The sequence below is a fragment of the Pistacia vera genome, unplaced genomic scaffold (assembly GCF_008641045.1).
Source record: "Pistacia vera cultivar Batoury unplaced genomic scaffold, PisVer_v2 Contig325, whole genome shotgun sequence".
Classification (NCBI taxonomy): domain Eukaryota; kingdom Viridiplantae; phylum Streptophyta; class Magnoliopsida; order Sapindales; family Anacardiaceae; genus Pistacia; species Pistacia vera.
In genome coordinates, this window is record NW_022196141.1 from 35,460 (window position 1) to 106,029 (window position 70,570).

The 70,570-nt window shown below is 34.7% G+C and overlaps 7 protein-coding genes across 13 annotated transcripts in view; 4 read left to right on the forward strand and 3 right to left on the reverse strand.

The window, feature by feature from the left end:
• The first annotated feature begins 1,084 nt into the window (after nucleotides 1-1,084).
• On the forward strand, nucleotides 1,085-11,847 carry LOC116137432 (DNA-directed RNA polymerase 1, mitochondrial-like). 2 transcript variants are annotated; one of them, XM_031423115.1, is made up of 19 exons: nucleotides 1,086-2,069; nucleotides 4,008-4,241; nucleotides 4,342-4,475; nucleotides 4,584-4,647; nucleotides 4,815-4,873; nucleotides 5,221-5,338; nucleotides 5,527-5,640; nucleotides 5,817-5,948; nucleotides 6,035-6,451; nucleotides 7,012-7,062; nucleotides 7,541-7,611; nucleotides 7,709-7,793; nucleotides 8,021-8,173; nucleotides 8,271-8,345; nucleotides 9,581-9,670; nucleotides 9,768-9,815; nucleotides 10,126-10,240; nucleotides 10,358-10,461; nucleotides 11,075-11,847. In XM_031423115.1, exons 1-19 carry the CDS (start codon nucleotides 1,275-1,277, stop codon nucleotides 11,183-11,185), a joined length of 2,970 nt encoding a protein of 989 aa, XP_031278975.1. In that variant the 5' UTR covers nucleotides 1,086-1,274; the 3' UTR covers nucleotides 11,186-11,847. The 2 variants fall into 2 exon arrangements, with proteins under 2 accessions (XP_031278976.1, XP_031278975.1); XM_031423116.1 differs by lacking the exons at nucleotides 9,581-9,670; nucleotides 9,768-9,815; nucleotides 10,126-10,240; nucleotides 10,358-10,461; nucleotides 11,075-11,847 and adding an exon at nucleotides 8,788-8,849 and having other exon boundaries at nucleotides 1,085-2,069.
• Nucleotides 11,848-13,778: 1,931 nt separating this feature from the next.
• LOC116137456 (putative U-box domain-containing protein 42) lies at nucleotides 13,779-18,858 on the forward strand. The gene is made up of 4 exons (XM_031423146.1): nucleotides 13,779-13,859; nucleotides 14,747-15,889; nucleotides 16,337-16,646; nucleotides 16,966-18,858. The coding sequence occupies exons 1-4, from the start codon at nucleotides 13,854-13,856 to the stop codon at nucleotides 18,558-18,560; spliced, it is 3,054 nt and encodes a 1,017-aa protein (XP_031279006.1). The 5' UTR covers nucleotides 13,779-13,853; the 3' UTR covers nucleotides 18,561-18,858.
• Nucleotides 18,859-21,269: 2,411 nt separating this feature from the next.
• On the forward strand, nucleotides 21,270-23,431 carry LOC116137444. The gene is made up of 5 exons (XM_031423130.1): nucleotides 21,270-21,483; nucleotides 21,696-22,321; nucleotides 22,696-22,804; nucleotides 22,883-23,203; nucleotides 23,291-23,431. Exons 1-5 carry the CDS (start codon nucleotides 21,331-21,333, stop codon nucleotides 23,342-23,344), a joined length of 1,263 nt encoding a protein of 420 aa, XP_031278990.1. The 5' UTR covers nucleotides 21,270-21,330; the 3' UTR covers nucleotides 23,345-23,431.
• LOC116137442 (putative pentatricopeptide repeat-containing protein At1g68930) lies at nucleotides 22,230-31,044 on the reverse strand. Of its 2 annotated transcripts, none has more exons than XR_004129187.1 (2): nucleotides 24,332-24,446; nucleotides 22,230-22,379 (listed from the first exon to the last, which is right to left on the reverse strand). XR_004129187.1 is itself a non-coding variant. In XM_031423128.1 (2 exons), the coding sequence occupies exon 1, from the start codon at nucleotides 31,039-31,041 to the stop codon at nucleotides 28,810-28,812; it is 2,232 nt and encodes a 743-aa protein (XP_031278988.1). In that variant the 5' UTR covers nucleotides 31,042-31,044; the 3' UTR covers nucleotides 22,230-22,379; nucleotides 28,478-28,809. The 2 variants fall into 2 exon arrangements, 1 of the variants encoding a protein (XP_031278988.1); XM_031423128.1 differs by lacking the exon at nucleotides 24,332-24,446 and adding an exon at nucleotides 28,478-31,044.
• Nucleotides 24,532-26,898, reverse strand: LOC116137443 (putative pentatricopeptide repeat-containing protein At1g68930). Its single transcript, XM_031423129.1, has one exon. It carries the CDS (start codon nucleotides 26,893-26,895, stop codon nucleotides 24,664-24,666), a length of 2,232 nt encoding a protein of 743 aa, XP_031278989.1. The 5' UTR covers nucleotides 26,896-26,898; the 3' UTR covers nucleotides 24,532-24,663.
• Nucleotides 31,045-32,462: 1,418 nt separating the features above from the next.
• LOC116137441 (transcription factor bHLH49) lies at nucleotides 32,463-36,429 on the reverse strand. Of its 3 annotated transcripts, XM_031423126.1 has the most exons (10): nucleotides 36,170-36,427; nucleotides 35,665-35,825; nucleotides 34,459-35,470; nucleotides 34,106-34,333; nucleotides 33,953-34,018; nucleotides 33,779-33,847; nucleotides 33,354-33,425; nucleotides 33,059-33,259; nucleotides 32,688-32,775; nucleotides 32,463-32,610 (listed from the first exon to the last, which is right to left on the reverse strand). In XM_031423126.1, exons 3-10 carry the CDS (start codon nucleotides 35,377-35,379, stop codon nucleotides 32,573-32,575), a joined length of 1,683 nt encoding a protein of 560 aa, XP_031278986.1. In that variant the 5' UTR covers nucleotides 35,380-35,470; nucleotides 35,665-35,825; nucleotides 36,170-36,427; the 3' UTR covers nucleotides 32,463-32,572. The 3 variants fall into 3 exon arrangements, with proteins under 3 accessions (XP_031278986.1, XP_031278987.1, XP_031278985.1); XM_031423127.1 differs by having other exon boundaries at nucleotides 32,695-32,775; nucleotides 35,665-36,429; XM_031423125.1 differs by having other exon boundaries at nucleotides 35,665-36,427.
• A 32,151-nt stretch (nucleotides 36,430-68,580) lies between these two features.
• The window catches only part of LOC116137449 (WPP domain-interacting tail-anchored protein 2), a 4,559-nt gene continuing 2,569 nt past the window's right edge, over nucleotides 68,581-70,570 (forward strand). For 2 of the 3 annotated variants that reach the window (XR_004129188.1, XM_031423139.1), the window contains exon 1: nucleotides 70,002-70,542. Coding sequence is in view for 2 of the 3 variants with exons in the window: in XM_031423139.1 (XP_031278999.1) it covers nucleotides 70,002-70,542 (541 nt within the window). In the remaining variant the exon portion in view is untranslated. Of the gene's footprint in view, nucleotides 68,816-69,977; nucleotides 70,543-70,570 lie in introns of those variants that run through there. The other variant, XM_031423138.1, reaches the window with a different exon arrangement.

Here is a 70,570-nt window from a genome sequence, read left to right on the forward strand (position 1 = left end):
TTTCTCTTTTCTTTCTTCTACTTAATACTTTTTTTTTTTTTTTTTTTTGTTATTGTTTGTATGAGTTAGGAGTGTATATTATGTTCGTTTAATATTGGTAAAAGTAAAACCAGTACATGTTTAGGGGAAATAAAAAGAAAATTTCACTTTCTAATACTTGAATTGTTCAAGTTTAAATGTTTAATCACTTCGAGTGGGGTATGATGATTTATTTCGTTTGAGTGGATCTTTTTGATCATTTATATAAGTAATATTGATATTTTACATTATATATATATAACAATAGGACCCGTTAAAAAAGTATTAAAAAGGTCTATTTCAACGAGATTAATATTATTATATTTCACTTTAGCGATTGGACTTGAGTGACTCTAGTTTATTCAAATTTGTTGGGTTTGTTCATCAATTTTTGGGAGAAGGGAAACCAATTTGAATTAACATAATTTTTTTTTTTTTTTTTGCTTTTTCTATATACTAAACTTATTTTTAACATTTCATATATATTTTGACACTAAATTCTTGCCAAAAAAAAATCAATCTAAAAGCTCTAGTATTATGTATTTCAATCTTAAATGAAATATATTTTTAATTTTTATAGAAGAAATGGTATATATGTAATTAAATGTGAAAAATAGGAATAGGAGTGTTCAAAAATCTTGTGGGAAATGTTGTTTACAAAACCATTTAAAAATTGGTTACTTCTTAATTTAATTTTTTTAAAGAGTCAAATAAGTAATTTTACTTAAATTTAGACGGCTTGCAGACTGTAGCTAGAACGGCACCGGCACCGCCTCATTCAATTTTATTCAATTGTTATGGTTTTAACCGTGGTGTCGATTTCATATTTATAATTTAAAATTTGTTAAATTAGAAAATTTATTTATGGATTTAAATTAAGGGCTTTTTGATAGATGTATTCCATACTGTATCATGTTCAAAAAAAAGTACAAAACAATAATTTGAGAAAAATAAAAAACAGGAAACTTGGGTATTGGGTCAAACCAACCCGTCTGTTAATTCGGGTCGTTAAAATGTCGGCTCCGAAAATTTCAATTGCTGAAAGAAGTAAATAACCACGCAGGTTTTAGAAGGGTTTTAAGGCGGCTGCAAAATTTTCATCCTCTTGGGATATTACTTTTCCCCGTCTTCTATGTTTTGGCCTCTCTATAGAGCTTCCTTCTGTTTATCATATTTTATCCAATTTTCTCTTCATTAGCAAATCCGGTTGTTCTTTGGTTGTTTATATCCCTTCGTCACCGTTTATTCGTTGAAACATGTGGCGGAATTTAGCCAAAAGAGCTTCTTCTAGGAAGATTAAATTGTGCTCCGGGAAATTTTCTCAAGAATCTAATTTTCTAGAGAATATAACAACTCCTGAGACACAAACTTTCTTTAAGGCTTCACACCCTCTTTTGGCTTTGCATCGAGTTACTGATTTAGCCACTCAAAATCAAAACTTCGGTCGATTTAGTCACACTCAATCTATCAACCCTTTTAGTGTTTTTAACCGTACAAGAAATTATGCAAGTGCTGCAGAGGCAATTGCTTCGACAGATGGAGAATCAGACCTTTCGGGTTCAGAAGAGATGCAAGAGTTGTTGGAGCAAATCCACAAAGAAGCTGACAATGTAATGGACTCATCATCTTCGTCGTTTGATAAGCAGCCGAAGAAAATGGTAGGTGGAATGGGTATAGGAAAGTACTACATATTAAAGCGTAGGCAAATAAAGATGGAGACCGAAGCATGGGAACAGGCAGCCAAGGAGTATCAAGAGCTTTTAACGGACATGTGTGAGCAAAAGCTTGCACCCAATTTGCCTTATGTTAAGTCTTTGTTTCTTGGTTGGTTCGAGCCTTTAAGAGATGCAATTGCTAAAGACCAAGAGGTTTGCAAGGAGAAGAAGTGCAGGATTTCTCATGCTCCCTATTTGGATAAGTTGCCGGCTGATATGATGGCCGTTATTACTATGCATAAGTTGGTGGGGTTGTTGATGACTGCTGGAGGAGATGCTGGTTGTGTTAGGGTGGTACAGGCCGCTTGCCAGATTGGCGAAGCGATTGAACATGAGGTGGGTAAGCTATAAATTTTCAGATTTTGTAGCTATTTTTTCTTAAATGGCTATTTCATGGTATTTTTTTTCCTCGATACATATGATCACTAAAGTGTGTGGTTGACAATTGAAATTAAAGCATTACTCTTTGGTTGTTTTAAATTAGGTATTCTATACTAATAGAAATTTCAATTTGTTCTGGTAGTAGAAACATATTGAGCTGTTTAATCTTGTTGATGATGTTGTTCAGGTCTCTCATAGCTTAGAATTGATTCTTCACTAGCATGTATTAGGCCTTGCCAGTAGTCGAGTTGGTAGCAATTGCAATCTTATACTTGTGTCCTGGTTTATCTAAGAGATTTTCCTCAATTTTGATCAGCCAAGTGAATATTAGGCTACGATGTCGTGATGCCAGAGAAAGAAATTGGCCAGTTTCCTGGTTTATTCATGAAAGCTTTAGGAAGACATGCAGCTTTGCTTGATTATAACGTGAATTCTTTTACTTTCACATAGCTGGTGGAAAACATCAANGGCATTCTATAATAATAGAAATTTGTATTTGTTCTGGTAGTAGAAACATATTGAGCTGTTTAATCTTGTTGATGATGTTGTTCAGGTCTCTCATAGCTTAGAATTGATTCTTCACTAGCATGTATTAGGCCTTCCCAGTAGTCGAGTTGGTAGCAATTGCAATCTTATACTTGTGTCCTGGTTTATCTAAGAGATTTTCCTCAATTTTGATCAGCCAAGTGAATATTAGGCTACGATGTGGTGATGCCAGAGAAAGAAATTGGCCAGTTTCCTGGTTTATTCATGAAAGCTTTAGGAAGACATGCAGCTTTGCTTGATTATAACGTGAATTCTTTTACTTTCACATAGCTGGTGGAAAACATCAAAGGTCCATTAAATATAATCTCTTTTTTTCTTTTTCTAAAGTCAAAGAATTGATACCAATGCTTCCGGCTTATATAGACTCTGGGAGGAGATAGGGAGAAATGAATTGATTTTCCCACAGAGAACAGGCCTTCTCTTTGTCTCAGAATAAGTGGATCAGGATCAGCTGCTGCTACCACTACGTGCATTTCTCTTCTGTGTGTTACAGCCTCTATTAATCTATTAAATGCCTCGTTGAACATCTTGAAGCCGGTAACACATTGAAAAGAACCTGCAGTCAGTAACCTATTTGTGGTGCTGCTGAAAAGCATTTATCTTGTGCTCAGTATTTCAATGGCTAGTGAAAAACATTGGAAAGATTCTGCTAACAGAGCCATTTTTTATTGTCAGCCAGGTTATATATAGGGCACTTCAACCTTTACCATATGCATACATGTCCTTTTTAAAACGGCGAAGTTTTCATGTCAAGCCCCTTATGTATGGAAGTGAGTTTTGGGGTTTATTCCGAATTACTCTTTTAACTGTAAGAGGAATGGCGATATGTGCTTCACCTGCTACTATATTATTGGTTCCTAATGAAGTTTAGGATTTTCCTTTTAAATGTTTGACAAACAAATGGTACCACCTAGCAATAGTTTAGCTCTATTGGAGTGCTTTTATTCTTTTCTTGAAGAGGTTGCTTTTCATTTTTATCATCTTTCTTAGAATATTTTGATTCTTTCATTGCAGTTGTTAAGGTGTGATTAGGAGATTATTGTTCAAACTGTGTATACAGATGTGAGTATTCCTTATTGTCTACAAAAATTCTGGCTGTGCAAATGAAGTTTGGAGTCAAATCTTTCAGTGAAAGGAATTTATGATAGTAATGATTTATGGTTTTTGCTGCCTCTACAACATATGTGATTGAGTCACTCTAATTAATCCTGGTTATGCGTAAATCAAAGAGTATATTTTTCCAGAAATATTCTAAAGAGCACCATTTGACATTATTTTTGGGTGCTGGAAAAATTTGCTATAAATTGTACTTATTGCTTACGTACAATTATATCTTATGTGGATCAGGCCAGGATAAACAGATTCTTGGAGAAGACGAAGAAGAAGAAGAATGTAACGGATAATAAATCAGAAGATATATCTGAGCCTCTGACCAATGAACTAGAGAATGTAACTAAAGAAAAAGAAAAATTAAAGAAAAAGGTTACTAGTTTAATTAAAAAACAAAAGCTGCATCTAGTAAGGAAAATTGTGAAGCACCAGGATGATTCCAAGCCATGGGGTCAGGAGGCTCATGTTAAGGTTTGTGATGTTCTGTGGCTCTAAATTTTGAAGTGTTTGCTGCTCGTCGTGGTTGTTGTTCTCCTTTTTGCTGTTATATTCTGATGCTTGCACTTCCCAGGTTGGCTGCCGTTTGATGCAGTTGTTAATGGAAACAGCCTATATACAACCTCCTGTTGATCAGTTCGGTGATAGTCCTCCTGATATTCGCCCTGCATTTGTGCACACTCTTAAAAGTATCACAAAAGACGCAATGTAAGAAAGACTACATCTCTGTTTCTGGTGCCCATCAATACTCTGCCCTCACTCTCTCTCTCTCTTAAGTATATTACAATGTTTACTTTCTCTGGTTGTCTATAATAGGAAAGGAAGGAGGTATGGTGTTATCGAATGCGATCCTCTAGTCCGCAAAGGTCTTGAGAATAGTGTGAGTTGGATACGTTCTTCTACAATGGCTCACTTTCATGCTTTTTTGTTTACTATTTTTTATTTATGGGTCGGGACACTTTGAAAGTGCCTCAACTTCTCCCCTAGTACTTACATATTTAGACATGAGGTATAAGTATGAAACTAATCTCTTGTTTGTCCAAACAGGCTAGGCACATGGTCATTGATTATATGCCAATGTTGGTGCCTCCTTTAAACTGGACAGGGTATGAATTTTAGATTTTGGCATTTTCCTTGTGACAATAATTGCAAGTTCTCCTTTATTTTATGCTTTATTAAACAACTTTTCTAGCTCATTTGTCTTCTTAAACAGTCATCATAGAAGGAGATGATGTCTTTTACCTCTTTCCACACTAATTGTGTATTTGATCATATGTACTCCCCACTGGCTTGGAATGAGGCTTGGTTGAGTTGTGTATTGGAATCATATTTACTTATGCTTTTTGATGGTTAACTATTTTCTTTTAATGGTATTTAGAACAGCTGTTTATATCTGAATTTTGCTCCTTTTGCCTTGGATGTAGGGCTCATTTGGTGTTTTGTGTTTTGGCAGGTATGACCGTGGTGCATACTTATTTTTACCATCCTATGTCATGAGAATACATGGAGCAAGACAACAACGTGAAGCAGTAAAAAGAACTCCAAGGAGTCAATTAGAGCCAGTTTTTGAGGTTTGAGATGTCAAGAGTTTTATGCTTTTGTTTCTTGTTTGCTTTTTTCAATGTTTAATGATTTATCTTTGACTTTTCTTTTAGTGGCATTTTTTCTTGGGTAGTATTTGTGACTAATTTATGTTTGAACATTGCAAGGGTTTCACTTTGACTTTGATGCATTAATTCTGTGATTGTTTGTGAATCAGGCCCTGGATACTCTAGGAAATACCAAATGGAGAGTGAATAAAAGGATACTTAGTGTAATTGACAGAATCTGGGCTAATGGAGGCGGTCTTGCTGACCTTGTTGACCGTGAAGATGTGGGTACAGTTCAATAAGCCAAAATTGTTTTTGCTCTTATAGTTTTTCATGTTCCTTTTTCTTTCTGGAGGAATGAATTAATGTTCAACATAAACTTCATCCTCACTTATCCTGTTCAGTGCTGAGGTACCTTTTAGTAATCTTTCTTCTTCATCTTTTCTAAATGTATTTACAGGTTCCTATCCCTGAAGAATGCGACACAGAGGATGAAGCAGAAAAAAAGAAATGGAAATGGAAGGTTAAGGCTGCAAAAAAGGAAAATAGTGAGAGACATTCACAGCGCTGTCATATAGAACTCAAACTTGCTGTAAGGAAATTCACTATTCTGTAAAATTTACTTAGGGCTGTTGCATCTCTGGTAGATGCAATATTAATATGCCCCTTTGGGTGCAGGTGGCTCGAAAAATGAAGGATGAAGAGGGCTTCTACTACCCACATAACCTTGATTTCCGAGGTCGTGCATATCCCATGCACCCACATTTAAATCACCTTGGCTCTGATCTGTGCCGAGGGATCCTGGAGTTTGCAGAGGGACGCCCTCTTGGGAAGACAGGCTTACATTGGCTGAAGATACATCTGGCAAATTTGTATGCTGGTGGTGTGGACAAGTTATCGTACGAGGGTCGAGTAGCATTCAGTGAGAATCATTTGGATGATATCTTTGATTCTGCTGACAGACCTCTGGAAGGAAGGCGCTGGTGGTTGGGTGCAGAAGATCCTTTTCAGTGCTTGGCAGCATGTATGAATCTCTCAGAAGCATTGAGAAGCTCCTCTCCGGAGACTACTATTTCACATATCCCTGTACACATGGTATTTTCTTTTTCCTTATGAGATTGGATGTATTGGTTTGGAGAATATCCTTGCTAAGTACATGATCCAGTGGATGTGCATGTTCCAAAAATTTTCTTTTACAAAATAACAATTCTTGTTTTGGCAAGGTTGGTGTATAGATTCACTTTTTGTAGTGGCGCATTTTTTCATTTTTTTATTGATATGGAAAATGAAGTCAAATTTTCTGGTGCAGAGAGGAAGATGCTAGTTAAAGTTCTATGTTCAGAAACATATATAGCCTTATGATTTTGTTGAGATACTGATGCAATAGCCTCTGTATATAATTGGATTGTCACTATAATCATTTGTGTTAGAATGTAACATGATTTTAGTTTGTTCTCATCTATGATAGATCATGATGTATACTGTAATATGATGTTTTAGCAATGTTAATGGTTCTGCTTATTTTATTGCATTTCCATTATTTTGTCTGTATTATGAGGTTTCATCCTTTGGATGTGGGGTCACTTTAAATGCTTGGGTAAATATTATTCCTCTAGGTCTTAATCTTTGCTTTTCTTGTTTTGTTATTTTGCAAGGATGGTTCATGTAATGGCTTACAACACTATGCTGCCTTAGGAAGGGACAAGGTAATATAGCTTATGTTTGTTTTTACTTTCAAAATATAATTTAAGCTCTTAACTACTTGGCAGACTTTTTGCTTGCCTTTTTGTCCTTGAATAATTTTTTCCTTCTAGAATTTATATGTGTTTCTTTCTTGAGCCTTTCTGATTGCATCCAATTTGTTCATGCTTTTTTTAATGCATTAAAGAATTTCTGGGAATATGCAAACTGTAATATTTTTTTTTCCTGGCAAAGTTTTGAAATTGATGAGAAATTATTACTTCATACTGGACAGAAATATCATCTTTTTCAGCTTACTGTCCAAGAGTTAAATGGTACCTTTAACATCTCCATTTCCATGAGTCAGATTCAGTATCTGTCTCTGTGCTAATCCTAATCCTTTTGTGAACAATTTTTGAGTATCTTGGTAATTATTTCCAATTTTCTCAGAAAATTATTTTAATATACCTCTCCCATGCTTGTGTCACTTTTTTGCTTTCTTAGTTGGGAGCTGCTGCCGTGAATCTTGTTGGAGGGGATAAACCTGCAGATATTTACTCAGGAATTGCATCCCGGTAAACAATGCTCTCTCTCTCTCTCTCTCTCTCTCTCTCTCTCTCTCTTGCGCGCATGCATATTGTTGCATCTAATTGAGTTCCTGTTGCAATTCAGAGTTCTCGAGATCATGCGAAGGGATGCTGAGAAAGATCCTAAAACCGATCGGAATGCTCTATATGCTCGGCTTTTGGTCAATCAGGTCTTTGCCGTTGTTTTAGTTTGTTGAATGCAATGCTGTTATGTTTGCATAAGAATGTACAACTGCTTTACTTATATATGGGATACAATTGTTTTTAATTTTATATGATGATTTAGCTGACACTTGAGGTTGTAAGTTGTTTGGTTTGTGTTTCCATTATCAGAATTTCATTGACCAGCTTATAATTATATTACTAATTGTTTACATTTACTGTTTTACTTACTTAGGTGGACAGAAAGTTGGTGAAGCAGACGGTGATGACATCAGTTTATGGTGTCACTTATATAGGGGCACGTGACCAAATCAAGAAGAGGTTAAAAGAACGTGGTGCCATTGCAGATGATTCAGAACTCTTTCAAGCATCTTCCTATGCAGCAAAAGTAAGGAAATTAGGTTTCAGTGTGCATATGTATGTGTGTATGTGCAAGTGTGCACGTATAATGTAGTTTAGACTGATAACTTTTTGTGCACATACAGACCACATTGACTGCCTTGGGGGAGATGTTTGAAGCTGCAAGAAGTATCATGAATTGGCTTGGCGAGTGTGCTAAGGTGTGTCACCTGTTTGCTAGTGATTTTAATTTTTTATATCTTAATGATGTACTCATCTATAGCGGAAAAACTAATCGTGTTAGTGGACAGCTGTGAACCTAATGTTTGAGGAGTTAAGCTATGGAGATTGTCCAAATGAGAATCTTGTTTATCTGTAGGCTGTGTTGCCTTAAGAGTCACTAGGTGATCCAATGATAGTGTTTGAAAATTCCAGTTGGATAAATTTGTTCACGATGTGTTTTGCCCTTCTCTTTTCCGATTATCCATAAAAGTCGGATGACATCATTATTTTCATGAGTAGGTGGATATATATATATTGTCGTGTTCATTCTCATGGTTTCTTTCTCCGCTAACGTGATTCTTGTGGTTCATTCTTAAGAGTCTTTTGATTTCTGAACCCTTGGATATCTTTGAGTTTCTAATTCTCTTGTTTGTATCCTAGGACAAGTATGCATCCCGTTTTTGACATTTTGCAGTGTTCATTCTCATGGTTTTCCTTCTCCAGTAAGGCAATTCTTTTGATTCAGTCTTAAGAGTCTTTTGATGTTCTGAACCTTTAGATTTTAACACTTCAAATTTTTTCTCGTATTTTCTAATTCAAGTGTGCATATTTTCATTGTTTTACAAATTTATTATTAGTCAAGCTACTGTAACACAAACTTTTAGTACTAATTTGTGGCACAAATTCTTAACCATTAATTCATGGCAATACAGTGACTAAAAAACTGTTTAGATTGAATAAAAAAATAACTAACTCTAACATCTTCCATCACAAGCCCACTGGATTACTTTTAGTCAAAGGTTAAGAATTTGTTTCACAAATTTGTGCAAAAAGAATGTATTACAATAGCCTAACCCCATTACTATATATTGAAAAGAAAAAACACATGGCTGTTTCCAAAAAAATTTCACTTAAGAGTCCCTCAAATTCCATTTAAATAGCCCCAACAATATTCTGCAGAAAATAAATTACAAAATTAGATATTCAAGTTAAAAAAAAAAAAAAAAAAAAAGTCATTGTCCAAATTTTTTAAAGTTTGGGTTCCCATGTTACCCATTTCTCTCACAAGTCTTGAAAATTTTTCATGAGCTAAATGTTTTATAGGAAGTGGTGTGAGCTAAATGTTTTATAGGAAGTGGTGTGCTTAATTGTATCATTTCACATCTTAGCATCATTCTCCATTAAGCTATTGTGTTTTCCTACAAATGCTGACAGTTAATTTGAATATTAACAGGTGATAGCTTCAGTGAATCAGTCAGTGCGATGGACAACTCCTCTTGGACTTCCTGTTGTACAGCCTTACCGGCAGACAGGAAGGCATCTTGTAATGTTCTAAGAAATTTTTCACGTCCTATGATTTTGAATCAAATTCCTCAGTAATTTCAGTTTTTAATTAAAATGTTATGTTGAATTGAATGCAGATCAAAACTTCTCTGCAGATATTGGCATTACAGCGAGAAACTGACAAGGTTTTTAATCTTCCTTTACTGTTAGGCCTTGTTTATCTGTTTCTTCAAGATTCTAAAGTACAATTCTAATAAAATCATAAGCAGCTTTATCTGTCTGTGCCCTAAAATGGAAAAATTCTTTGATTAGCTTTAATGGGGAAAAAATAATAAAACTTTCTAGGTTATTGATTTTTGTGTAATTTTCAGTTTTTTTAACCAAATTTTATGCAATCTGTGATTTTATAGTACTTAACTTCCTCTTTTAAAATTAATTTTAAGCCATCTGAAGTGTACTATTTTACTGATTCCGTTGCCTTTGTAAATATTGCAGGTCATGGTTAAGCGGCAGAGAACAGCTTTCCCCCCAAATTTTGTTCACTCACTTGATGGTTCCCACATGATGATGACTGCTGTTGCTTGCCAAAAGGCAGGCATGAGCTTTGCAGGTATGTACCGAGTCTTATGTCTTCTTCAGATATATGTATATGTGTTTTTATCTTTTGCGCATTTGTCATTATGTATTGGAAGTCTTAAAACTGTTTTGCACCAATGTTTTATTACAGGGGTCCACGATTCATACTGGACACATGCATCTGATATTGACGAAATGAATAGGATACTCAGAGAAAAGTTTGTTGAGCTCTATTCGAAGCCAATACTGGAAAATGTAAAGTAACTTTACTTGCATATTGTTCTATAATCTGGATAGAAAACTGCCAGTTGGGGATTATAATTTCTTGAAAAATTTCAACAAAGGATAGAGCTTCCTGGAGCCGGTATCCCTATTAGTGTGCCAAATTGTTGTCAATAGCAACAAAGAGAATAACAAACGCCACTATCAAAATTTGAAAGCAGTTTGGGTGTTTTGATATTTATTGACCTCCATCATTCAAAACTGTTAAGCGGGACGTATTCCAAATTTTTTTGTAATTAGTGGTCAATGTCATTTTGGCATCGCTCAACATGATCAGAAATCAAAATTTTACCATTTGAACCTACCTCTTCACAATGTCTTTCCTCAAACTTCATCGAGAGTCAAGCCTTATATTTAAGTTTATATGTCCAATTTATTTAAGAATATGAATAAATGCAATTGCCTTACTTTAGGATGGAAATCAGAATGACAAGATCTGTGGAGCTTTGATATTCTTTTGTTCATTGAATGCGTTTATAGAAATGAGAAAATTTGCTTGTTAGAAGTCTATATGCTCTAAATTGAACAGCTGACCTTGTGTTATGACATTGTTTTTGGTTACTGATGATCTTTTTCATGCTTACAGTTGTTGGAGAGCTTTCAGAAGTCATTCCCTACCTTGAATTTTCCACCGTTACCAGAACGGGGAGACTTCGATCTCAGAGATGTTATGGATTCTCCCTATTTCTTTAACTAGTCTCAGGTCACATTCTTCTCATGACCGTGTGCCTTTGAAATTGGATTCTGCCTTTGTCATTCAAAACCACAAGGTAATGGCAGTTGAGTTTTCTTTATTCGTGGTCATAATTGAAGGCAAGTTCCTTATACCATATTGGAGTATAAGTTGAAAGGATAAGAAACTTCTGGGATAGCTGCAAGCAGTGTACTCGGGTAGTCGGGTACCTTTGTACATATCTCAAAAGGAGAGACCTACAAGCATTAACAGAAGGTTGATCTCACGTTTCTTTTAGAAGATAAATATATTTTTTTCCCTGGAGCTGTTGTTGGGCGGTCCATCATGAAGCATTCTCTGAAAGAGCAGCTCAAAAGGTGGTCAAGCAAATTGCATTGACATAAGCTGTGTATAACCCAAGAAATTAAAGCTTTTTATGTTGAATAGCACTTGATCGATGAAGTGATTCAATCAATCTGGAAGTTGAAGGCTATGCCCACCACATCGAGCTTCCATTACTTCAGGGATGATGAGAGTGACAGTTGTCGGTGGGTGTTTACAGATCACAAAGATAGGTTAGTTAAGATAATTGTTTGTGGTATATTAAATATTTTGCCACCTTTGTACCATTTATTTTGTATGATCTATATGAATTGATTGTCCTTAAAAATAAATTATCATAATAAAGAGAAATTCACATAGCTTGAATTTGTTCACATTCTGGTATGCATGTTGTGAGCAAGCCCATCCATCTGCTGATTTCTAATAGTGTAGAGATTAGGCTGGAATATCCTTGTGGTGGAAAGCACACTGTGTGCAACTCTCAGTAGAAAATAAACTGTTTGATTAAATTGGTGGAGTTGAAATCAAGAGTAAGTCATCGCTGTTAAGTAAGTTGATAAATTAGATATAAATCACCAACTATGATCTTACAACCCTGGGAAAGCATTCAATCTTGAAGATTGCATGACAACATCTTCTGGTTGAATCCGTAACTTCTATCTTACGAAAATCTAATGAACCAGCGAACTTCCGAGCAGCTGCAGTGGACTCATAGAAGAACCCAGAAGCCATCAGAAAATCCAATTGCCTTGTGGGTGTCCCATGATAATCACGGCGTACAATATAGTCAACTGAATTCATTTCTTGTCTGCATTATATTCTGGCTTAAACATCATTATTTTTGACGCTACAATGACAATTAATTTTATATTATAGTATTTGGTCATAAAATAAAGTATTGCAAACGACGTGGATGTGAATGTGATAAGCCAACCACCCTTAACCTGACTGGGTAAAAAACTTCATCTGCTAAAGTCAATGCAATTGCCTATTCCAGGGTCTTGCTTGATCCTATTTGTTTACCAACTTTCTGGTTGCTTCAACTGTATTTTTAGGGAGCAAACAACTTTTTCCCACCCAAGGTTTGTCTCAATAACATTTTCCACCCCAAAAGTTTCAAAATATCACATTCTCACCCAAAGTTAATATTCCGTTATTACCCAAAGCGAACTCCAACTGATTCTGACGGCGAAAATTCTCTTCATCACCTTCGGTCTTCTCTCTACAAAACCCCTCTCATTCTAGCACCTGATTTCTCATCGATTACTAATTACCGCAAATCTAGGGTTTTTTGTTTTTAGCTGATTTTCAGCAACTAATATTCAATCGGTTATCACCATTTGATCCACCGAACTACACTCTACAAAAATCCTTTTACCATGACTCCTAGTAACTCGTTAAACGTTAGCTGAGAAAGTGAAGTGTGTTTTGGGTATTAACAAAATATAAACATTGGGTGGGAAAATAGTATTTTGAAACTTTTTGGGTGAGAAAGTGTCATTAAGGCAAACCTTGGTTGGGAAAAGTGTATACTTTATTTTTAGGCCTACCATACTGCACTCTAAAGCTTTCATCTTGTAGACTATTATAGGAATGTGATAATTTAGATCCAATCAAGTAAATATTTATCCGTTTTGGACTTCGTTTAAACATGATCTAAATTTTAAGACTTGGTTACAGGAAAAAATCATCTCCAAAAGTAGTTAATTTAAACCCTAAGGGATTAGTCTGATAGTCAATAAGGTTTATTTCCTTCTTTAAGTTATTGAGTTCAAACCTTACGGTCATCTATCACAATAACATTGTAACTTACTTAATTTTTTGAACTTATAGAGTATTCAATAAACCTCAGAGGTTAATTATAAAATATGATACATTGACCCAACGCCTTGGTTAGCAACAAGGAAACCAAAAAAAAAAAAAAACGCGGCTAATTTAATTTGAAAAATTCTGGCACAAAACCATATAACAGGGAATTTATTCGTAACCGAAATTATAGATTAATAGGACTTGTAACCAAAGCTTGGGATTTTCTTCCTTAAAGTGACGTATGAAAACCATAAATTAAACTTGAAAAGGAACCCATACATATATAATGGAGAGATTCTTCAATGACCATTTCTACCTGAAGCTGACTGAGTCAATGTTATTATGGACCTTGCTTCCTTTGTTGAGTTACCAACCTAAAAGCAACATAATGATTATAGTAAGCCATCTTAGACAGATTCAAAAAGAAAATTTTTCATCCGTCAAAATGTCTCTTCCAACCAAAGTAAATTAGTACTCCTGGTTTTCTGAAATTCTGGAGCTACTACACCAAGAAGGTCATCCAGAGTAGAAGCTCCAACTGATGTCGGTATGAGATTTTCATTCATGTATTTTCTGTCTACTTATATTTTCTTTCTCCACCTTTGATTCTTTTTCACAGCCATATGCTACTAAAACTTGTTCAGTCTTTCATCTTTAAGTATCATGAACTGAGAAAAGTTGTATTGTATTTTTATAGGGCTATGGTTTTTATAAGCTTATGATCATTTTTACCCAAATAAATTTCAGGAAACAATATTTGTGGAACTTTCTTTCCTCAATAACTTTGGCATGAGAGACAAATTAGTTTAATTTTGCAAGACTAAAGCACAGTTGATGTACTATTTTCATGTATTGAAAGCCTCCAATTTTCATTTTTCTTGTTTCATCTTCCGGGTGGCTTTTCAATGAAGTGTCTACTAAGCTTCCATATAGGCACATCTAGCTGTGGAGCCTTTTCAAATTTCACTGGAATTTTTTTCTAGAATTCTACACTCAGATCGGACGAAAACAGTATATAGACACAAATTGAATAGCTGAACAGTGGATTCTTAGTTACTTATTACAGCTCCGGGCATTTTAAACCATTGGCAAACTATTCAAGCTTTTCTCATGCTTCTACGCATATCTTGTATTTATGCATTAACATGTAGAATTGACAAACAACTTCTTCTGTTAAATGCCTTTCTCACACTCATTCCATCTAAAATAGCTACAAGTAAAGTTCCCAATCTCAGTGAAGTGAACGTTGTCATTTGCTTAGAAATTCCCATAAACAGGCAACCACCCAACTTTGACTTATGATCTAATATGAGCACAATTAACAGGGAGTTCACTACTTAATTTTAGTTTTATTGAATGTACAAATTCATGAAAGTAATCAAACCTGAACTAGTCCAGATGAAAGCCAGACTAATATCTTCTCTCTTTCTTTAGTTCAACAAGGATACAACTGCAATTGTTGGTCTTGTTGACTCTTTGCTGGAATTGATTTCGGAGATTACAGCATCAACGGTTTGCATAGAATTAGAATTTGAAAAGTTTAACGAATTTGGATGCTACCTTTATCGAGCTTCTATAGTCATAATGGAGCTGCAGACAATCGAGAATGCCCCGGCAAATGCAATGGAGATTCTACAGTCTCTGGGTAAAAGCATTAATTTGGCCAAGGATCTTGTGAAAAAATGCGAGAAAGGCAGCTGTTCAGATTTAGATACTGAACTGAAAATCACGATGACACAGCTTGGGGAGGTAATAAAATGTATGGGAGAATGCTTGAGCTCGATACCTTCATCGACATTTACGGGCCAAGAATATGCAGAAGTTGCAGTCCAGTGTCTTTCAAAGGAGATGGTGAATGCTTACTTTGATGTCACCCACAATCAAGTGTCAGAGACCAAAGAGCAGGAGCCGCAGAAACTACCAAACGAAGAACCACCAGAATCAGATCTCTACTCTATCAGTGTAGAAGTTTCCATGGATAATGCCAAGTTACTAGGCATGCCACGTCTTGGGGACTTCTTTACAAACACCAGTCTCAGCAGCCAAAGCAGCTATCAGAACGTAAGCAGATCAATGACATTGCCGAAGGTAGCTCAGTACATCGAACCACTGTATGAGACTTTCTTCTGTCCATTGACTAAGGAAGTTATGGATGATCCGGTAACCATTGAAACTGGAGTGACCTATGAAAAGAAGGCAATATCAGAGTGGTTTGAAAAGTTTGAAAATTCAGAGGAAATAGTTTGTCCAACCACAGGGCAGAACCTGAGCAGCAGGCGCTTAAGCACCAATTTAGCTCTAAAGACCACAATAGAGGAATGGAAGGATAGGAATGATGCCGCAAGGATCAAGGTTGCTCGGGCAGCTTTGTCTTTAGCTAGTTCAGAAAGAATGGTATTTGAGGCTATAAAAGATCTCCAAAGTTTATGCCGAAGGAAAGAGTACAATAAGGTACAGGTCTGCAATGTCGGAATGTTGCCATTGCTGGTTAATTTTTTAGGGTATAAAGACGGAGATGTCAGATGTGCAGTGTTGGATCTATTACATCAACTTGTGGAGGAAGATGATGATGGAAAGGTTTGACTCCTTAAATCTCTTGAATTTTTATGAAAAGGATCAAAATGTAATAATCAAATGAACATAATGATTCAGTTTCACCTTTATTCACAATTTTGAAAGCAGAAATATTAACTAGTAAAGAGATAAAACTAATTTCTCAGAGTGTTAATCAAACAAGGTCTTCCACAATTATCGATAACAGAATTTCCAAATATGCTTTCAGAAGCAGACTTATTTTCCAGCTATAATTTGGACACGAGCATCAACACTTTTGGTTAATATTGTGCTGAAAATTTTGTGTATGCAGAAGAAACTAAGTGATATGATTTATACTTCTATCTTTCTACTATCTGTATGTTTAGATATGTACTCCGTAGGGAAGGAAGGGCTTAGCTAAGACTTGAGAGCAAACAAGCCAATAAGGACTTGGAAAAATATTTCCATGATTAGTGATTTTATGTGCAGGAAATAATTGCGAAGATCATTGATATTTCAATTATAATCAAGTTGCTGTCAAGTAGTCTGCAACCTGTAAGGCATGCATCGTTGTTGTTCTTGCTTGAGCTTTCAAGATCCCAACTTTTGTGTGAGAAACTTGGTTCAGTTACCGGCGGGATACTGATGCTGATCAAAATCAAATACAGTCGGTCTGTTGATGCCTTTGCTTCAGAAAAAGCAGAAAAAATCTTAAAGAATCTAGAGAGATTACCAGATAACATTAAGTGCATGGCAGAAAATGGACTCTTGGAACCCCTGATATATCATCTGAATGAAGGTAAGTTTTCAAACTTCATTTTCCAACCATTCACTAGCTGTCACTTGCAATAGCCCCTAAACCCTAAATATTGAGAAGAAAATGTGCATAGAATGCAGAGGTTAGCCAAAGACTAATTTAGAAGCTTTTGGACAACTATTTAATGGCCCTTGCACCATCATAGGAACTGAAATCTTTGGGGTTTTTAGTCCAATAACTATATAACAATTACCTTCAGCTCATTACGTATGGCATCAATACAGTGTGTAAAAGGTTATATAAACTATCTAACCACAGCTACGTTTTTTTTTAAAAAAAAAAAAATCAAATACATAAACAGGTTCTGAGGACATGCAGATCGAAATGGCGAGCTACCTTGGGGAAATTGTTCTTGGACATGACAGCAAAACCTATGTGGCTGAGAGGGTTGCTCCTAATCTCGTCAGAATGGTGCAGAGTGATAACACTTTAACAAGCAGGACAGCATTCAAGGCTCTAGTGCAAATCTCTTCTCACAATCCAAATGGAAAAATACTTGTAGAAGAAGGTGTTGTACAGATCATGGCTGAAGAGATGTTCAACCGGGGAATCTACAATGAACCAATGAACTCAAAAGGAGAAGCTGCTGCAATTCTTGCTAACATACTTGAATCTGGGATTGAGTATGAGAACCTCCAAGTAAGTACTCAGGGCCACAAAATGACTTCAGACTATGTTTTGTACAACTTAATCTACATGCTGAAGAATTCTACTCCGGATGAACTCAATGTCAGTCTTATCAGAATTTTATTATGCTTGTCAAACTCTCCAAAATCAATGGCCACCATTGTCTCGGTTATCAAAGATTCTGAAGCGAGCTACTCCCTGATTTCATTCATCAACAACCCACACGAAGAGCTTGGAGTTGCAACAATAAAACTACTCATCACAATCTCGCCTTACATGGGTCACACACTAGTTGAGAGACTATGCAAAACAAGAGGTCAACCTGAGAACCTAATTCAATGCCCAACTGAAACAACCTGTATAACACAGAAACAGGCAATTTCAGCAAAGTTTCTTGCAAAACTTCCCCACCAGAACCTAACACTCAATCTAGCTCTTCTTGGCAAGAATGTAGTGCCTACAGTTCTACAATCAATCAATCTAATCCAAAGAAGTGGAACAAGAACTAGCAGGTATGCAAGTGCTTTCTTAGAAGGCCTAGTTGGTGTTCTTGTTAGATTCACAACTACACTGTATGAACCCCAAATGCTGTTTCTAGCAAGAAACTACAACTTCACAGCTGTATTCACAGAACTGCTTATGAACACATCATGTGATGAAGTTCAGAGGTTATCTGCAATTGGGTTGGAGAATCTATCTTCAGAATCAACAAACCTATCAAAACCACCAGAAATAAAGAAAACCAAGTTCTTGAAAGTGTTAACCTTACCAAAATCCCTATCATTTAGCTCATCAAAGAAGAAGATACCATCAGTCTGTCCAGTTCACAGAGGCGCTTGTTCTTCACAAAACACATTTTGCTTAATTGATGCAAAGGCGGTTGGCAGGTTGTTGGCATGTTTGGAACATGAGAATGTTGAGGTGGTTGAAGCTGCATTATCGGCTCTATGTACATTGCTGGACGACAAAGTTGATGTAAACAAGAGTGTGAGCATGTTGAGTGAAGTGAACACCATACAGCATGTGTTGAATGTGGTTAAAGAACACAGAGAAGAGGGACTCTGGCAAAAATCATTTTGGATGATTGATAGATTCTTAATGAAAGGTGGAGATAAACATGCTTCAGATATCTCGCAGGACAGGTTGCTGCCTGCTACATTGGTCAGTGCTTTCCACCATGGGGATATCAATACAAGGCAGATGGCTGAAAAAATCTTGAGGCATTTGAACAAGATGCCCAATATCTATGCTTCCAACTATACTATGTAAATAAAATACAAAAGGGAAGGTAGAATTAGCATGTAAAGAAATTGTAGTCATGCTGAAGTGTGTGATTATGGGGACTATAACCGGTTGTATGTTGTCAACTTATGGTTCTCTTTATCTTGTTACCCGATATTGTTGAACCTTGAGGTGTCTGCTACATGGTACGAAGTTTTGATGACTCATCTTTCACGCTAAGATCACTCTTTTTTGTTTTTGTTCAGTTCATTAAGTACGATGGCTGCTGATGGATCCCACATCATTTAGATTGGATGAATTCAAGCAGGTCAACTGACTTTCAAAACTTCACCTGCTTCATAATATTTAATTAACACTCTTAACATTCTGCAAATAAATCGAACATTTTATCAAACTACTGAAACTAAGACTCAGACAAGAAAAGAAAAGGAAAAAAAATCAATTTCATTTGAACTATTTGCAAGTGGATTTGTTAACGTGTTATTAAGTTATGCATGGAAATTTCTTTCAAAAAAAAAACGTGATTTTTTTGTGAAATTTTGTAGTGATGACAATTAACTAGAATTTATATATATATATATATATATCTTTTTTTTTTTTTTCTGAAAATTAACTAGATAGATCAAAGAAATTTTTAGAAAAATGTATATAACAAGGCCACTTTCCATGTACAAAAAGATTCCTTCATCTATTTCCAAATTCTGGTATTTTGGTGACCCAAGATGAAAGGGACTGTGCAAATGCAAGGTTGATCGACTTAAAAAGCTGCATTTCGCTCAAAACAAGAACCCAAGTACCGTCTGTGCCATTTCTAATGGGAATGGTGCCCAAGTCATCATCAACCGTGCTATTCTTATTCCAGTTCTTAATCAACCACTGTCTTCAAATCAGTATTATGCAATATGCACTTCAACAATGCGGCAAGCATAAAGGGTATATATAATTTAACTTTAATATTTCTTTGCACTTGAGCAAAGATGGGAACAAATATCTGCATGTGAGAATGGACAATGTTGTGGTTGTAGCTAGATGCTGCTGTTCAAACAGAAGTGGTGTCATTTGGCGGGGTGGGGGATATGCCTGAAGAGAATAATGTGGTAGAAGGCGTGATGTGGTTTATGAAACAACCTAAAGTAATACAAAATAAAAATCAATAAACACACACAAGTAAAGAGAGAGAGAAATACGTGCGATTTACTTTGGTTCATCAAATTAACAGGTTACATCCAGCAGAGTCAATATTATTAAAATATTGTCTTACCTCTCTAATTATAATAAATGTAACTTGCTATCACACTCATACAAGAGAAAAATAAATTTATATATTAGATTTAAAGAGTAAAACGTAATATTATAAAGATTAATTTTCCTAAATCCAAGCCTAATTAGAAATTAATTACTTAAAAAAATCATTCAGTGGCTCTTCATAGAATAATATTATACTTATCAATACTCTATACAAAGTCTTTCCCACAAAGTGATGTATTAGATTATTTTTATTTTTGAAAGTTACCTGTTTAGAGTGTCTGAAAAAAAAAAATAATAAGCCATCAATCAGAAAAAAAAATCTGGGTGGATACAAGTCCCCACCCTATACGTTAACATAATCCATTATAAACAAAACTTTGACCGGAAACTCAATAAACAAGTTGAAAATTATACAATGTATTACAAGAATGCATATTCTAACTTATTAAGAGAACCTGCACTTTTCAGTCATTTATCCCACAAAGAAAAGACACAAAACATATCCAGACAGAAGGCATTTTCGACTATCAGAAGGTAGACAGTTTTATATTCATTAATTAACACGCAATTACTGATAGAACAAGGTGGAATAAACTAGAGTCAGACTGAGACACAATGCAATACGTAGTACAAAGATTTGGCTTTTATCAGTAATTAATTAACATTGGTTATACAATGTTTGACCATATTGGGTAATATAAAAATTGTTGAGGTTTGGCCGGCAATGGCCACCACACAACCATCACTAACTATGTCTACACAGAATGCCATTTGCCTCAAATTAGATTAGAAGGCGTCGTTTTCAACTTCAAAACTTCCCTGTTAAACATTTATTTAGTCCAACCTGTTCGTTGTATCTTTGGACCTTCTTCGAACAATTTTATTATACCAGATGCAGTTTTTAGCTTTTGTATTTTAGCTTCCTCTCTCTAACACTGTTCACTTCACTATTTCATTAAACATGGTTCAAAAAGGATATTACTCTTTCTTTTTTCTTTTTATGGTTTTTACTTACTGAATTTGTTGGGGAAGATTTAACCAGGACATGTTTGGACTTCATAAGAATCATATCAAGGGCATCGACCATCAAATTTGAAGCAGTGAATGGTTTAAATGACATTCATTCATATGCCACATCCAAATACGACCAACTAACGGTAGAAATGGGGAAAATACCTTTGTGAACCTGAAATTCACTATTGTTTCTGTTTGTCAAACATAATGGGTAGAATAGTTGAAAACTTACAACTACAAAAAATGAAGTTTTACTTTCAAAAGATATAGATAACTATATAAAAGAAGATGAATTCGATATGACCTATCAACGAAGTTTGCCGAATTCAAAGGGAACCATACTTTAGATAACTATATAAAAGAAGATGAATTCGATATGACCTATCAACGAAGTTTGCCGAATTCAAAGGGAACCATACTTTTTGTATTTTAGTGCCATCAGTTGGGCTAAGCACCTACAAGCCTATCTGCACATCAGGACTTATTTCAGCCATACGAGTGAGGTGGCTTGGAACATTCTGTGCTGTAGAAAACAATGGCTTCTTTCTCTATGGAAGATTTTGTTGGAAATGGAGCTCTCAAGGGACTGCTTCCAAAGCTACTAGAGGAAGGTTGGGATGATGTACCAACCTTGAAGATTATGAACTCAGAAGATATGGATGCAATAAATATGTCACAACAACATAAGGTTAGTTGTTTAAAGAATCAGTGTTTGTTTCTCTTCACTAAAACCTGTTACTTATGTTTTAGTTTATTTGGTTAGTAAATTAACTATTCTTTCTTCTATGAAGATCAAGTATGAACCTAAAGTTGACTTGTCTCATCGATGAATTCGGTTCAGTATTTCAAAAGTTCTGCTGTAATCTATCTGTCCTGATGACTTTCTTTCCTTTAATCTAGGATGCACTGGAAATCAGATCATACCTCCATGATCGCGTCTTGATGCAATATGGGGATGTGTTTGAGACCTCTGGAAAATCTTTGCCTGAGCTTCTTATCCTAAGTTCAGGGGATCTGTCTTCCCAATTTGGTATGAAAAGAGGTCATATAGCTCGATTCATGGACAGAACAAGTGCATGCACAGATCCATTGCCCAAATCACAAGTTCTCTCTGCAAGGAGAACCATTAGCACCACATCTAGAAACAATACCATTTACAAGAGTTATGCATCTGTCAGCTCTAAAAAGATGCAAGGTATAACAAGATCCCCGACAGGAACTGGTGCGAATTCTGGTAAGGCACTTGAACAATCAGCATCTGATTTTAAGATCAAAGATGGATACATCTTTAAAGGAATTGTTGCTGCGGGACCTGCTGAGCCTCGAGCATGTGGTTGTGTACAACCTCCTCCTATATCTGACCAAGCTGCTCCTTACTCTGCCATCGAGAACATCTCAATTGAAAAACTAACCCCCGAATACAAGATTGGCATGGAACGTTTGGTGAAAACAAAGACACCTCCAATGAAGGCTCTAGTGCTGTGGCGTGAAAAACCAACTGTTCTCCTCTGCATCCGACGTCCTGGGTAAACATTTTGTACTTGACATTTTGGCACATTTATTCTTCTAACTAATTTGATGAGCCTATTAAAGTACATACATAAAAATAGTGGATGTTGTTGCAAATAAGAAGAAACCTGTGACATAGAATCAATTTGTATAACTACAAGATAAAAAATAAATTAGGCCTAATCTAGTATGTTACCAAACCTATGCTTATAAAACTCACAACAATTTGCAAGCTAGAGCTAAAAAAAAAAAATCAGTTTAGCAATAAAAAGATGCATTTTTTTTTCATGCGTAATGTTTCTCAAGTGCTCCATTTTCAAATACAGAGGTAAACCTTCTACAGGTGAAACTGATATAATTTTCTTTCTTCTCTCTCTTAAACTTTAAACAGGTGCATCATGTGCAGAGCTGAAGCTCACCAGCTGTATGCCAAAAAACCTCTATTCGATGCCTTAGGATTTCAACTAGTCGCAGTTCTTCACGAGTACATAGAATCGGAGGTATTAACGAGTCCTTTTTGACTTCTTGTGTCCTCAATCAACTATTTTGTATTTGATGTCTTGACTTTCACATTGCAGGTAAAAGACTTCTGGCCACGATATTGGGGTGGTGTTATAGCGTATGACCAGGGGAGGGAATTCTTTAAAGCCCTTGGGGGTGGAAAGCTACTCAAGGACAAGTTCCTATCAGGTTTTGTTTTTAACCCCCGAGCTATTGTAAACTACAAGCGCGCAAAAGCCATGGGAGTAGAGCAAAACTTCAAAGGAGAAGGTGAAATTAAGGGGGGACTCTTTATAGTTGGCAGAGGAAGGAGCGGCATTGCTTATCAGTTTATTGAGAGAAATTTTGGTGATTGGGCACCTGTAGCTGAAGTAATTGAGATCTGTACCCAACTGCAGGTATCTCTCATTGGATTCTCTAATCCTGTATTGCAATTTCTGTACATTATAAGTTTATTTTAACAATCTTTTTCCAATCTGACACAGAACCAACAGCAAGGTCAATCAGAGTCAATCAAATCAACAGCAGAATATGAATGAAGTTTGTTGTGTTATCCATATCTTCTCCAGATTTGTGTTTAATATATTCTATATCTTGTAATTTCAGCACAGTGAACACTCCCTTTTCCCTAACCTTTTTCTATTTTTCATTTTTCACATTACCTTGTATGGATTGTATTTATCAGAATATTTAAATTCAAGTATTGTAATAAATCATAGTCATGTCTTAGTTCAAAAGCATCTACCAATTGGTCATCAAGTGAAACAAGGTTAGGTTCCATAAAAAATAAAAAATAAACCTTAAAAACAATAGCCAAAACATAATTTTTTATCAATCTCTTTCAACAGTCAATGTCAAAATCATATCAAACTAGCAAATATGTAGGCTATTTCTTTCAGCTGCACCGTGCAACAGAAAACACAATCTTGACTCCAGTTCAAAGAAATTCAGTTAATCTTTCATGTAGATGTAAACCTATGTGGCATGTACAACTAATTGAGACATTCTGGCAAGACATGTCATGTACAGGTCTCAATGACTTAGATGATGGAATTTGAGTGTACAATAAAAAATAGGTAAATGCATATACTTCCATATGTTGTAATCTTAAAGAGAAATTAGAATTGTAAGCAATTAACTAAATGTTATAGCTAATTCATCAAGAAAGAAGTCTTTCAAATTTTTAAATATATCGAAACTCAAAAGGCAATGAAAAAATCATAGTCAATTGGAAATGAGAAGCACTCCAATGTATTGAAACAGATGAAAAGGCCAAAGTAGTTACGAAATAAGAATTAAAGTAACAAACCCTTCATCATCGTATAGTATCCTTACGAAACCCAAAAGGAGGATTAGTCCATAATCTATGAGGTATTCAGTAACGAATTAAGTTATGAACTTAAGGGAAACAAGGTGCTTAGAAGTTTAATCCAGTGCCTCTTTACTATCGGGTGTTAGGCTCCCCGATAGGCTATAGATATTTCAGAGCCACTTAGCAAAGGCAAATTAAGAACTTTTTGTCTTACCTGAAAACCCAGTAGTCTATCAAAGCGTAATCCAGTGAGTTGCTGAACCACTTTGTGCTATGCATGAACCACCGTCTACAAATAATATCACCTGTATCTTCCTTTTTACAGCATAGCAATTTTCACCACTGGGATGCTTGAGATCATGTGTAACATATTCATGATCTTACAAAATGTTCTTATGGAATAAACAGCCCTCGAATATTATGATGATGTTCCTAAGAAGTTGCATCATCTCTTTTTGAATGCTATGAAAAATTTGGACTTGGTTGTTCACCCTGTAGTCCATCATGTCTATATTTCACAACAGCTATGGCACTAATACAACTTCATCACCAAAAATCTCCGCATGAACATGTTCCATCTTTAAACAAATGAAACCTGACAGCATCTCTTACCAGTATCTCTCTCTGGGTAATCTTAGAGATATATTTGGTGGCATTGTGGCAATCCCCACAAACCCTAAGATTTTTAACTACTCGTATAGGAAGGCCAACAGGAATAAATAACAACCCAAATGCAATTGCAAGCTTCTCACTATGGTAGTTAAGCATCTTTGCTTTCAACGAATCCTCAACATCATGTAGAACAGAACTCATATCTGGCACATATCCCTCCTGTATCATCTTGCAGTTTAGTTTCTCCAGCTCAGCATATATCTCATTAGAAAATGGACTTGACTGATCATCAGCTGAAAAAATATGTACTTTGTTCTTATATTTGATCCAACTACATCCTGGTTCCTTCCTCACTCCCTTATCTCTCATTCTTCTCCTCAACTGGGACACATGGTCCCATTTACCTTTGGAAGCATAGATGCTTGATAACAAAATATAGCTTGCAGGGTTCTGAGGCTCCAATTCCAGAAGAGAATCTGCTGCCCATTTCCCAATTTCCACATTACCATGAATTCTACATGAGCTGAGTAAGGTGGCCCAACCAATTGCATCAGGATGGAAAGGCATTTTATCAATAAAACTTTTTGCTTCTTCTAACCTTCCGGCTCGGCTGAGAAGGTCAATCATGCAAGTGTAGTGATCATGAATTGGTGTAATTCCATGTTCTACTACCATTGAATCAAAATACCGATGTCCTTTCTCCACCAATCCTGCTCTACTGCAAGCTGAAAGAACACCAATGAAAGTAACTCCATCAGGTTTGAAACCATGGGCCAGCATCTTTTCGAACAAATAAATTGTCTCATTGGCCTTTCCAAACTGCGCATACCCTGAAACCAATGCTGTCCAAGATACTTCATCCCTGATATTCATCTCATTGAATAGCTGATGAGAATCTTCTATACTTCCACATTTACCATACAAAGTTACAAGTGCATTGGAAACTGTTACATAGGAAATCAAACCAGACACTAGGGCTCGGCCATGAAACTGGGAACCCTCTTCCAAGCTAGCCAGATTTGCACAAGAGCTGATTACACTTCCAAGAGTAAAATCATCTGGCTCAATCCCATTTCTCTGCATTTCACAAAATATCCTAACAGCTTCTTCACTGTACCCATTCTGTCCATAACCCACTAGCATTGCAGTCCACGATACAACATTTTTCCTAGTCATTCTCTTGAAAACAGATGCTGCAGATTTTATGTTCTTGCACTTGCAATACATGTCAACAAGAGCACTTCCCACAAACACATTACCTGTATAATCAGTCCTGATTATATAAGCATGAATCTGCTTCCCTTCTTCCAAGGCCAATAGTCCCCCACATGCAGTCAATACACTTCCAAATGTAAACTGATCTATAGTAAAACCTCCCAATCTCATCTCTCTAAATAAATTAATAGCTTCTCTCTCCAAACCATTTGTTATGAGTCCTGTAATCATTGTTGTCCATGAAATCGAGTCTTTCTCCTCCATACAACAAAACAGCCTCTTTGACTCCTCAACCAACCCACATCTCAAAAGCCCCGTGATCATCGTATTACGCATAACCACAGTCTTCTCAGTCATCCCATCAAAAACCCACTTCGCATCATATATGAACCCCATTTTCGCATACATATCCACCAAAGGACTACCAACGAAAACATACGACTCAAACCCAAGTTTCACGATTTGCCCATGGATTTGTCTCCCCAAGTCGATATACCCTTCACTCGAAGACAGTATAAGCATCGTTGAAAATGTAATTCTATTCAAATTACCAAGCCCATCTTTCAACATCAAGTTATAGACCTTAAGTGCTTCATGAACAGAACCATGACTTGCATACCCTGAAATAAGTAAATTCCAAGAAACTCCATCACGATATGGCATGGTATTAAACATGTTTAGCATTTCTGAAAGCTTCCCAGATTTTGAATAAGTGGAGAGAATGGTGTTCCATGAGAAGAGGTTTGGCTGAGGTATCCTGTCGAACAAGTGGCGTGCATAATTTATGTTGCCTAGTTTACTATAAGAATTAATGAGATTATTAAACAGGAACGTTTCTGGGTTAGTTAAGGTTTTGATAATAAGGCCGTGGATATTTTTCACCTGTGTTTGGTTTCTAGTTTCGCAGCAAAGTTTTAGCAAGGAAGTGTAGTAGTTAGAGGGTGAAGACATTGTTAAAGTATGTTATTGGCGGGAACAGCTGTTGGCCTGTTGCGGGTTTGTATTGTCAGAAAACAAAACCCTAGAAAAGTTCGTAGTGAAAGATGGGCTCCAGTTTCTTTTAGATTGTGAAGCTAAATCGGTGACCAGGGTGCTAACTAAATAAAAAAGAAAAATTGGTAATTAAATGTGCATAGAGACTATAAAAAGATTTTATTCGTTTCAGTAGTTTCCCACATGAATTTTAGTGAATTTGAAACTTGTAAGCAGCAGATCTTGAACTTGAACAGCTGTCTGTCATGATTAAAGTCAAATTCAATATGAATTAAAAACTAAACCTACCATATAAACAATATGATCCCTCTGAGTTTCACCATCGAGGGGCTCCAATTGAGACCTTAAAATTCCAGATTCTAATAAATTGTGGCATCGTTAAAAATCCAAATACATTAAACCATAAGCTGAAGGGTGAAAGGGTTTTTCATGTTATCCTGTATTGCAATTTCTGTACATTATAAGTTTATTTTAACAATCTTTTTCCAATCTGACACAGAACCAACAGCAAGGTCAATCAGAGTCAATCAAATCAACAGCAGAATATGAATGAAGTTTGTTGTGTTATCCATATCTTCTCCAGATTTGTGTTTAATATATTCTATATCTTGTAATTTCAGCACAGCGAACACTCCCTTTTCCCTAACCTTTTTCTATTTTTCATTTTTCACATTACCTTGTATGGATTGTATATATCAGAATATTTAAATTCAAGTATTGTAATAAATCATAGTCATGTCTTAGTTCAAAAGCATCTACCAATTGGTCATCAAGTGAAACAAGGTTAGGTTCCATAAAAAATAAAAAATAAACCTTAAAAACAATAGCCAAAACATAATTTTTTATCAATCTCTTTCAACAGTCAATGTCAAAATCATATCAAACTAGCAAATATGTAGGCTATTTCTTTCAGCTGCACCGTGCAACAGAAAACACAATCTTGACTCCAGTTCAAAGAAATTCAGTTAATCTTTCATGTAGATGTAAACCTATGTGGCATGTACAACTAATTGAGACATTCTGGCAAGACATGTCATGTACAGGTCTCAATGACTTAGATGATGGAATTTGAGTGTACAATAAAAAATAGGTAAATGCATATACTTCCATATGTTGTAATCTTAAAGAGAAATTAGAATTGTAAGCAATTAACTAAATGTTATAGCTAATTCATCAAGAAAGAAGTCTTTCAAATTTTTAAATATATCGAAACTCAAAAGGCAATGAAAAAATCATAGTCAATTGGAAATGAGAAGCACTCCAATGTATTGAAACAGATGAAAAGGCCAAAGTAGTTACGAAATAAGAATTAAAGTAACAAACCCTTCATCATCGTATAGTATCCTTACGAAACCCAAAAGGAGGATTAGTCCATAATCTATGAGGTATTCAGTAACGAATTAAGTTATGAACTTAAGGGAAACAAGGTGCTTAGAAGTTTAATCCAGTGCCTCTTTACTATCGGGTGTTAGGCTCCCCGATAGGCTATAGATATTTCAGAGCCACTTAGCAAAGGCAAATTAAGAACTTTTTGTCTTACCTGAAAACCCAGTAGTCTATCAAAGTGTAATCCAGTGAGTTGCTGAACCACTTTGTGCTATGCATAAACCACCGTCTACAAATAATATCACCTGTATCTTCCTTTTTACAGCATATCAATTTTCACCACTGGGATGCTTGAGATCAGGTGTAACATATTCATGATCTTACAAATTGTTCTTATGGAATAAACAGCCCTCGAATATTATGATGATGTTCCTAAGAAGTTGCATCATCTCTTTTTGAATGCTATGAAAAATTTGGACTTGGTTGTTCACCCTGTAGTCCATCATGTCTATATTTCACAACAGCTATGGCACTAATACAACTTCATCACCAAAAATCTCCGCATGAACATGTTCCATCTTTAAACAAATGAAACCTGACAGCATCTCTTACCAGTATCTCTCTCTGGGTAATCTTAGAGATATATTTGGTGGCATTGTGGCAATCCCCACAAACCCTAAGATTTTTAACTACTCGTATAGGAAGGCCAACAGGAATAAATAACAACCCAAATGCAATTGCAAGCTTCTCACTATGGTAGTTAAGCATCTTTGCTTTCAACGAATCCTCAACATCATGTAGAACAGAACTCATATCTGGCACATATCCCTCCTGTATCATCTTGCAGTTTAGTTTCTCCAGCTCAGCATATATCTCATTAGAAAATGGACTTGACTGATCATCAGCTGAAAAAATATGTACTTTGTTCTTATATTTGATCCAACTACATCCTGGTTCCTTCCTCACTCCCTTATCTCTCATTCTTCTCCTCAACTGGGACACATGGTCCCATTTACCTTTGGAAGCATAGATGCTTGATAACAAAATATAGCTTGCAGGGTTCTGAGGCTCCAATTCCAGAAGAGAATCTGCTGCCCATTTCCCAATTTCCACATTACCATGAATTCTACATGAGCTGAGTAAGGTGGCCCAACCAATTGCATCAGGATGGAAAGGCATTTTATCAATAAAACTTTTTGCTTCTTCTAACCTTCCGGCTCGGCTGAGAAGGTCAATCATGCAAGTGTAGTGATCATGAATTGGTGTAATTCCATGTTCTACTACCATTGAATCAAAATACCGATGTCCTTTCTCCACCAATCCTGCTCTACTGCAAGCTGAAAGAACACCAATGAAAGTAACTCCATCAGGTTTGAAACCATGGGCCAGCATCTTTTCGAACAAATAAATTGTCTCATTGGCCTTTCCAAACTGCGCATACCCTGAAACCAATGCTGTCCAAGATACTTCATCCCTGATATTCATCTCATTGAATAGCTGATGAGAATCTTCTATACTTCCACATTTACCATACAAAGTTACAAGTGCATTGGAAACTGTGACATAGGAAATCAAACCAGACACTAGGGCTCGGCCATGAAACTGGGCACCCTCTTCCAAGCTAGCCAGATTTGCACAAGAGCTGATTACACTTCCAAGAGTAAAATCATCTGGCTCAATCCCATTTCTCTGCATTTCACAAAATATCCTAACAGCTTCTTCGCTGAACCCATTCTGTCCATAACCCACTAGCATTGCAGTCCACGATACAACATTTTTCCTAGTCATTCTCTTGAAAACAGATGCTGCAGATTTTATGTTCTTGCACTTGCAATACATGTCAACAAGAGCACTTCCCACAAACACATTACCTGTATAATCAGTCCTGATTATATAAGCATGAATCTGCTTCCCTTCTTCCAAGGTCAATAGTCCCCCACATGCAGTCAATACACTTCCAAAGGTAAACTGATCTATAGTAAAACCTCCCAATCTCATCTCTCTAAATAAATTAATAGCTTCTCTCTCCAAACCATTTTGTATGAGTCCTGTAATCATTGTTGTCCATGAAATCGAGTCTTTCTCCTCCATACAACAAAACAGCCTCTTTGACTCCTCAACCAACCCACATCTCAAAAGCCCCGTGATCATCGTATTACGCATAACCACAGTCTTCTCAGTCATCCCATCAAAAACCCGCTTCGCATCATATATGAACCCCATTTTCGCATACATATCCACCAAAGGACTACCAACGAAAACATACGACTCAAACCCAAGTTTCACGATTTGCCCATGGATTTGTCTCCCCAAGTCGATATACCCTTCACTCGAAGACAGTATAAGCATCGTTGAAAATGTAATTCTATTCAAATTACCAAGCCCATCTTTCAACATCAAGTTATAGACCTTAAGTGCTTCATGAACAGAACCATGACTTGCATACCCTGAAATAAGTAAATTCCAAGAAACTCCATCACGATATGGCATGGTATTAAACATGTTTAGCATTTCTGAAAGCTTCCCAGATTTTGAATAAGTGGAGAGAATGGTGTTCCATGAGAAGAGGTTTGGCTGAGGTATCCTGTCGAACAAGTGGCGTGCATAATTTATGTTGCCTAGTTTACTATAAGAATTAATGAGATTATTAAACAGGAACGTTTCTGGGTTAGTTAAGGTTTTGATAATAAGGCCGTGGATATTTTTCACCTGTGTTTGGTTTCTAGTTTCGCAGCAAAGTTTTAGCAAGGAAGTGTAGTAGTTAGAGGGTGAAGACATTGTTAAAGTATGTTATTGGCGGGAACAGCTGTTGGCCTGTTGCGGGTTTGTATTGTCAGAAAACAAAACCCTAGAAAAGTTCGTAGTGAAAGATGGGCTCCAGTTTCTTTTAGATTGTGAAGCTAAATCGGTGACCAGGGTGCTAACTAAATAAAAAAGAAAAATTGGTAATTAAATGTGCATAGAGACTATAAAAAGATTTTATTCGTTTCAGTAGTTTCCCACATGAATTTTAGTGAATTTGAAACTTGTAAGCAGCAGATCTTGAACTTGAACAGCTGTCTGTCATGATTAAAGTCAAATTCAATATGAATTAAAAACTAAACCTACCATATAAACAATATGATCCCTCTGAGTTTCACCATCGAGGGGCTCCAATTGAGACCTTAAAATTCCAGATTCTAATCAATTGTGGCATCGTTAAAAATCCAAATACATTAAACCATAAGCTGAAGGGTGAAAGGGTTTTTCATGTTCTTGTGCATTGAACAAATGACGAAGCATTAGCAATGAAAATTTAGACTTGAGTGAGTTTGAGTCAATAATGTTAATTAGAATTGCCATTTTTGTGCTCCATCAACCTGGCTTATTCATTTATTTGATTAATTATATCTGAATCTCATAGCTGATATGCGATTGCTTTCTATCCTAACTCTGCCAAACAGATTCTTAGATTTATATTCCTTTGGACTGTTACTAATTAAAAATCCTTACTAATATCCACTCAAGACTTTTCATGTGCAATTTAATCTCTTATTCTGCAGGGAGATTTTTTGCTTAATCGGATTAACATAAGACAAAAGATTGAGGACGGGACCTGCACATATTGCTGGCTAACTGCCATGATAAAATTTGGCCACTTCAAGCTCTTCGGAATGGAAGCTAATGAGAATCCCATGAAGATTTATATGAAAAACACAGCAGAAACATTATATATACGTTTTTATTTAAAGGGTGCCAGGAAAGGTCAATAATTAATTTTGAATAATAAGAAGGGGGAAATGGAATAACATAGCATTTGTCAATATATATAATTAACGTACAGCTTCCAACTCTGAGTAGAACATGAACTCCAAAGGCTTTAACACTGCTTTCTTGTAAAAATTACACTTGTATCTGATGAGACACCAGTTTGTCTACCAATCTATTCTTGGAATATTAACCTATACATTCTGTGATCCAGACATTATCTCACTCAAGGCGCAATTCTACTCTGGTGAATAATTTCTTGCATATATATTTAATGCTAATACAACAAACATGTTCACTGCCGCATCATGTATGAGGGCCCTCACTACTAAGAGGTGATCCGCTGCTTTAGTTATGAACTTATCAATCAAGCTCAGTAACAGGTCAGTAGCATCTCAATTGACAGATTAGAGTTGAAGTAGGAACATGGTCATAGTCTATATTTAATCATCATCTAAGTATGGAAAGAGGAATACTCATGAACTTCGCCATCTCCCCAAATAGTAGTGCAAGTAAATATGCAGCCCTAGTAGTCTGTTGGTATAAGTCCGACAGAGAATGATCAAAGTTCAACCTTCATAAGACCGGGTGTCATAGACCCTGCAAATGCAGTAAACATCTCTGCTATAAGCTCAAGAATACACAAGACTCTTATAGAGGAGACTACCAAGTTATACCATTTACATCTTGGCTATCGGGGGGAGCACTAGTTCCATAGCTCATCTGGACAACATTGTGGAGCTCATCCTCCCAGACATTGGGTACCTATATCCAAACACATAAAATTAGAATGTGAATTGCATCGCTCCAAGTACTGAAGGCTGACCAGATGGAGTAATTGCCATTAAATTTTAATTCAACTGTGGTAAATATATAAATTTCAAATTATATAAATAACAAAAACATTTGGCCAGCACACTCATGAGTTGTGACCATATTCAAAGAAACAAGAAAGGGGGAGGGGGAGGGGTGTTAGGTTGAGATTCCCCAGATCCCCTAATGTATCAAGACTTTAACATTCCCCTTATGATGATCTATAGAGAGATACCTGAGCAGTATCCTTGAACCCTCCAGTCATGGGTGTCAACTGGGAATTAATAGTTCTCCGAAGTATGTCAGAAGAGTTTCCCATACCAGGAAGAGCAGCTTGCATAAGTCCTGGTTGAGATGGATGTAATGGAGGATAAGCCATAGGCATATCTGGAGAAAACCCCAAAGTAGATGAAGGACCAGCTCGTGACTGAAGGATCTGCATAGATAACAAAAAATTTTGTAGTCCAAGTTAAAGACCCATGCATACACAAGGAAATGTGCAATACTGAAATGTGAACCAATTCGCTTACATCTTTTGGCAGGAGCCCTTCTATGTTAAAATCCAGCCGTGGATTTACTGTGGCGAGTTTCATCGACAGAAACTGGTATAACAGCAAGGAAAGACTAATATTACACACATTAACTACAAAAAAAGAATAGACGATTTCCAAATGAAACAAATATATTAAAATTGATAAAGCTGTTCATAGAAAATTTAGATAGCAATATCTGCAAAGAATTATCAATCATTTATTGTGTCACAAAAGCACAAAACTTACGAGAAAGACCAGATAAGCGATTATGCTGTTTCCTTCAAAATCAATACATGACAAAATACACAAATTGTAGAATATATGCAACCCATACATTTCTCAGAACCTTTGAGGAATAAATTGTTCATGCTGCCAGAAGCCATACTGGCCAACTATGATGTACAAATTAAGAACTCCATTACCTCAACCTGCCGTTGCAGTGATTGTACATAGTTTATAATTTCATCTAGCATCACAGCCTTGCCAGTGACCTGCAAAAACCAAAGGATTATCTTTGACATGAATTAAAACACAAAATTCCCCTGAGAATTTGCTTTAATGGCACTTCCTAAGCTATCAAATCCAAAAAAATATACCTTGCTGCAACCAGGTACAAGGTCTTGGAGAAACTTCATCCTCTCACTTATCTTTTCTCTTCTCACCTACAAGCCAATCAATGTTTTCTAAATTTATGCACTAAATTATAAAGGTTGCTTGTATTTAATAAAAATTTCCAAATAAAATCTTACTCTTTCAGCAAGACTATGGCTATTTGTTGCTTGGCCTCTTCGAGCTCTAACATGAATATATTCTTCTTTTGGTGGATCTGAAGTTTGAGACCCCTGTTTTCCATGTTTTCCAGCAGCCTTGTTTGTGGTTGAAGTTGGGTTTTGGTCCCCTTTCGGTTGATTTTCAGCATCATCTTTTGCACCGTCACCAGATACCTGGGCTCCCCTGGTTTGATCAGGTTCAGTATCCTACCAAAAAGAAAAAGAAAAAAAAAGCACGGTAAATATAAATAAATAAAAAAAATGAAGGGATATGTTACCAATTTTTTATTTTTTATTTTATTTTTTTTCTAAAATGAAAAATTAGCATCCACCTGCCCATTCCTTTTTCTTTTCTTTGCGGCAAGGCCCTTGGCAGAAGGTTCCCCACCTGTACCCTCCAATGCCAATGGCTCATCCTGACCATCACCACCACCGCCACTGAACTCAGCTTCATCAGACTCATTACCAGAAACGCCAACACCTTGTTTTGCTTCTTCATGAGATCTCACAAGGCTCTCGCTTTTTCTTTCATTTTTTAGTGGGCTCCCATCAGTGGCTCCGTGTTCAACAGACAAGGAAGGATCTCTAGATACTTCAGCCACATTCATCTCATTCTTCTGAGACTGACCACCAGATACTGATTTCAGCCCACTGCCGGCAAAAACTTCTTGTGGCCCTTGCATAATCCCCCCACCCCTAGAATAGAGACCCATTGATTCAGGAACACCAAAAGTGTTCACCATGTCATTAAAATTTCCACCACTGAAGGAAGAAAACCTGGCGGCTCGTTCAATGAAAGCGGAATCAGCTGGAAACTGAGATAAGCTCTGCGGGAACATTCCAGGCACACTTGGTAAGAAAATGCCTCCCTTCAGTATTGAAGCAGGAGGATTCCATCCCATATCAAGAGGTCTATCAATACTACTTCTCAAAGAGGCCGGACTGCCTTTTCTAATTCCTAATGCATTTGAGGCGCTTGCATTGTTTTGGACATCAATATCCAAATATCCCAAGTTTTGTGAACTGATAGGATTCTGCCAAATGGTTTGGTGAAATGAGTCTACCATGGGAGCAGATGAACACGAAGAAGAACCAACTGCCATGGGATTATTGCTGGGGACCAAATTAATAGGCGCACTTGCTAGATTGGCACTGCTATATCGCCAGTCTGAGGACATATTAGATGAATGGTAGTTCATAGGATTATCATTCCTCTTTTCTAGCTCAAATTTATCCTTGTCACTCATATCCATCTCTCTTTAACGAGAATAGCAAAGTAGCAGACAATAGAAACCCTTTCTCTCACAATTGTGTTTGAACAACCAGCAAGTAATCTCTAGACATCTACAACAACAGAATTTGAAACTTAAAAATTGACCACCTCAAAAGCCCTAATGGCTGGATGAGATTAGCCAAAGATCAAATGGTAACAGGGACTACAAAACAAAACAAATGAAAAACTATCTAATTCCCAAGCATATACTATATTATCACTTCAGAGAGAAGTTTCACCCAAAACCAGAAAGTTTGAAACTTACAATATACGAAACTTCAAAATCATCTCATAGATATGCCTTCAGAAGCTGAATCCATCCGGCAGGCATGGAACAAAGGATGAGTGTGAGCTAACAAATGAAGCTAACCACAGTTTTAAAGAACTAAACAGGAGAGACCCACTTCAATAAATGAGGTTATAGACCTAACAAGAGATTGAAACAAAGACTCGGATTACCAAACTTATGCACCAAAGATCACACCAGCATTTCCAAAGTTAACACTGAACTTGAAGTACCAAAATTACGCACAAAAAAAAAAAAAAAAAAAAGCAACAGGTGAAAGACAATAAAAGAAAAACAGATAAAAAAAGCTGAAAGAAGAAGTGCGAAAAAGCCTCAAGGGAAGCAGTCAATTAAGCCAGCAAAAGAAAGCAAATATTGATTTCAGTACAATAAATACACCCCCCATTCAAAACCCTAGTCAGAGATAATCAGAAACACAGAGAAAGAGAGAGAAAGCCAACTAAAAGCGGCAAAAGAAATATACTCATTTCAGATTCTGTTCTACTTTTGGTACCCTGGTCACCATTGAAGCTTTTCACCTCACAAAAACACAAAACTTTATTGAATTCAGCTTCTTCTCTGTTCAAAACTGGCCTCTTGCTAACATAGACAACAAGAAAGTTGAAAACTTTAGAGAGAGAATAAAAAACAAAGAAATGGGTATTTGAGGAGAGAGTGAAAGAGAAGAGTAATGGCAAAGGTCCTGCATTTATACCCACGCTTGCATCAAAAAGAGAGCTTCTTGATCATTAACAAGTAACCACCGCCACTGCTACTGTTAAAATTATTATAAAGAGTTAAACAACCTTTCTTTTTTAACTTTCACTTTAATTAACTTTAAGTTTTGTTTAGTGTATATTTTAACTCACAATTATACCAGTTTGAGCTAGCAACTGACATTGCCAACTCTTGCTAGGAGGGCTTTTTGTAGTTTATTACAATGTCTTTGATTATGTCTTGGAACCAGAGCTTCAAGATCTTTAATGGGGTTTGTTTGGTCAAGAACCCAAAATCTAGCTACCTCATTTCTCACTCTTTTAATTTTTCTTTTTCTTTTTCTGGGTTCAATTAATTAAGCTAGTTTAGCTTAATCTGTTTATAAATTCTTAAATTAAGTTGATTTATTTGTTTATAATTTTTATGGGTTTATAAATTAAACTTATAAGCTAAAAAAAAATAAGTTGGGGTAAATATTTTTTTTTTTTCAACTTATAAGCATTTTGTTTATGAGTTAATTTGATCAAGTATATTACCACATTATCTTTATTTAATTTTAAAATTTTATCGTATAATTTATTAATTGATAAAATAAAATAATATCATTTTTAGTCATTTTAATAATAAAATGTATTTATACATTTTATCAAACGTGTCAACTACTCATCAATCATTTATAAATATTTTAACTAAATACATAACTGTTTAAAATTTTAAATACTTATAAGAAGCACTCATTACTTATAAACTAATTTTCGCAAGCTGAATGACATGAGGTTTTGTATTATTTTGAGGAAGACTTGTATTTTATTTTCATTTGTGTGATACTATCCTGTCTTATCTCTTTCTTTCTTTCTTGGGTTTTTTGCTGCTAAAACTTAGAAAAATATATTATGGTTAAATCTTTTATTTATATTGTCTTGGGTTTGTGATTTGTTAAAATGTATGATCAAGTAAAATGTATGTAAATTGAATGGAATTAAGTATTGTTATGGTGAGTTAATGAAGATAAGAAATTGGCGAGATTGATGACAAATTGGTGGAATTGATAGTGACGATAGGACATTTGAATTGTTCCTTCTCTTCTCCTACCAAAATTTCAACATTTATCCAGCACTTATGTACCTAATTATCTCTACATTACTGTTTACCTTACAAATCCAAACCATTTATTATTTCTAAAAACAAGTCATTTTACTTATCGAAAATATCATTTCGATGACTTCAATGTTGTTGAAAACTGTTTTTTTTTTTTCCGAAGAGAAAAGTATAACCAAAAGTATAAACATTTAACTAGTATAATATTTATAACATATATATGTAATATCTATAATCATATGTTAATACATAATATATCATTTGGTATTTTGATTGATTATAATAAATCAATAAATCATTATAGATTTAATTTCTTTCTTAATGGTATATTATAATTTTGAGAAAATGATAATAAGGACACAAAAAGACATCAAATCTCAAAACGGGAAATTCAGAGAGTAACGGGCTATGGGTCGGGATCAGAGAATATCATTGGACTTTCGAGCCAGGGCCGAAGATAGGGGTCCTGGCCTGGGCCCGCCCGTACCCATCCCTCGATTTGATGGTGGTTAACTTAATTGAGGCAATATTTGGTTTATTAAGATAATCTGAAGTGGTTGGAGTTGAGTTGACCCGTCAAATTGGAGCTCTTGTGGGTTTTTAATTAAAAAAGAAAGATAGGGGTGATACATGGAGAAGAGAAAAGAAGAGGAGTAATGTATAATTATAGATTATATTATAATATTGATGGACTGTCCTTTTCTCTCTTTTTCTCATGTCATTATTAGTTGGCCTTGGGACTTGTAATTTCAAAGACCTAAGCTTTAGAATAATGGAATCTCTCTCACACTTTACCTTTCTTTTTATTATTTCTATAACCCTAAAAATCCCATTGCTTAACCCTATGCTTTCTTTTGGCCAAATTGCAGGTAAAAATCATTCGTATTGATTGGGTTGGTTTCACTATGTAATGTTATTGTTTTCAACATTTTTAATTACTATACATAAATTTTATACAACCCATCTATTTTTTTATTTTATAATGTTATTACAAGGGACGGTCTCAAGGTTTAAACAAAAAAATTCAAATAAATGAGTAAACTTCTTTAACTGTCAGATCAACTATTTAAGGTTACATATAAATCAATTTTTTCAAATGTATATAGTAGTATTATTCATACAATTTTTCTTTTTAAGTTGTATATGTATGTATACATTACTAGAGTACCGCCTTATTGGAAATATATATCCTTGATTCTAAGTCTTGACCTATAATAAAAAATTATACAAGCATACATTTAGTATTGTTTCTTTTGGGCTAAATATATAAATAAGTGTGTACATTGTACAAGAAACCATAAACAAAAATCTATGAGAGTATAGTCCAAAGGAGAAGACAATGAAAATAATAATAATAAATAATGTAGAATAAAAAGTTAAACAACCAATTAAAGAAAGGGAAAGAGATTCCTTAGTTAATAGAATAAGAAAAAAGAAGTAGACCAATGGGAAGTTACCAACTGAAACTGGGATTGCTCTTGAATAGGAGATGAATTGATTGGTGTTGTAAATACCAAATGGAAGAATAATTTAAAAAAGAAAATGAGAGCTGTTTCATGTTTGGCAATGGCTCTCCTTTTGGGAAATCTCAAGCAACCATTTACCAAATCCCATTCAATTCAAAGCAACATAACATTGGATGGGGAGTTGGGGATTCGAGATCTCTTAACCAGAGTTTTTACAATTCTTTAAACTGAATCATTGATCATTACATTACTCTCTGTTTATATTAGCTTTAATCAATTAAAGAAACGCACGTCTTAGACTTTATATTATATATCCCAATCTAATGCTGTACTTACACTGTTTAAAATTCTATTAATTAATCCTTTTACTTTACTTAAAAGCATGCTCCTACAAAAATAATTCATCTGGGTATTCTTAATTCTGCTTATATTCATCTGGGTATTAACTTAAAACACAAATACCCATTTGGTAATCCTCAGTTGTGCATTAACTTATTATATAACAGCTCATTCTTTTGACTTGCTCAGCTCATTAATCCTCTTAGACTGTCTCCCTATATATATCTTTGATTTATTTCAACTTGCCAAAAACAGTGCTACCCATAAAGCTATTAATCATTAACATTGTAAGATTGGTACCCAAAAAGAGCAGAGTTGATGATGTTTGAGTCCAACAATTTTCAAAAGGTGATGCCATTAAAGGTTCTAAAGGAATTTAATGTTGCAAATTAGGGTTTAGGAATTGTTTGAGTTATGAATTTCATGCAAACATAATTGATAATTGCAGCAGGGCATGATGAGATGTGTAGTTGAATGAATGATAAAATTTCTAACTTTTTTAAGCCACTTTTGGGTCACCTTTTCTCAGACCCCAGTTGCATAAGATTCACCTTTTTTCTGTTAAGAATATGCAACACTACGCTAGAAAATGTGATCCTCCCACCCTTTCACTTTAATTTCTTCACTCACTAGAAAATGGGACCCCATTTGGTTTAGATTATTTCATTTTCCAACCAAATTAATTTTACTACTTTTTCCCACCCAAATAATGGCTTAATGACACTTTCCCACCTACGAATTTTTAAAATACCATTTTACTACTCAAATTTATATTTTGACGACGAACTGAGAGCAAACTTGGTTTAGGTTGTTGGAGCTTTTGAAGAAGGGAGACCAATGAGTCTTTTGGTGGTAAAATGTTAGATTTTGATGATTATGATTGATTGGAATTTAACTTGGGAGAGGCGGTTATGCAAACCCTAATCGCTCGATTGCCGACGATTGACGGGGTTGGCAGAAGTAAGGTTTGAGGGGTTTTGGTGAGTGATGATCGGAGAAGAGAATGGTGGTAGTGTGGGGTCGCAATGATGCTAGAATCAGAAACTGAATATAAATTTAAATAATAAAGTGGTATTTTAAAAGTTTATAAGTGGGAATGTGTCATTAAGCCATTATTTGGATGGAAAAAGTCGTTTACTCCATGTAAAATGTATAATTAAATAATACTTCTAGCTTAATTAATCCCTAACCTATAAAGTTTGTTCAAATTCCTGCTTACTTATTTTTCATGAAACTCATACATCCCACATTCTTAAATGGCAAGAAAGCATGTATCAAGATTCAACTCCATATTTTATTGAGAATATGTATGCAATATATTCAAAGATATTAGATAAGTTTCACATTCAGCTCCACTGAAATTAAGGTTTGTAAGTGGTCTAGGTTTGGACTTCTAGTGTTCAAAAGTTGAATTCAAAAACAGGGATCTAATTTCTTGATGGACCCTTTTCATGTCTTCTCCTCTAAGGACCTGTAATTAACCTCTTTAACCCAAATGTCAAAAGAATGAAAAGAAAAAGAGTTTGTGCAGTTGTCGTCTCATCATCTGGTTTGATAAGTGTCTATATCATTGATAGACAAATCATACTTTCTTCACAAGTTCAAACAAAGCCAGTAGTCCCATAATGTAAAGTTTTATCAATAATGTCACCATCTATTGAAGAAATTGGACTGACCTAATCCTCAAAATATTGAGCCCCATTACACAAATGCTTGCCAAAATCTGTCCCTTATCGTTGATTTTGCTTTCGACCATACCATTATCAGAGAGATGCACCATAACCATTAGATCAATATCTTCTCATTTTTAAGATACCCATCCAATGGTTATTAAAAAAAAAAAAAAGGTTCCTAGCACATTACATTTAACTTGTTATCTCCAAACATAATCTTATGTGTTTTTTGTTCACAGTCCAATTGAAGGGACTTCACATCTTCACCTAACCAATACACGAAATTGAACCTATAGTACATTTGCTTTTTCAGATGTGTCACACTCACCCTTTCTTGGTGTTTTTCTTAGTATTTTATAATTAATTGTTAAAAGTTTGCTAAACGTCTAATATTGACTTAAAACAGAATATCCAACAACTTATAGTAAAATTGACCTAACCATGCACCGAATGAAGTAAGAGTATAAGAAGGGAGAAGAATTAGTTAAACATCGAGTCAAGTTTGATGGGTGTAAAAGGCAGAAAAAAAATTAAAAATCTCCATGAAAGAAAGCAAACCCATGTTGAGAAAAGTGCTTAAAATCTATAGTTGATAAAATGGAGTGTTGTCCTTGCAAAGGTAAAGAGATAAGAGAAGAAGTGTAAGAAGTGGTGTTTGAGTTTATCATATATTCTTTGCTTTGAATTGATACTTTGTGGATAAGGGTGAAGGATTTAAATGGGGAGTTTTTATTACTATGGACATCCCCAAAATTGGTGTAAGATTGAGACATTATTTGATGGCTGGTTGCTCTTGCACTTATATAAGAAAATGCATTTGCATATTTTCATAAGGTTAGATTATCAATCATTTAAGCCTCCCCGCATTTCCATTTTCTTACTTCATCCATGTGCCAATGCCCACACATTCTCATTTGCCACCCACCATCCCTATCGTCTCTCTAAGTTCTTTCATAAAGTAGGATTATCTTAATTAAATTAAGAATTTATGTTTTGTTATAGCCAAGTGTTTAAGTTTGTAATTATATGGAGCGATAATAAAGAGATGTGATACTAGGGATTAGGATAATGTTATCTCAGTATCGTATCATATCAGTTTGTTTCCTCTTATGTCGAAACTCGTTAATGTGATGAATTATGAGTTTATTCTTGTTGATAAACAAGAAAACAAAATATGTGTTAGGACCACCACACCCAATTTACATCAGCTTGCCATGCCACTGACAATGCCCATAAAAAAGATGTAGCAGCAGCAGCAGCAGCAGTAACTAATTTAAAGAAGGGTTGGTACTTAGCATTCTCATATTGGGCTATTTTGGGCCCATATAAGTACCTGCTAGGTGCCAACTCTATGTGGTCCATTCAACCATTGTGGTCCATTCAACCATTAAAACACCCTCTCCAAATCTTATAATACTAATATCTTGGCTTCTATTCTTTTTTTTTTTTTTTTTAATTTCAGTTTATTTTTTTCTCTTAAAATTCTATTTTTGGAAAGTAGAGAAACTCTTACAATATATTCCTCGCCATGCACAAAGCTTTCAATTTAAATTAGAATAAGTTACAATCTATATGCCATTATCTTCTTAATTTCATTTTATCTCTTTGTATAGAGAAATGATAAATTATAAAAAGTGACTCAAAATTGGGGTTGGTAATGAAAACTAGCCTAAGTGTTGAAAGTTGAAACCATCTCATGGATTAGCTTGACTAAAATTCTCCATGTTTTTCTGGACAAAAATGCCCCTACATACATAAACCTATATTCAACCAAATGCAAAACCTAACCCTTCCTAACCCTTTGCAAAATCTTTCCCTCCTAACCAAATTCAAATCAATCAATCCCAAACCCAACAATTTTTATCCAAATCCGATGGATATGTTAGGGCTGTGCAAAACTGGGTACCCGAACCAATTTTGCTCGAAAACCAGGTACCCGAATATTCGGGTACCCCTAAAAGAGTACCCGTAAACCGAACCGCTTTTAAGGGTATTTGGTTTTTCGGGTACCCTAATTTGAATATTTTTGCATGAATTTTAATTTTTTACATTTCAAATTTCAATTTGTGAATACAATTTCTTCCATATACTAAATCAACTTTTAATTTAATAACTTAAATACTTAAGATTTGGGGTTTTTGCCTCTTGCTCTTTAAAAGTTAAAGGAAAATAGGTTTAAAAACTAGGTTTTTTATTTTTTTATTTCTTAATAAACCGGGTATCGGGTACTCAGTTCTCTTAAAATAACTACCCGATACCCGAACTGAAAATTCAGGTATCACATAATAAATACCCGAAACCAACCCGAATTTTCAGGTTCGGTTTGGTTAGCGCGCTCGGTTCGGTTAACGGTTTTTTTTGCACACCCCTAGGATATATGATGTTTAAAGCTGGCTGAAGTTTCTTGATCATGAATTCAAAGGTTAGTTAATTTTTTTTGTTTTTTAATTTACCTCATGAAATTGTAGATCTAGAGATTATGGTGAGTTGTTGTGTGTTTGAAGTTGTATTGATGAGCATGTTTGGGTTGGTTTGGATGTTTTATTGTGGTAGTTGTGGAAGTTTTTGGGTGAATGACGATGAATGGGGAAGTAGAAGACGTTGCCTACATATTTTAATCAACACCTAGGTGTCGATCGCTATTGATGAGAGTCTTCTGCCCAAATCACTGATAGTGAACGACACCTAGGTGTCGATCAGTTTACATTTAGTTATTGATCACCAATACCAATCCGTCGGTCAATTCACTTCAAAGTATCGATGATCGACACTTGGTTTCAGTCACCAACACCTTGAATCAAATTGATCGACACATGGGTGTCAGTTCTCGATACTTAATTGTGGATTGACTAATACTTAATTTTTTTTTATTTTTTTTTTATATTGCAATGTATTATGATGCAGGTTTACAATGGAAAATGTCAGTAAATGTTTGGTTACTTTGGAGGATGCGCACCACTATCAAGCGATAGTTACAAACAAATGCGGTCTTGAAGTGTTTGAAAACATTAAAACAAAGTTAACAGATGTGTAATTGAACCTATTTAGGCACATATGTTTTAGGAAATTGTTGGACATGAGGGAGATATAGTTTTTTGGTGAAGTTATGCCATAACATACTCTCGAGGGAGGTAAAAACAATTGGATTGGCTAATGAGATGTGGTTTAGAGTTGGTGAAAGAACAATTAGTTTTCCCCCACGAGTTTGCAATTGTGATTGGTTTGTGGTTTGGAGAACCACCTAAGTTGGACCCTAAAATGAATAACGTAATTAGGGACAAGTACATCAAATCTATGTCATAGAAAATTTAGGATTATTAAAAGTGGTTCCAAGGGAAGAACTTCACCAAAGCCCCGCCCAAGGATGCAGTAAAGTTGGCTCTTATATACGTTTTGGAGCATTTTGTATTAAGTACACCTAAGAGGAGGGTTCTTACTTCTTAGGTAGGAGAAAATGTTATGGGCCAATGACTTTGATTACTTTAACTCATATCTGTGGGATATAATCGCATGGGAAGAGACCCTAGAGAGTCTCGAAAAGGCAACCAGACCGAGGTCGTTTTAGCAGGTTTGAAGAGCGTAAAAGTAAGAAGAATAAGCATGACACGAATAGGTACAACTTGATTGATTTGGTATACACCTTTTAGGTACGTAATGCACAACCAATGACGTAGTTAGTATTTTTAGCGAATGGGTTCAAAACATTTAAATTGACTAATTTACAATAAAATATATACTGAATAACAACTATGAAAAGTGTACTTTTAAAAGTTATACATATAAAATTATAAATTCTACAATTGTTCTCGACGATTTTTCATATTCTGAAAATGCATAATTGTTTTATTGACAATTCCATCGAATATCTCAATCACTAACAAAAATTTATAAAACTTAACTTAAAACAACAACTAATTAACCCCTACCTCAACATAAACAAAATTAAATAAAAACCAACATCAAAATCTAGGAATTTAATCTTCCAATTTCAAACTCATTTATTAAACTCAACAAAAACTCATAGTTTATGATTTTTCATCAATTAAGAAAGTTAGAAGAAAAGAATTTTAAGTACAAAAAAAAAAAAGTATCATCTTACCTTGTAATCTAAAGGAATAGCCTTTTTTTAGTATCCAATCAAAGGAAAAAAATAATATGAGAAAAAATGAGAGGAAAAGAAGAAGAGAGAAAAATTAAAAAAGTGTTAACTAATAATTCATTTTTGTGGGGTCAACATGAATTTAAATAGGATCAAAATTGTAAATTTCATAAAATATAAAGACTTTTTTTATTTTTTTTTTAAAGTTGAGTACGTCCAATTGAACCCACATGTTTGTATGTGGCTATGTGCCTGTGCACAACCTGTTTTTTAATGTTGTATTTAAATATATTTCGTTTGATTATTAATGATTTTGTTATTTTCATTAAATTTGTGGGTTTGGATTTGGGAGGCTTTGCCTAATATAAGGAAATTCGCCTAGGTGTATACGGATATATCGAGAGATTCGAAGAGGTTTTGAGCATGGTCATTCAAAAGAAATGTTTATGAAGCTACAAAGAGGATGCCAGGGTCCTACTATGTGACTTCTAACAGTCATTTTCATGAGATGGTAGACATTGTCATTTATTTAAATGACTGGGAGAAATACTCTAATCATTGTCTTCACTCTATGTCAAAGAGAATGAGAGAGAAATTTAACAAGTATTATGGGAGTCTTGACAAAGCTATCGTGATGGTGTTGATTGCAATGATGTTAGATCCTCGATATAAAATGAAATATGTGAGCTGGTGCTACAAAAATATATATATGGATGACTTGGAAAAGGTTGAAATGATGTCCAATACCATGAGACGTGTTACAACAACTGTATGAATTTTATAATGGACTTGCATCAAATTTAGAAGAAAGTTAAGCTTCTAGTTCCTTTGCACCAATCGGAAGTCGTCAGTCTTTATCTACTGCTATTGGTTGTGAGTATGATGATATTGCCTCTGACCCCCTCAAGGACGCGTAGGTGGAGGAGATGGAAGAAGAGATACAAGATGCTGACAAGTCAAAGTTAGACCGGTACCTTGAGGATAAATGTGAACCCATGAAGACTAAGTTGAATTTATTGGATTGGTGGAAAATAAATTCATCAAAGTATACAGTCCTCTCGCGTGTGGCAAGAAATGACTTTACAATTCCGGTGTCTACAGTTCCTTCCGAGTCAGCTTTTAGTACATCGGGTCCTATACTTAGTCAATTTCAAAGTTCTTTATCTTTGTGTGTTGTGGAAGCATTGATTTGTACACAAGATTGGTTAAGATTTGCACCAACTCCAGCTAAAGATCACTTGGAGGATGCAACGGCTTATGATGCGGGTAACTAATATTAATCTGTTATATTTTTAACTCTTTAATTTATTTTAATTTATCAGTAAATAATTTTATTTAATGTTTTTACTTTTTAAGTTACTAATTGACTTTCTTGTGTTTATTTTGTAGAAATGATTGCATTTGACGAAGGAATATCTGCGACAAATTTGGAGCATGAGACATGATGTATTATTGATTGTATTTTGTTGTTATGTTATTTGTAATGATATGTAATTTATAATTTTCAGTTTGAGAATAGTAGTTGCATCATATATGATTTTTTTTAAAACAAACTACAGGGTGTATGTGTGATTTTTGAGGGGTGTATTTGTAATTTTTAGGGTGATATCAAACTCAAGGGTATTTTGTCTTTTCACTGTTACCAAACAGAAATCAGTAACAGTATATGACAAAGTACCTGTTATCATTTCAAAACACTTTTGGTATCAACTTGTATTTTGACAAACCTTGGGTATGCGCAAGTCGTTTGGCCATTAAGATAATCTGAAAGGTTAGAGTTGAGGTGACCGTCAAATTGGAGCTCTTGTGGGTTTTTTATTAAAAAAGAAAGAGGGGTGATCAGAAGAGGAGAAAAGAAGAGGAGTAAAATATAATTATAGATTATATTATAATATTGATGGACTGTCCTTTTCTCTCTTTTTCTCATGTCATTATTAGTTGGCCTTGGGACTTGTAATTTCAAAGACCTAAGCTTTAGAATAATGGAACTCTCTCACACTTACCTTTTTTTATTTTTCTATAACCCTAAAAATCCTACTTAACCTATGCTTTCTTTGGCCAATTGCAGGTAAAAATCATTCGTATTGATTGGGTTGGTTTCACTATGTAATGTTATTGTTTTCAACATTTTTAATTACTATACATAAATTTTATCAACCCTGAGAAGATATATTACAATCAATTTTTTAAATGTATATAGTAGTATTATTCATACAAATTTTTCTTAAGTTGTTTGTATGTATATATTACTAGAGTAGCCTTATTGAAATATATCCTTGATTCTAAGGCTTGACCTATAAAAAAAAATATACAAGCATACATTTAGTATTGTTTCTTTTGGGCTAAATATATAAATAAGTGTGGACATTGTACAAGAAACCATAAACAAAATCTATGAGAGTATGTCCAAAGGAGAAGACAATGAAATAATAATAATAATATGTAGATAAAAGTTAAACAACCAATTAAAGAAAGGGAAAGAGATTCCTTAGTTATAGAATAAGAAAAGAAGTAGACCAAGGGAAGTCCAATGAACGGGTTGCTCTTAAATAGGAGATGAAGTTGATTAATAATTTAAAAAGAAAATGAGAGCTGTTTCTGTTTGGCATGGGTTCCTTTGGGAAATCAAGCAACCATTTACCAAATCCCATTCAATTCAAAGCAACATACATTGGATGGGGAGTTGGGGATTCGAGATCTCTTAACCAGAGTTTTTACAATTCTTTAAACTGAATCATTGATCATACATTACTCTCTGTTTATATTAGCTTTAATCAATAAAGAAACGCACGTCTTAGACTTATATTATATATCCCAATCTAATGCTGTACTTACACTGTTTAAAATTCTATTAATTAATCCTTACTTACTTAAAGCATGCTCCTACAAAAATAATTCATCTGGGTATTCTTAATTCTTCTTATATTCAACTGGGTATTAACTTAAAACACAAATACCCATTTGGTAATTCTCAGTTGTGCATTAACTTATTATATAACAGCTCATCTCTTTGACGCTCAGCTCCTTAACCTCTTAGAATCCCTATATATATCTTTGATTATTTCAACTTGCCAAAAACATGCTACCCAAAGCTATTAATCATTAAAATTGTAAGATTGGTACCCAAAAAGAGCAGAGTTGATGATGTTTGAGTCCAACAATTTTCAAAAGGTGATGCCATTAAGGTTCTAAAGGAATTAATGTTGCAAATTAGGGTTTGGAATTGTTGAGTTATGAATTCATGCAAACATAAGATAATTGCAGCAAGGCATGATGAGATGTGTAGTTGAATGAATGATAAAATTTCTAACTTTTTTAGCCACTTTTGGGTCACCTTTTCTCAGACCCCAGTTGCATAAGATTCACCTTTTTTCTGTAAGAATATGCAACACTACGCTAGAAAATGTGATCCTCCCACCTTTCACTTTAATTTCTTCACTCACTAGAAAATGGGACCCCATTTGGTTTAGATTATTTCATTTTCCAACCAATTAATTTTACAATTTTCCCACCAAAATAATGGCTTAATGACACTTTCCCATACGGATTTTTAAAATACATTTTACTACCCAAATTTATATTTGAGACGAACGAGAGCAAACTTGGTTTAGGTTGTTGGATTTTGAAGAAGGAGACCAATGAGTCTTTTTGGTGGTAAATGTTGATTTGTATTAGGATTATAGAATTTACTTGGAGAGGCGGTTATGCAAACCTAATCGCTTGATTGCGACGATTGACGGGGTTGGCGAAAGTAAGGTTTGAGGGTTTTGGTGAGTGTAATCGAATAAAGAATGGTGTTATGGGGGTCGCAATGATGTCAAATCAGAAACTGAATATAAATTAAATAATAAAGTTATTTTAAAAGTTTAAAAGTGGAATGTGTCATTAAGCCATTATTTGGATGGAAAAAGTCGTTTACTTGTAAAATGTATAATTAATAAACTCTAGCTTAATTAATCCCTAACCTAAAAGTTTGTTCAAATTCCTGCTTACTTATTTTTCATGAAACTCATACATCCCACATTCTTAAATGGAGAAAGCATGTATCAAGATTCAACTCCATATTTTATTGAGAATATGTATGCAATATATTCAAAGATATTAGATAAGTTCACATTCACTCCACTGAAATTAAGGTTTGTAAGTGGTCTAGGTTTGGACTTCTAGTGTTCAAAAGTTGAATTCAAAAACAGGGACTAATTTCTTGATGACCCTTTTCATGTCTTCTCCTTAAGGACCTGTAATTAACCTCTTTAACCCAAATGTCAAAAGAATGAAAAGAAAAGAGTTTGTGCAGTGTCGTCTCACATCTGGTTTGATAAAGTCTATATCATTGATAGCACATCATACTTTCTTCACAAGTTCAAACAAAGCCAGTAGTCCCATAATGTAAGTTTATCAATAATGTCACCATCATTGAAGAAATTGGACTGACCTAATCCTCAAAATATTGAGCCCCATTACACAAATGCTTGCCAAAATCGTCCCTTATGTTGATTTTGCTTTCGACCATACCATTATCAGAGAGATGCACCATAACCATTAGATCAATATCTTCTCATTTTTAAGATACCATCCAATGGTTATTAAAAAAAAAAAAAGGTTCCTAGACATTACATTTAACTTGTTATCTCCAAACAAATCTTATTGTTTTTTGTTCACAGTCCAATTGAAGGGACTTCACATCTTCACCTAACCAATACACGAAATTAACCTATAGTACATTGCTTTTTCAGATGTGTCACACTCACCCTTTCTTGGTGTTTTTTCGATTATAATTAATGTTTTAAAAGTTTGATAACGTCAATATTGACTTAAAACAGAAATCTAACAACTTATAGTAAATTGACCTAACCATGCACCGAATGAAGTAAGAGTATAAGAAGGGAGAAGAATTAGTTAAACATCGAGTCAAGTTTGATGGGTGTAAAAGGCAGAAAAAAAATTAAAAATCTCCATGAAAGAAGCAAACCCATGTTGAGAAAAGTGCTTAAAATCTATGTGATTAAATGGAGTGTTGTCTTGCAAAGGTAAAGAGATAAGAGAAGAAGTAGAGTGGTGTTGAGTTTATATTCTTTGTTTGAATTGATACTTTGTGGATAAGGTGAAGGATTTAAATGGGGAGTTTTTATTACTATGGACATCCCCAAAATTGGTGTAGATGAGACATTATTGATGGCGGTTGCTTGCACTTATATAAGAAATGCATTTGCATATTTTCATAAGGTTAGATTATCAATCATTTAAGCCTCCCCGCATTTCCATTTTCTTACTTCATCCATGTGCCATGCCACCACATTTCATTCATATTGTAGCACCCACCATCCCTATCGTCTCTTAAGTTCTTTCATAAAGTAGATTACTTAATTAAATTAAGAATTTATGTGTTATAGCCAAGGTTTAAGTTGTAATTATATGAGCGATAATAAAGAGATGTGATATAGGGATTAGGAAATGTTATCTCAGTATCGTATCATATCAGTTTGTTCTCTTATGTCAAACTCGTTAATGTGATGAATTATGAGTTTATTCTTGTTGATAAACAAGAAAACAAAATATGTGTTAGGACCACCACACCCAATTTACATAGCTTGCCATGCCACTGACAATGCCCATAAAAAAGATGTGCAGCAGCAGCGCAGCAGTAACTAATTTAAAGAAGGGTTGGTACTTTGCATTCTATATTGGCTATTTTGGGCCATATAAGTACCTGCTAGGTGCCAATCTCTATGTGGTTCATTCAACCATTAAAACACCCTCTCAAATCTTATAATACTAATATCTTGGCTTCTATTCTTTTTTTTTTTTAATTTCAGTTTATTTTTTTCTCTTAAAATTCTATTTTGGAAAGTAGAGAAACTCTTACAATATACTCGCCATGCACAAAGCTTTCAATTTAAATTAGAATAAGTTACAATCTATATGCATTATCTTCTTAATTTCATTTATCTCTTTGTATAGAAATGAAAATTATAAAAAGTGACTCAAAATTGGGGTTGGTAATGAAAACTAGCCTAAGTGTTGAAAGTGAAACCATCTATGGATTAGCTTGACTAAAATTCTCCATGTTTTTCTGGACAAAAATGCCCCTACATACATAACCTAATTCAACCAAATGCAAAACCTAACCCTTCCTAACCCTTTGCAAATCTTTCCCTCTAACCAAATTCAAATCAATCAATCCCAAACCCAAATTTATCAAATCGATGGATATAGATGTTAAAGCTAGCTGAAGTTTCTTGATCATGAATCAAAGGTTAGTTATTTTGTGTTTTTTTAATTTACCTCATGATATGTAGATATAGAGATTATGGTGAGTGTGTCGTGTGTTTGAAGTGTATTGATGAGTGTGTTTGGGTTGGTTTGGATGTTTATTGTGGTAGTTGTGGAAGTTTTGGGTGAATGACGATGAATGGGGAAGTAGAAGACGTTGCCTACATATTTTAATCAACACCTAGGGTCGATCGCTATTGATGAGAGTCTTCTGCCCAAATCACTGATAGGGAACGACACCTAGGTGTCGGTCATGTTACATTATGCTATAACTGATCGATATCTCAATGTCGATCAGTTTACATTTAGTTATTGTCACCAATACCAATCTGTCGGTCAATTCACTTGAAAGTATCGATGATCGACACTTGGTTTCAGTCACCAACACCTGAATCAAATTGATCAACACATGGGTGTCAGTTCTCGATACTTAATTGTGAACGACTGATACCCATGTGTCGATCACCCCTTGATGTAACTTGACCAACACCTAGGTATCAATTAGCTATAGGTTAGGTTTATTGAGAGATCTTTTTATTTTTTTTTATGCAATGTATTATTGATGCAGGTTTACAATGGAAAATGTCAGTAAAGGTTTGGTTCCTTTGGAGGATGCGCACCATATCAAGCGATAGTTACAAACAAATGCGGTCTTGGAGTGTTTGAAAACGTCAAGACGAAGTTAACAGGTGCGTAATCGAACCTATTTAGGCACATATGTTTTAGGAAGTTGTTGGGCATGAGGGAGATATAGTTTTTGGTGAAGTTATGCCATAACATACTCTCAAGGGAGGTAAAAACAACTGAATTGGCTAATGAGATATGGTTTAGAGTGGTGAAAGAACAATTAGTATTCCCCCACGAGTTTGCAATTATGATTGGTTGTTGTTTGGAGAAACACCTAAGTTGGACCCTAAAATGAATAACATAATTAGGGACAAGTACATTGTAATGACTGCTTTTACTCGTATTCTCATAAAATATACATAGTAAAATACATGTAAAATAGCATAAAAGTTGGGCCCAAATTTTTATTTTATTAAACATATATTCTTTGTACAAAACTCATGTCATATACAAAATATGAACATAAAGTAGACAGTGTAGCCATTTCCTTACTCGCTGACATCCATCCGACCGTGTCCTCACCTAGATCCTGCAAAAACATAGGAAACAACGGGGTGAGCACAAAACAATGCTCAGTAAGTAAACCCTCTATCATCTATCCCCAAACTCTTTCTCCTCAATTCTTCCTTACAATTCTCATTACTCTTTTGCTTTCTCTTCGGTTTTACCTCTGTTCTCTTTTCTTTTTATTAAACTCTCTCTAGCAAGTCACGGCCCCATCTGACCGGATGGCATGGCGGGACTCACTCCACTCTCCGTGAATTTTACTTATTCTAGCCGATCGGACTTGGTTATGCATGGATTTGGAACCCTTGGCCATGTGAGTGTATAAAACTCTCTCTTGGATAAACTGGGTATAGCCCTCATCTGCATGCACCTTAGGGCTACAACTTCTCTCTCTGTACATCATGCCGCTCTCTCAATGCGGCGTACATGCGGGAATACTCTACCCATACTCATAGGTTCCCCATCGCATAACCTACTCTATTCTCTGTCCAGCACTACTTTTCTTTATTCTCTAGTACTCATTCTCTCTTTCCTCTACTCTTAAAGTAGTTTAAACTCAATTCTCTACTCTCTTTTCTAATGATAATTAATGCATGATTAATGCACATAGATGACTCATGCTCATCAATGCACTTATGAGATGCAATTAGGCTTTGTAGCAAAAATTAAGGCTTCCTACTTACTCATGCTTCTCTTGAGCATTTCATCATACACTAATGTGCGTATAAAAATCTATTTAACAATAACTTTTCTCTTTTCTTAATCATCCAAAGGGAGAGGCTCCCTTATACTCTCTAATTTCCTGTCAAAGGAAAACACTTCTATAAATTTGCTCAAAATTTCATTCCACTTCACTCAAACTTAACCCGAGATCAAGCAATTCAACACTTCTCATATTTAAGTATATGCAACAACAAGTATAAATAACATCTATCTCATCTAATTTCTCAACAACATACTTACACATACATAAATCTGTACTCAAAAGATTTCTTGAATCTAACTTGGTTGGATTATTACCTTGTGAGGAAATAGCTTCTCTAATACTTCTCCTTTCCTTGGTAGCTTGATTTCTCTCTACAACTTTAAATAACAACCACAAATAAGACTTTAACCAAAACATAATAAACTCTATCAAAAGTAAGAATTTACCTTAGGATGCTTTAGATTAAAACTTACTAAAAACTACTCAAAAAGTCTTTAGAAATCCTTGGAAGATGAAGGAAATTGAGAAGAAGTAGAGAATGGAAAGAGGCAGTGGGAAATGGATGAAATGAAGGGTTCTCTACACTTAACCTTTTTAGCTCAACTATACACAAGCATTCCCATTTTGCCTTACTCTTTCTTGAAAATTTCATCCATATCCTGTGATTCCTTACAAACACACCCCATACTAACATATTTTCCATGAAATTCCTTACATTTTACCTCCCACTTTCCTGCTAATTAGGGGATAGAATGGTCAAATTGCCCTTAAGGAAAAATATCTAAAACTTAATAAAACTTTTCAGCCAACCTGTCGCCAGGGCGAAGACAATTCCGTCACACGCGGCGAAACACCCTAGTAGCTACTCCGTGGGCTGCAGCACCTCTTCGCCGCGGCGACGATTCTTCTTCGCCCCGGCGAAGCCTGTAACACAACATTTCGCCAAGTCTTCATATTTTCAGGGCACATCACTCAACCAACCAATACATCCATTCAACCAAGGGCCAATCAAATAAAAAATAACAACATATAAGTTTAATTGAAGCTGAATCAATGAACGTTCAAGCAATACAACAATTCTTAACTACGTACCTCAAGTGGGGCGTTACATGAAAGACAATAAAAGAAAAACAGATAAAAAAAGCTGAAAGAAGAAGTGCGAAAAAGCCTCAAGGGAAGCAGTCAATTAAGCCAGCAAAAGAAAGCAAATATTGATTTCAGTACAATAAATACACCCCCCATTCAAAACCCTAGTCAGAGATAATCAGAAACACAGAGAAAGAGAGAGAAAGCCAACTAAAAGCGGCAAAAGAAATATACTCATTTCAGATTCTGTTCTACTTTTGGTACCCTGGTCACCATTGAAGCTTTTCACCTCACAAAAACACAAAACTTTATTGAATTCAGCTTCTTCTCTGTTCAAAACTGGCCTCTTGCTAACATAGACAACAAGAAAGTTGAAAACTTTAGAGAGAGAATAAAAAACAAAGAAATGGGTATTTGAGGAGAGAGTGAAAGAGAAGAGTAATGGCAAAGGTCCTGCATTTATACCCACGCTTGCATCAAAAAGAGAGCTTCTTGATCATTAACAAGTAACCACCGCCACTGCTACTGTTAAAATTATTATAAAGAGTTAAACAACCTTTCTTTTTTAACTTTCACTTTAATTAACTTTAAGTTTTGTTTAGTGTATATTTTAACTCACAATTATACCAGTTTGAGCTAGCAACTGACATTGCCAACTCTTGCTAGGAGGGCTTTTTGTAGTTTATTACAATGTCTTTGATTATGTCTTGGAACCAGAGCTTCAAGATCTTTAATGGGGTTTGTTTGGTCAAGAACCCAAAATCTAGCTACCTCATTTCTTACTCTTTTAATTTTTCTTTTTCTTTTTCTGGGTTCAATTAATTAAATTAGTTTATCCGAATTTATAAACTCTAAAATTAAGTTGTCATATTTGTTTATAATTTTTATAGGTTTATAAGTTAAACTTATTAGCTTAAAAAAAATAAGTTAGGGAAAAATATATATATATTTTTTTTTTTTGCAGCTTATAAACACTTTGTTTATGAGTTAGTTTAGTCAAAGTATATTAACACATTATCTCTATTTTATTTTAAAATTTCATCGTATAATTTATTAATTGATAAAGTAATATAGTATATTTTTTAGTCATTTTAATAATAAAATATATTTATAAACCACATTTTATCAAACGTGTCAACTACTTATCAATCACTTATAAGTATTTTAACTAAACACATAACTGTTTAAAATTTCTAATACTTATAAGCACTCATTGCTTATAAACTAATTTTCATAAGCTCGTGATTAACAAGGTTTTGTATTATTTTGAGGAAGGCTTGTATTTTATTTCCATTTGTGTGATACTATCCTGTCTTATCTCATTCTTTCTTTCTTGAGTTGTTTTGTTGTTAAAAACTTAGAAAAATATATTACGGTTAAATCTTTTATTTATATTGTTTTGGGTTTGTGATTTGTTAAAATGTATGATCAAGTAAAATCTATGTAAATTGAATGGAATTAAGTATTGTTATGGTGAGTTAATGGAGATAAGAAATTGGCGAGAATGATGACAAATTGGTGGAATTGATAGTGACGAATACAATAGGACATTTGAATTGTTCCTTCTCTTCTCTTCAACTACCAAAATTTCAACATTTATCCAACACTTATGTACCTAATTATCTCTACATTACTGTTTATTATTTATAAAAACAAGTCATTTTACATATTGAAAATATCATTTCGATGACTTCATTGTTGTTGAAAACTGTTTTTTTTTTTTTTTTTTTTTTTTTTAAAGAAAAGTATAACCAAAGTGTGGAATCTTCAAAAGTATAAACATTTAACATTATACATTATATATATGGTACATAAGTATAATGTATATAACATATATATATGTTATATATAATATGTTATTATATATAATCATATGTTAATACATAATATATATGTTATACACGTGTAATATATCATTTGATATTTTGATTGATTATAATATACCAATAAATAATTATAGATTTAATTTCTTTTTGAATGATATATTATAATTTGGAGAAAATGATAATAAGGACACAAAACCCCAAAACGGAGAATTCGAGGAGTAACGGGCTACGGCTAGATCTGGCCAGACTAAAAGCATTTTAGTCTTTTCACTGTTAACAAACAGAAATCACTAACAACACATGACAGAAGGTACCAGATCTAGCCGTAGATATAGCCTTTTTCGGCCAGATCACTCACGGATCTGGTCAGACAAGGCCAGATCTGGCTGTCGAGGCCGCAAAACTCTATCTGCGGCGTCGACGGCCAGATCTGGCAGTGGATCTGGCCTTTTCCGGCCAGATCACCCAAGAATCTGGCCGGAAAAGGCCAGATCAGCGTGTTACGACACAGATCTGATGGGATCTGTGTCGTAATGCAATTTCTGGTCAGATTTCGGCGATGGTGGCTGAAAACTGGCCGCAGGTGGTGGGGTGTTTTTGTCATTTAACAAACTTTTTATATATGAAGGTGTTTAGTTAAATTAGCAAACCTAGGGGGTTTTTTTAGAAATTTTTAAAAAATTAAAATATCAAACTCAAGGGTATTTTAGTCTTTTCACTGTTACCAAACAGAAATCAGTAACAGTATATGACAAAAGATACCTGTTTATCATTTCAAAACCTTTTAGGTATCAACTTGTTATTTTGACAAACCTTGGGTATGCGCAAGTCGTTTGGCCATTAAGATAATCTGAAATGGTTAGAGTTGAGTTGACTCGTCAAATTGGAGCTCTTGTGGGTTTTTAATTAAAAAAGAAAGATAGGGGTGATCCAGAAGAGGAGAAAAGAAGAGGAGTAAAATATAATTATAGATTATATTATAATATTGATGGACTGTCCTTTTCTCTCTTTTTCTCATGTCATTATTAGTTGGCCTTGGGACTTGTAATTTCAAAGACCTAAGCTTTAGAATAATGGAATCTCTCTCACACTTTACCTTTCTTTTTATTATTTCTATAACCCTAAAAATCCCATTACTTAACCCTATGCTTTCTTTTTGCCAGATTGCAGGTAAAAATCATTTGTATTGATTGGGTTGGTTTCACTATGTAATGTTATTGTTTTCAACATTTTTAATTACTATACATAAATTTTATGCAACCCCTTGAGAATATATATAAATCAATTTATTCAAATGTATATAGTAGTATTATTCATACAATTTTTCTTTTTAAGTTGTATATGTATGTATATATTACTAGAGTACCGCCTTATTGAAAATATATATCCTTGATTCTAAGTCTTGACCTATAAAAAAAAATTATACAAGCATACATTTAGTATTGTTTCTTTTGGGCTAAATATATAAATAAGTGTGTACATTGTACAAGAAACCATAAACAAAAATCTATGAGAGTATAGTCCAAAGGAGAAGACAATGAAAATAATAATAATAAATAATGTAGAATAAAAAGTTAAACAACCAATTAAAGAAAGGGAAAGAGATTCCTTAGTTAATAGAATAAGAAAAAAGAAGTAGACCAATGGGAAGTTACCAACTGAAACTGGGATTGCTCTTGAATAGGAGATGAATTGATTGGTGTTGTAAATACCAAATGGAAGAATAATTTAAAAAAGAAAATGAGAGCTGTTTCATGTTTGGCAATGGCTCTCCTTTTGGGAAATCTCAAGCAACCATTTACCAAATCCCATTCAATTCAAAGCAACATAACATTGGATGGGGAGTTGGGGATTCGAGATCTCTTAACCAGAGTTTTTACAATTCTTTAAACTGAATCATTGATCATTACATTACTCTCTGTTTATATTAGCTTTAATCAATTAAAGAAACGCACGTCTTAGACTTTATATTATATATCCCAATCTAATGCTGTACTTACACTGTTTAAAATTCTATTAATTAATCCTTTTACTTTACTTAAAAGCATGCTCCTACAAAAATAATTCATCTGGGTATTCTTAATTCTGCTTATATTCATCTGGGTATTAACTTAAAACACAAATACCCATTTGGTAATCCTCAGTTGTGCATTAACTTATTATATAACAGCTCATTCTTTTGACTTGCTCAGCTCATTAATCCTCTTAGACTGTCTCCCTATATATATCTTTGATTTATTTCAACTTGCCAAAAACAATGCTACCCATAAAGCTATTAATCATTAAAATTGTAAGATTGGTACCCAAAAAGAGCAGAGTTGATGATGTTTGAGTCCAACAATTTTCAAAAGGTGATGCCATTAAGGATTCTAAAGGAATTGAATGTTGCAAATTAGGGTTTAGGAATTGTTTGAGTTATGAATTTCATGCAAACATAATTGATAATTGCACAAGGCATGATGAGATGTGTAGTTGAATGAATGATAAAATTTCTAACTTTTTTGAGCCACTTTTGGGTCACCTTTTCTCAGACCCCAGTTGCATAAGATTCACCTTTTTTCTGATAAGAATATGCAACACTACGCTAGAAAATGTGATCCTCCCACCCTTTCACTTTAATTTCTTCACTCACTAGAAAATGGGACCCCATTTGGTTTAGATTATTTCATTTTCCAACTAGATTAATTTTACAACTTTTTCCCACCAAAATAATGGCTTAATGACACTTTCCCACTTACGGATTTTTAAAATATCATTTTACTACCCAAATTTATATTTTGATGACGAACAGAGAGCAAACTTGGTCTAGGTTGTTGGAGTTTTTGAAGAATGGAGACCAATGAGTCTTTTGGTGGTGAAATGTTGGATATTGGTAATTAGGATTTATTAGAATTTGACTTGAGAGAGGCGGTTATGCAAACCATAATCGCTTGATTGTCGACGATTGACGGGGTTGGCGAAAGTAAGGTTTGAAGGGTTTTGGTGAGTGATAATCGAATAAAAGAATGGTGATAATATGGGGGTCGCAATGATGTCAAAATCAGAAACTGAATATAAATTTAAATAATAAAGTAATATTTTAAAAGTTTAAAAGTGGAAATGTGTCATTAAGCCATTATTTGGATGGAAAAAGTCGTTTACTTCGTGTAAAATGTATAATTAAATAATACGTCTAGCTTAATTAATCCCTAATCCCTACAAAGTTTGTTCAAATTCCTGCTTACTTATTTTTCATGAAACTCATACATCCCACATTCTTAAATGGATAGAAAGCATGTATCAAGATTCAACTCCATATTTTATTGAGAATATGTATGCAATATATTCAAAGATATTAGATAAGCTTCACATTCACCTCCACTGAAATTAAGGTTTGTAAGTGGTCTAGGTTTGGACTTCTAGTGTTCAAAAGTTGAATTCAAAAACAGGGATCTAATTTCTTGATGGACCCTTTTCATGTCTTCTCCTCTAAGGACCTGTAATTAACCTCTTTAACCCAAATGTCAAAAGAATGAAAAGAAAAAGAGTTTGTGCAGTTGTCGTCTCATCATCTGGTTTGATAAGTGTCTATATCATTGATAGACAAATCATACTTTCTTCACAAGTTCAAACAAAGCCAGTAGTCCCATAATGTAAAGTTTTATCAATAATGTCACCATCTATTGAAGAAATTGGACTGACCTAATCCTCAAAATATTGAGCCCCATTACACAAATGCTTGCCAAAATCTGTCCCTTATCGTTGATTTTGCTTTCGACCATACCATTATCAGAGAGATGCACCATAACCATTAGATCAATATCTTCTCATTTTTAAGATACCCATCCAATGGTTATTAAAAAAAAAAAAAAGGTTCCTAGCACATTACATTTAACTTGTTATCTCCAAACATAATCTTATGTGTTTTTTGTTCACAGTCCAATTGAAGGGACTTCACATCTTCACCTAACCAATACACGAAATTGAACCTATAGTACATTTGCTTTTTCAGATGTGTCACACTCACCCTTTCTTGGTGTTTTTCTTAGTATTTTATAATTAATTGTTAAAAGTTTGCTAAACGTCTAATATTGACTTAAAACAGAATATCCAACAACTTATAGTAAAATTGACCTAACCATGCACCGAATGAAGTAAGAGTATAAGAAGGGAGAAGAATTAGTTAAACATCGAGTCAAGTTTGATGGGTGTAAAAGGCAGAAAAAAAATTAAAAATCTCCATGAAAGAAAGCAAACCCATGTTGAGAAAAGTGCTTAAAATCTATAGTTGATAAAATGGAGTGTTGTCCTTGCAAAGGTAAAGAGATAAGAGAAGAAGTGTAAGAAGTGGTGTTTGAGTTTATCATATATTCTTTGCTTTGAATTGATACTTTGTGGATAAGGGTGAAGGATTTAAATGGGGAGTTTTTATTACTATGGACATCCCCAAAATTGGTGTAAGATTGAGACATTATTTGATGGCTGGTTGCTCTTGCACTTATATAAGAAAATGCATTTGCATATTTTCATAAGGTTAGATTATCAATCATTTAAGCCTCCCCGCATTTCCATTTTCTTACTTCATCCATGTGCCAATGCCCACACATTCTCATTTGCCACCCACCATCCCTATCGTCTCTCTAAGTTCTTTCATAAAGTAGGATTATCTTAATTAAATTAAGAATTTATGTTTTGTTATAGCCAAGTGTTTAAGTTTGTAATTATATGGAGCGATAATAAAGAGATGTGATACTAGGGATTAGGATAATGTTATCTCAGTATCGTATCATATCAGTTTGTTTCCTCTTATGTCGAAACTCGTTAATGTGATGAATTATGAGTTTATTCTTGTTGATAAACAAGAAAACAAAATATGTGTTAGGACCACCACACCCAATTTACATAAGCTTGCCATGCCACTGACAATGCCCATAAAAAAGATGTAGCAGCAGCAGCAGCAGCAGTAACTAATTTAAAGAAGGGTTGGTACTTTGCATTCTCATATTGGGCTATTTTGGGCCCATATAAGTACCTGCTAGGTGCCAACTCTATGTGGTCCATTCAACCATTGTGGTCCATTCAACCATTAAAACACCCTCTCCAAATCTTATAATACTAATATCTTGGCTTCTATTCTTTTTTTTTTTTTTTTTTTAATTTCAGTTTATTTTTTTCTCTTAAAATTCTATTTTTGGAAAGTAGAGAAACTCTTACAATATATTACTCGCCATGCACAAAGCTTTCAATTTAAATTAGAATAAGTTACAATCTATATGCCATTATCTTCTTAATTTCATTTTATCTCTTTGTATAGAGAAATGATAAATTATAAAAAGCGACTCAAAATTGGGGTTGGTAATGAAAACTAGCCTAAGTGTTGAAAGCTGAAACCATCTTATGGATTAGCTCGACTAAAATTCTCCATGTTTTCCTGGACAAAAATGCCCCTACATACATAAGCCTATATTCAACCAAATGCAAAACCTAACCCTTCCTAACCCTTTGCATAATCTTTCCCTCCTAACCAAATTCAAATCAATCAATCCCAAACCCAACAATTTTTATCCAAATCCGATGGATATATGATGTTTAAAGCTAGCTGAAGTTTCTTGATCATGAATTCAAAGGTTAGTTAATTTTTTGTGTTTTTTAATTTACCTCATGATATTGTAGATATAGAGATTATGGTGAGTTGTCGTGTGTTTGAAGTTGTATTGATGAGTGTGTTTGGGTTGGTTTGGATGTTTTATTGTGGTAGTTGTGGAAGTTTTTGGGTGAATGACGATGAATGGGGAAGTAGAAGACGTTGCCTACATATTTTAATCAACACCTAGGTGTCGATCGCTATTGATGAGAGTCTTCTGCCCAAATCACTGATAGTGAACGACACCTAGGTGTCGGTCATGTTACATTATGCTATAACTGATCGATATCTCAATGTCGATCAGTTTACATTTAGTTATTGATCACCAATACCAATCTGTCGGTCAATTCACTTGAAAGTATCGATGATCGACACTTGGTTTCAGTCACCAACACCTTGAATCAAATTGATCAACACATGGGTGTCAGTTCTCGATACTTAATTGTGAACTGACTGATACCCATGTGTCGATCACCCCTTGATGTAACTTGACCAACACCTAGGTATCAATTAGCTATAGGTTAGGTTTATTGAGAGATCTTTTTATTTTTTTTATATTGCAATGTATTATTGATGCAGGTTTACAATGGAAAATGTCAGTAAAGGTTTGGTTCCTTTGGAGGATGCGCACCACTATCAAGCGATAGTTACAAACAAATGCGGTCTTGGAGTGTTTGAAAACGTCAAGACGAAGTTAACAGGTGCGTAATCGAACCTATTTAGGCACATATGTTTTAGGAAGTTGTTGGGCATGAGGGAGATATAGTTTTTGGTGAAGTTATGCCATAACATACTCTCAAGGGAGGTAAAAACAACTGAATTGGCTAATGAGATATGGTTTAGAGTTGGTGAAAGAACAATTAGTATTCCCCCACGAGTTTGCAATTATGATTGGTTTGTTGTTTGGAGAAACACCTAAGTTGGACCCTAAAATGAATAACATAATTAGGGACAAGTACATTGTAATGACTGCTTTCTACTCGTATTCTCATAAAATATACATAGTAAAATACATGTAAAATAGCATAAAAAGTTGGGCCCAAATTTTTTTATTTTATTAAACATATATATTCTTTGTACAAAACTCATGTCATATACAAAACTATGAACAATAAAGTAGACAGTGTAGCCATTTCTCCTTACTCGCTGACATCCATCCGACCGTGTCCTCACCTAGATCCTGCAAAAACATAGGAAACAACGGGGTGAGCACAAAACAATGCTCAGTAAGTAAACCCTCTACTCATCTATCCCCATAACTCTTTCTCCTCAATTCTTTCCTTACAATTCTCATTACTCTTTTTGCTTTCTCTTTCGGTTTCTATCCCTCTGTTTCTCTTTCTTTTCTATTAACTCTCTCTCTAGCAAGTCACGGCCCCATCTGACCGGATGCATGGCTGGGACTCACTCCCACTCTCCGTGAATTTTACTTATTCTAGCCGATCGGACTTGGTTATGCATGGATTTGGAACCCTTGGCCATGTGAGTGTATAAAACTCTCTCTTGGATAAACTCGGGTATAGCCCTCATCTGCATGCACCCTTACGGGCTACACCACTTCTCTCTCTGTTACTCATGCCGCTCTCTCAATGCGGCGTACATGCGGGAATACTCTACCCATACTCATAGGTTCCCCATCGCATAACCTACTCTATTCTCTTGTCCAGCACTACTTTCTCTTTATTCTCTAGTACTCATTCTCTCTTTCTCTCTACTCTTAAAGTAGTTTAAACTCAATTTCTCTACTCTCTTTTTCTAATGCATAATTAATGCATGATTAATGCACATAGATGACTCATGCTCATCAATGCACTTATGAGATGCAATTAGGCTTTGTAGCAAAAATTAAGGCTTCCTACTCTTACTCATGCTTCTCTTGAGCATTTCATCATACAACTAATGTGCGTATAAAACTCTATTTTAACAATAACTTTTCTCTTTTCTTTAATCATCCAAAATGGGAGAGGCTCCCTTATACTCTCTAATTTCCCTGTCAAAGGAAAACACTTCTATAAATTTGCTCAAAATTTCATTCCACTTCACTCAAACTTAACCCGAGATCAAGCAATCTCAACACTTCTCATATTTAAGTATATGCAACAACAAGTATAAATAACATCTATCTCATCTCAATTTCTCAACAACATACTTACACATACATAAATCTGTACTCAAAAGATTTCTTGAATCTCAACTTGGTTGGATTTACTTACCTTGTGAGGAAATAGCTTCTCTAATACTTCTCCTTTCCTTTGGTAGCTTGATTTCTCTCTACAACTTTAAATAACAACCACAACATAAGACTTTAACCAAAACATAATAAAACTCTCATCAAAAGTAAGAATCCTTACCTTAGGATGCTTTAGATTAAAACTCTACTAAAAACTACTCAAAAAGTCTTTAGAAATCCTTGGAAGATTGAAGGAAATTTGAGAAGAAGTAGAGAATGGAAGAGGCAGTGGAAATGGATGAAATGAAGGGTTCTCTACACTTAACCCTTTTTAGCTCAACTTATACACAAGCATTCCCATTTTGCCCTTACTCTTTCTTGAAAATTTCATCCATATCCTGTGATTCCTTACAAACACACCCCCATACTAACATATTTTCCATGAAATTTCCTTACATTTTACTCCCCACTTTTCCTGCTAATTAGGGGTAGAATGGTCAAATTGCCCTTAAGGAAAAATATCTAAAACTTAATAAAACTTTTCAGCCAACCTGTCGCCAGGGCGAAGACAATTCCGTCACCGCGGCGAAACACCCTAGTAGCTACTCCGTGGGCTGCAGCACCTCTTCGCCGCGGCGACGATTCTTCTTCGCCCCGGCGAAGCCTGTAACACAACATTTCGCCAAGTCTTCATAATTTTCAGGGCAATCACTCAACCAACCCAATACATCCATTCAACCAAGGGCCAATCAAATAAAAAATAACAACATATAAGTTTAATTGAAGCTGAATCAATGAACGTTCAAGCAATACAACAATTCTTAACTACGTACCTCAAGTGGGGCGTTACATACATCAAATCTATGTCATAGAAAATTTAGGATTATGAAAAGTGGTTCCAAGGGAAGAACTTCACCAAAGCCCTGCCCGAGGATGCAGTAAAGTTGGCTCTTATATACGTTTTGGAGCATTTTGTATTAAGTACACCTAAGAGGAGGGTTCTTAGGTAGGAGAAAATGTTATGGGCCAATGACTTGGATTACTTTAACTATATCTGTGGGATAGAATCGCATGGGAAGAGACCCTAGAGACTCTCAAAAAGGCAACCAGACCAAGGTCATTTTAGTAGGTTTGAAGAGCGTAAAAGTAAGAAGAATAAGCATGACACGAATAGGTACAACTTGATTGATTTGGTATACACCTTTCAGGTACGTAATGCACAACCAAGGACGTAGTCAGTATTTTTAGTGAATGGGTTCAAAACATTTAAGTTGACAAATTTACAATTAAATAGATACTGAAATAATAATTATAAAAAGTGTACTTTTAAAAGTTATACATCCAAAATTATAAATTCTACAATTGTTCTCGACGATTTTTCATATTTTGAAAATGCATAATTGCTTTATTGACAATTCCATCGAATATCTCAATCACTAACAAAAATTTATAAAACCCAACTTAAAACAATAACTAATTAACCCATACCTCAACATAAACAAAATTAAATAAAAACCTACATCAAAATCTAAGAATTTAATCTCCAATTTCAAACCCATTTATTAAGCTCAACAAAAACTCATAACTTATGATTTTTCATCAATTAAGAAAGTTAAAAGAAAAGAATTTTAAGTAAAAAAAAAAAAAAAAAGTATCATCTTACCTTGTAATCCAAAGGAATAGCCTTTCTTTAGTATCCAACCAAAGGAAAAAAATAATATGAGAGAAAATGAGAGGAAAAGAAGAGAGAAAAATAAAAAAAGTGTTAACTAATAATTCATTTTTATGGGGTCAACATGAATTTAAATATGATCAAAATTATAAATTTCATAAAATATAAAGACTTTTTTTTTTATTTTTTTAAAAAGTTAAGTACGTTCCATTGAACCCATATGTTTGTATGTGGCTATTTGTCTGTGCACAACTCTTGCTTTTTAATGTTGTCTTTAAATATATTTCGTTTGATTATTAATGATTTTGTTATTTTCATTAATTTTGTAGGTTTGGATTTGGGAGGCTTTGCCTAATGTAAAGAAATTCGCCCAGATGCATACGGATATATAGAGAGATTCCTTGTATGTTGAAGTGGAGTTCAAGTCAAGAACCCACTAATGAAGAAGTTTTGAGCATGGTCATTCAAAAGAAATGTTTATGAAGCTACAAAGAGGATGTCGGGGTCCTACTACGTGACTTCTAATAGTTATTTTCATGAGATGGTAGACATTGTCATTTATTTAAATGACTAGGAGAAAGACTCTAATCATTGTCTTCACTCTATGTCAAAGAGAACGAGGGAGAAATTTAACAAGTATTATGGGAGTCTTGCCAAAGCAATCGTGACGGTGTTGATTGCAACAGTGTTAGATCCTCGATATAAAATGAAATATGTGAGTTGGTGCTACAAAAATATATATATGGATGACTTGGAAAAGGCTGAAATGATGTCCAATACCATGAGACATGTGTTACAACAATTGTATGAATTTTATAACGGACTTGCATCAAATTCAAAAGAAAGTTAAGCTTCCAGTTCCTTTGCACCAATCGGAAGTCGTCAGTCTTTATCTACTGTTGTTGGTTGTGAGTGTGATGATATTGCCTTTGACCCCCTCAAGGATGCGTATGTGGAGGAGATGGAAGAAGAGATACAGGATGCTAACAAGTCAAAGTTAGACCTGTACCTTGAGGATAAATGTGAACCCATGAAGACTGAGTTGAATGTATTGGATTGGTGGAAAATAAATTTATCAAAGTATACAGTCCTCTCGCGTGTGGCAAGAAATGGCTTTGCAATTCTGGTGTCTACAGCTGCTTCCGAGTCAGCTTTTAGTACATCGGGTCCTGTACTTGGTCAATTTCGAAGTTCTTTATCTCTGTGTGTTGTGGAAGCATTAATTTGTACACAAGATTGGTTAAGATTTGCACCAAGTCCGGCTAAAGATCACTTAGAGGATGCAACGGCTTATGATGCTGGTAACTAATATCAATCTGTTATGTCCTTAACTCTTTAATTTATTTTAATTTATCGGTAAATAATTTTATTCAATGTTTTTACTTTTTAAGCTACTAATTGACTTTCTTGTGTTTATTTTGTAGATTTGACTGCATTTGACGAAGGAATATCCACGACAAATTTGGAGCATGAGACATGATGTATTATTGATTGTATTTTGTTGTTATGTTGTTTGTAATGATATGTAATTTATAATTTTCAGTTTGAGAATAGTAGTTGCATCATATATGATTTTTTTGAAACAAACTACAGGGTGTATGTGTGATTTTTGAGGGGTGTATTTGTAATTTTTAGGGTGGATTTGTCATTTTTTAAATAGCATGGGGTAATTTAATTTTTTTTTGGGTACTCAGGATCGGAACCGAAACTTGTATTCCAGGTTCTCGTTCCCAGTTCAAGGAACCTAGGAACCGGAACTGGTCGGTTTCGATTTCGGTTCCCAATGGTAGGAACCCGCCAATTCTAAGTTCGATTTCGATTCCTTTGAAAAAGGGCAGGTACCCGAACCTGCTCAACCCTAGCTTCACCGAAATATTATTTTTAAACACCTATGCTCTGAAAATACACCAAACATACCCGTGATTCTGAAAAACACATTTATAAGATAAGTAAGTCAAATTATACAAATTAAACCTAATTTTTCACATGTGATATCGATAAATCACTAAGTATAAATGTATTTTCAAGCACTTATCCAATTTCTTTAAGAGTACGAACCATTGGATTGCAATGTAAATATAGTTGAAAACTTTATCAATATTTAAAAATAAAAGTTAGATCAAAATTTTGAATCAAATATTTAAATAGATATAGTCGGTACATTATAACCTCAAATAATTAGCATTTTAGTCATAGTCTCGCTACATTTCTCTTATTTCTAAATTCTAATAGTATGTTATGGGCCTAACATTTCTGTTGGGTCGTAAGCTTAAGCCCAATCCGCAGGTGCAACCTAAAATATACCTCATTACCTTTATGAAAGTTTTTTCAACATTATAATAATTAGGGGTGAACATTGAGTCGAGTACTCGAACTTGACTCGATGTTGGCTCGAGCTCGACTCGAAATTAGTCGAGTTGAGTTCGATCACAATAGAACTCGACTTGACTTATGAAAGTTTTTTCAACATTATAATAACAATATATATGTACATATTGACAAAACAGTTACCACTAATCTAAATCTTATTACAAATCTCAAAATAATATATTATGAAAAGATTAGGTGTATGAAAATAAAACAATCTCTGATAATAACCTAAAAAAGTAATAGACCTGAAGATGTTAAATTTAAGGCTATGGATTTAATGCGTTTTGGTCAAATTTGGGCACCTCTATGGTCAACATTATTATTAACCATACTCTAAAGTCTAATCGCACCTGAGAGAAATAAGAAATGATTTGACCCTCATGATCTCAACCTTCTACTCTAGCCAGCTAGACTCATTTTGATTAGACTAAGTTATACCGTATTCATAATTTTAGGAGCTGTAAGGAAACAGATGGGATCATGGGACCATTTTAGTAATACCATTTATTATCTGTCACTTATCTCATTTTGCACTAAGTCGTTTTCATTTGGCTATTTTCCTGGTTCAGACCAGACATTTTCTACTTCTTAAAATCTAAATTTGGCATAACGTGTTTTTAACTTTATGTCGTTTTGGTGCCAAACCAAACTCAATTATTCAACAAACATGCATAGCTACTGTTCTTGGTAACATGCGCCCAAACGCTTAACCAATCACACTTGTCTTCACTTTGACCAACAGCTACACGCATGGCGCATTTTAGACTCACCCATCTGACAGATCAGGGGAATGAAATCAACGGTATTATGAATGAAAGGTCGTTAACGATTTCTCTTGTCTTCCATTTATCTCTGACCTTGTCATAATCTCGCTTAAGGTAATTTTCTGTGAATTCATCTGTTGATTACTCTTTTTTCTTGTTCTAATTCACACTACACTCTGTTTTCTATGATACTGTAGCTGGGGTTTAGAGAAGGTGTTGATTCTCATTTTTCTTGTTTCTGTTTCTTGGGTGCCATTTAGGTTTTTAGAGACCTTAGACTCCATAATTGTGTTGAATTTTAAGTGGGATAATGCATATTGGTTTCTGGGTTGTTTATAGAATTCTCGTCCTTTTGGCTTTTCTGATCAATAGGTTTCACTGTTCTTTTGGTGAATTCAGGTCATGATTTTTTTACCTGATGACAAGTTTTAATGTTATGGGCTCTTTTAGATTCATGCACATGTCTTTACTATCAAATTCATGAATGAGTTGCAGTAATGGTGGTTGTTTTTTCATCCCATGGCAGTAGGCAGCAGGACAGGTAGTTTATTAATGAAGTTGGAATTAACTTACTTCTAGAGTGTAGGAAATTAAATTTTTTGGCTAGTTGGTTGACTAAACATGATTCAATCAATTGTGTGATAGAAGGTTATAAGAAGATGAAACAGTATGAATTTTCTATTAAGATCCTTGAAGAGGTTGCACACTGGTTTGAATGCTCATGGTCTGTTAACCTTAAGAGAGGATGTCCCTGATGGAACATAAGTTGGAGCAAGATATCAGAAAATATCTTCCCATTTCAGAAATTCTTGTTCTTGTTCATAAAACTTTTAACCAGTAGCCGAGCAATACAATAGCCTGATGCAATGATACTGTAGCAATTCTAATTTTTGTAATGCAGATTTTGCTTGTTAAGTAGTTAAAGATCAGTTTGTAACCTAATAGATTGGGTGTGATTATCCATCTCTATCTAATTAAGGGATTACTATGCTTGCCAAGATAGGTGTGAATTACGCTTTTCTTTTGAATCAGCATTGATGGATTGTACTTTTGTTTTTTTTTTTTTTGGGTAAATGGTGGATGGATTGTACTTGTTTTGACATTTGTGACTATTTTCTACCTTATCTTATAAAATGAAAACTGGATGTGGCAAATCAATATTCTGTGTCTTTTATCTGTTTTTATCAGTTTCATTTCTCCCTCTATCTTGAGAATGTTGCTGAGTTTTACAAAATCTGAAATCCTTTGGTTTTTATTTTTTTCCATTCTTTCTTAGGTTGCTAAACCAGAGAATTGAGGGATGGAAATAAATGACCAATCTGTTGACAGTATATATATGGGGGATTCTATTCTAGAAAAAACTCTCTCGCATGGAGAGATTTCATCAAGTGGAAAGGACGTGCAAGAGATAGAGAGAACCATGAAAGTTTTAACTAGAGTTGACTTGGACTTGGCACTTTCTTCTGAGAAGTTGGTAAACTTACATGTACTTTTGATGCACCTTTTAGCTAGGGGGGATGATCTTGAAACAATGACCATGGGTAATATACATATTTCGGCAACCTCCATTGAGAAGGCATTGTTATATGATCTTTTATCTGGCATTTTAGATTCTGAGTTAAGAGAGGTGGACATTTTTTTGGATGCTCTCCAACTGGAGATTGTTGATGCCCATCATAAAATATCTTCATGCAGACATTTGAGAGAGATATTCACTATGATGGAACACAAGTTGCTTGATTCTGAAGATTCATTGAAGCAGTCGCAAGAGCATGTTTTGGAGTTGAAAATGCAGTCAGCCAAGTTTCAGAGAGCCTTGTCATTTCTTAAACATAATAACTGTAAGTTATGAAGTTTTGCTTAGCATCG

What these genes read in the sequence shown, in the direction of transcription:
- LOC116137441 (XM_031423126.1), bottom strand. Translation starts at nt 35,379, where the DNA reads ATGGATATGAGTGACAAGGATAAATTTGAGCTAGAAAAGAGGAATGAT. An exon ending in GCCATAGTCTTGCTGAAAGA is followed by an intron (nt 34,019 to 34,105) that starts GTAAGATTTTAT and finishes ATTGGCTTGTAG; the next exon opens with GTGAGAAGAGAAAAGATAAG. An exon ending in CGATAGCCAAGATGTAAATG is followed by an intron (nt 32,611 to 32,687) that starts GTATAACTTGGT and finishes CTGCATTTGCAG; the next exon opens with GGTCTATGACACCCGGTCTT.
- LOC116137443 (XM_031423129.1), bottom strand. Translation starts at nt 26,895, where the DNA reads ATGTCTTCACCCTCTAACTACTACACTTCCTTGCTAAAACTTTGCTGC.
- LOC116137442 (XM_031423128.1), bottom strand. Translation starts at nt 31,041, where the DNA reads ATGTCTTCACCCTCTAACTACTACACTTCCTTGCTAAAACTTTGCTGC.
- LOC116137456 (XM_031423146.1), top strand. An exon ending in AGGAAGATGATGATGGAAAG is followed by an intron (nt 15,890 to 16,336) that starts GTTTGACTCCTT and finishes TTTTATGTGCAG; the next exon opens with GAAATAATTGCGAAGATCAT. An exon ending in GATATATCATCTGAATGAAG is followed by an intron (nt 16,647 to 16,965) that starts GTAAGTTTTCAA and finishes ATACATAAACAG; the next exon opens with GTTCTGAGGACATGCAGATC.
- LOC116137432 (XM_031423115.1), top strand. Translation starts at nt 1,275, where the DNA reads ATGTGGCGGAATTTAGCCAAAAGAGCTTCTTCTAGGAAGATTAAATTG. An exon ending in CACATATCCCTGTACACATG is followed by an intron (nt 6,452 to 7,011) that starts GTATTTTCTTTT and finishes TTATTTTGCAAG; the next exon opens with GATGGTTCATGTAATGGCTT. An exon ending in CATCTTCCTATGCAGCAAAA is followed by an intron (nt 8,174 to 8,270) that starts GTAAGGAAATTA and finishes GTGCACATACAG; the next exon opens with ACCACATTGACTGCCTTGGG.
- LOC116137444 (XM_031423130.1), top strand. Translation starts at nt 21,331, where the DNA reads ATGGCTTCTTTCTCTATGGAAGATTTTGTTGGAAATGGAGCTCTCAAG. An exon ending in CTCTGCATCCGACGTCCTGG is followed by an intron (nt 22,322 to 22,695) that starts GTAAACATTTTG and finishes AACTTTAAACAG; the next exon opens with GTGCATCATGTGCAGAGCTG. An exon ending in ACGAGTACATAGAATCGGAG is followed by an intron (nt 22,805 to 22,882) that starts GTATTAACGAGT and finishes TTCACATTGCAG; the next exon opens with GTAAAAGACTTCTGGCCACG.